Here is a 72,089-nt window from a genome sequence, read left to right on the forward strand (position 1 = left end):
TGAAACCTGAAGTCATCACTCTTTTGCCTCATGTCCCTCTGGGAACACAGATGAACAGGATTTTGCCAGTGTGCATAGACAAATTCGAAGCATATCCGAAACGGCATGCTTGCGAAGGCTAAGCTCACAGCATCAAATAAAAACTGAAAATGAATCCTATCACCTCCAGGGACAGCTGGTATTCTAGATAACAGCATGAATAATATTCAACTCGTTTCTGAAATAATTTCTCAAGGTAAAGTTGTTTGTTTGTGTTTTTGTGCCTTTTTAACAGTGATTCTTCAAAATTGCCTGTGTTTTAACTATTTAGACACAGCATTCGTCCAAATCAGTTTTCTTTCCTCAAAGGCTTCTTGTTTTTTTGTTCCCCCTGCGTCTGCCTGCATTTTGCTGGATGCTGTGGGCTAAGTGATACCCTGCACTGGAATTAAATTCATATGCCCTGCATCTTCTTACCTGCCCGCCTGGGGTTAGACAAAATTACAAGGGAGAAATGAGCTGTTTCCCTTAACAATCAAGTTTACTTAAAACATGATTCTTCAAATGAACTTTTAAGTTAGAAGATTATACCTGTGGAATTTCAACCAGCAGGACAAGTTTGTTATTAGTAAGATAATTTCTGTTATATTCAGTTGTAACTGCAAGGTCTTGAAATTCAACCCTAAACTCAAAGCGTGGTTTTGTAATTGAGGTGGAAAGAGTGATGCTTTGCTTCCCCCGTGTGGCGGAGTTTGATATTTCACTCTATGGAAACCAGATTTACAGCCCAAACCAAAGGAGGATGCAAGGCAATCAAGAGATTTACTTTTACATTTTAAATTACTCATATCACGACTTCCTGTTTTTAAGAAAAAGATTAGAGTGTAAAAAACAATAGCTATTTTGTAATATACTTAGATACACTTTCTTTTTAAATTTCAAAAGTCAGGCCCTAGCTGGGTGGTGCAGGGGGTCCGAGTGTCGCCCCTACACCAAAAAGGCTGCAGGTTCCATCCTGGTCGTTGGTGTACGGGAGGCAACCGACTGATGTTTCTCTCTCTCTCCCTCTCTCTTCCCTCTTCTCCCCTCTCTCTGTAAAATCAGTAAAAACATATCCTCGGATGAGGATTAAAAAAAGAGTCAATGATCAATCAGCCTTCTGAGAACATTAAAATTTCTTTTTAGTTCATGCAACACTCAAGGGGAAGTCAGCGATAAGTTCACATATCTCTCCCGGTCTTCTATTTTATGAAATAACAACAATGATAATGAAATTAATCTCATATAAATAAAGGAAATGTAGGTGGCATGCGGAAAATGGAAGCGTAGAAGTCCTGGGCGCAGGGACTGTACCCCTTACCTGGGACCGTTCCGATCCGTGAGACAGGGCAGGCAGGCCTGGTGATCTAACCTAAGATGTGGGCAGTGTGGCAGGAACACTTCACGCGGAGGGTGCGGGGAGAACCGCGCGGAGGTGCACCTTTTTGCTGAGCCTCGCTGCTTGGAGTGTGCTTCCTGGGCCTGCAGCCAGGGCCTCTCTGGGGGCTTGTTGGAAATGCATCTGCTCAGCCTCGTCCCAGACTCTACAGATGCAGAAACTGCATTTTTTTTAAATCCCCAGGTGGTTCACATACACTTGCATGTTTGAGACCATGGGCTAGAATAACCGAATCAACTAAGACCCCCAGCTGGGAATGAGGTGTGGTGGTCAGGGAAAACCACCACAATGTGTATGTGAGCCCCAGACCAACGATGACAACCGGAGCGTCCAGAGCAAGGTGAAGCTTTGTGAGGGTTTCCCAGGGACTTGGTGACCACTTCTCGGGGGGAAGAGAAGCAGGCATTCGTTTAGTTAGTGGTGATTATGAATTCTCCTGAGCTATCCCACTGAGATCAACCTGGTAAAAGTCATGACAAAAACGGTCATGGTAGTAAAACAGCCAGGTGATAGTAATGACCACCACGCCCAGTAAGCACAGCACTGCAGGGCCTGCCACAGTGCATTGCTTGATTGGACACTTGCAACAACATTTAAGGTCATGTGATGGGTATTGCCGGTCGAGTACTGGCCCAAATCAAGGAGCTATGAAATGGAAAACGTAGGATTTGAACCCAGATTCTTAGTCTAACATGCACTAAGGCAAATTTGTGCCAGAACATACATGAGGATGAAGAAGCAATTTTTAAACTTTTGTGTATGTATAAAATATTCTTAGATGTTTGTTAAAATGCAGATTCCTGAGCCCCAATGCTAAACTTCGGAATCAGGGAGTCTGCTATAATCTGCTTCTTCACTATTTTTCCAGGAGCTTCTGAGGCAAGGGCTGCAAGGATGACATTCAAAGAAACACTGCCCCCGTGACAGTAGAGAATGTTTGTTTTAATTATTCAGTTTTTTTGTTTTTTTCTTTATTGATTTTAGAGAGAAAAGAAGGAAGAGGGAGAGAGAGATAGAAACATTGATGAGAGAGAACATCGATTGGCCGCCTCTTGCATGCCCCCCACTGGGGATCGGGCCCACATCCTGAGCATGTATCCTGACCAGGAACTGAACTGGCAACCTCTTGGTGCATGGGTCAACTCTCAACCACTGAGCCACACCGGCCGGGCTAATGATTCAGTTTTATGTGTGAGATATTACCTGCACAAAAGATTCTGCAGTTATAAGATGCTTGAAAATCTGTGTTAGCTCAGCATTTTAAGTCCTTTGCAACCACCCTCTCAGATCCACTTCCTGCCACCCATACACAGCCTGGGATAGGAATTCCATAGGGTGGCTTTTGTTTGTATTGAGAGACCTGGGAAATGGCCAGGGACCTTTGAGGATTTAATGACACTCCATACTCCAAATCAAGATGTTACTGCAGCCTCCTAGTAACAGATTCATTAATACCTGCAGGGCTTTTTTCTACAGAGCACTCAGTGCTATTTTTCTAATATACACTTCTCATTTTTAAATTAATTCATCTAAATATGCTCATACGATTTACATTAAAAAATACACCAAAGTATATGACTTTAGCAAATGAGGTATCTCAAAGCATTTAAACACTAATTGAAAACTTAAACTTTTCCAAAAATCAAAACTGTCAAATGCTCTGAAATATTTGTAAGCCCTTAAAAAGCAAACAAAACACTCTTAAGATATTACAAAAATTGAAACAACTCTTTAGTTGCACTACAATTGTTATGACCATGAATTTTAAAGTGCTTCTTCCTGCCCGGCTGGCGGCTGGTGTGGCTCAGTGGACCGGGCGTCCACCTACGGTTTGATTCCTGGTCAGGCACGTACCCGGATGGCGGGCTCAGTCCCAAAAGGTGGTATGCAGGAGGCAGCCAATCAATGTTTCTGTCTCACGGAGATGTTTCTCTCTCTCTCTCTCTCTCTCTCTCTCTCTCTCTCTCTCTCTCCCTTACTCTCGCTCTAAAATATCAATAAAAATGTATTTTAAAAAATAAAAATAAAAGTGTTTCTTCCTGGTCTTTATTCCATTCTTAGCCTTACCCTATTTCTTCCTAGGGCTATTACTGTGCATTACATGCCTTCCCCCCAAATTTCTCTGTTGATGTTCTAATCCACAATATCTCATAATGTGACCTTATTTTGAAATGAGGAGATAACAGGTGTAGTCAGTTAAGGTGAGTCCATACTGGAGTAGGGTGAGCTCTGCTCCAATATGATTTAGCTCCTTATTAATGGGGGAAATATAAACACACAAGGAGGACACCATGTGAAGATGAAGGCAGAGATCCATGTGCAAAGATGCCAGCCAGTGAACCCCAGAAACTAGGGGAGATGTGTAGGACAGATCCTCCCTCGCAGCCTTCAGGAGGAACCTACCCTATTTACCTTTGACTTTGGGCTCTGGCATGCAGAACTGTGCAACAGTCTGTTTCTGTAGCTGAGGACGCCTCATCTTCAGTACTTCCTTACAGCAGCCCAAGCAGACTAATGGAGCTCACTCAGTTTAATGAGAGGAGTTAGAGCTAAACTCATACCAACCCAGACTGTGGATCAAGGTTGGTAATAGCTGACTGAGTTCATGGAACTAAAGAAAATATTTATTTCTAAGCAACAGAGGATAGGGGGTACCTCCTTGGAATGTCGGGTTCTAGTTGTGAAACTTGACTTTATGTAGAAGTAAGGATATTAAATAAACAAATTCATAACCAGTTTTTAAACATACTTTTCTATTTGCTCATTATAATGGAGAATTTTTAGGAGGCAGACCATTTAAAAAAAAATCAGCCCTGGCCGGTTTGGCTCAGCGGTTGGAGCGTTGGCCTGAGGTCTGGAGAGACCCAGGTTCGGTTCCCACTAAGGTCATGTGCCTTGGTTGCAGTTTGTCCCCGGCCCTGATTGGGTCGTGTGGGTGGCAGCCACTCGATGTGTCCCTTTCACGTCGATGTTTCTCTCTCTCTCTCTCCCTCCCACTCTATCTGATCAAAATATCAAAAAATGTCCTGGGGTGAGGATAAAAAAAAATAATCACTTCTAAATGTTAGTACTTTGAAAACACAGAAAACTTTTTAATTGTCTTCACTACTCAAGGAGTTAACTCTGTGGTTGGCTCCTATAAAATATGTCATCTATGCTCCCTCAGACCTGCACCATGAACTCAGGTCCTCCCAAAGGAGGGCTGGCATTGACCCCAAGGCATTTACACCCTCGTCTGTAACCCACAGACCCTTTTGTGCTCACACGTTGCCTATTAGATTAAGACTTGCCCAAATTATTAAATGTGACAAATCAGGAGTGTTTTGTTCTTTTTCCCCTCAGTTTTCGCTAACAGTTTATCTGCGGATCTCATCTGAGTGTCATATCTGCCATATTGACGGCCCACCAAGGACTGGCTGCCTCCCACGTCCTCCTGCCCGAAGGGAGCCAACTCCGAGGGTCAGTGAGAAAGTCTGGACCTGGGTCCTGGGTGCCCGGTGCTTATCACACTTAACCCTGCGATGTCCACTGTTTCCCATCTGATCCGCCTTGTCCACCTCCCCCCACACAGGTGCCACAGGCCATTAGGGGTCAGCCATCTGCTACTTGGACTAAGAGTGGTCACGGCCTTGCCTTGACTCCTGGAAATCTACAGAAGGAGGAAGACCAGGGAACTTTACAGGGATGTAAACTTGGAGCATAAAAGCAGCGGTGGAGTCCACTATGTGGATTTCCTGTCCCTCCTCAGCCCAATTCCTCACAGAAGAACAAAGGGCCAAGAACATGTCCTGTATGATCTCAGGAACAGAGAAGGCATCTGTGCTGCAGAAATGAGATGCTGGGAATGGGCTGTCAGTCCGGAAAGAACAAGCGAGAAGCCCGAGGAGATGGTGGTTGTCAGCTGCTCTTGACTACGGTCTCACCTCACCCTCACAGGTCAGTCCTCATTGACTGGGTTGTAGTAGCTGTTGTTTTCTCTGTCTAACCTTCCTTCTGTAACAGACCCTGTCTGGCCCCTTGGACAGGAGAGTTTATGACAGGTGAGGGCACATGTCCCAAACGAGCCAACCATAATCCTTCCCAGGACTTCTCTGTAGAGTTAGTACGGAAAATGTTTCCATGCAGATAGGGTCTGCCGGATCTGGGCTCGCTGAGCTGCACATTCCCATCTGGCAGAGAAAGACGGTCCTTGGAAGGAGAGAATGAAGACAACACACTGGCAGACAGAGAGCCCCAGGAGAGAGAGAGAAGGAGGGAGAGAGATGACCACCTCCTTCACACAGTCCATCTCACCCCAACCTCATCTTTTAGCGCTGTATGATTTTCCTTCCTTTATCTCATTTCATCCTCAGAACAACACTATGGTCGGTACTGTGTTTACGCCTCTTTGTAGCTGATTATCTTGCCCAAGTGCACGCAGCTAATGAGAGGCAGAGGGGTACCGACATGCAGACTTCCTGCTCAATGCCATTGTCTCTGGTGGTTCTGAACTCCTACCCCTGACACGGCTCAATGGCAAAGAACTGTTCTTGAACTGTTGAATTAACACAGCCACCATTTAGCAGACCCACCCTGTCGCCCTCCAGGGGTCCAGCGCTGAGGGTGACCTATCACACTGGCAACTCGGCTCTTACTGTGAGCAGCCGTATCATTTCTCTGTCTGACAGAACTTACAATTTTACATGTTTCCTTTTGTTGAGATACTTAATCTGCGGAGGTTTCCAAGACGTATTTGGCTTGCAGTCCAAAACAACTGTTTGACACACTGAAGAATGTTTTATCACGTCTCCAGAGAATACAGTGTTTTTGAGAAGGAGCGTTCCACTCCGGCCCCATGCCACCCGCCGCTCCCCTCCCAGCAGCTGCTGTCGGCAAGAGCACAGCTACTTCACAAACTGCGGCTCAGGACAATGTTCTCTTTGAAAAATTGGGTCTGGTCCTCTGCCAATTGGAGATTTGATGTAACCGAAGATCTTAATCCTGGTAGAGAACTAAACTCACTGAAAACAGAAAGGAAAACTTTTGCCAATGTGCTGTTTGCATTCCTACTGTGAAATAAGATCTGACCCAGTACATATTTGGGAAGAACTCCCACCAGAGCTGTGGAAATCTTGTTTCACGATCGGAAATCTGGTTTGGGAAAGAAACCACTCTGCTCTCTGTCCAACAAAATGGACTCCTTCTTCCCTGATGTTCCCATGTTAGTCCCCAGAGCTCGACTGGCTGGAGAACAGCACGGGCTGGGGGAAGGCGCAGCCGCCCGGAGAGGAGACGGAGACCACAGAGACCACGGAGACCACGGAGACCACGGAGACCACGGACGTGCTGGACTCCATCGCTGACTTCGCTGTGAATCGTGATTGCTCTCCATCTGTTACAAGATTCCAGCTGTCAGCAAGACGTTAAACTTTTTGAAAGGGGCAAAAAATAAAAAATCAGATATGATCTTTGAAATATCAGGAGGTGGTTGGCACTCATCAGGTCATCCCTTCCTTAGGAAAATTTGAATTTTTGTTGAAGTGTTTTGGAAATTTTGTAATAACATTTCTGATAAGATCCACCCAAAAGAGTTAGAAGGGAGGGCGGAAATAGTACTTGAAGTTATTCAAGTGCTGAAGCATTTAAAATTGTTTCTGTGATTTCAAAATACTCAAATTTTCAAGAGAATGGTCTAGCTCCCCATCTTTTATTAGGATGTAGAACTTTTTATTATTTACTTATGAGAATAGAAGTATTTTTAAAAATTCAATTATATTGATTATTTAATATCTTTGACTTCTGCATCAGTGATTTCTAAGATCATAAATCTCCAAACTGCAGAACCACTTTGAGTTGAGTTTCACATACATAACCAGTAAGTTCTTGGAAGTACCCCTTATTATCTGTTGCTTAGAAATAAATATATTTTTTCTGTTGGAGAGAAATTTTTGTAGCCTCTTTTGTTGGATCACCTCAACCTGTGGAGACAGACCTGATTTTATATAGGTTTCCAATGCTGGCCATGCATTGTTGAAAGAAAAGTCCTCTGAGTACTTTGTCCCTGACATCTGGCATCCCCCTTAAATGTATGTCTTAGTTCAGAATCTCCTGTCCACCTGTAAGGCATATGTATGTCTCCACCCCATAAGCTTTAAATCTCCTTGTTGACATACTACAGAAAGGGAGAATTGGGAATAATGTTATTCCATTATTTGAGTTAAACTTTTGGTACCACAATCTCTAAGGAACTTCTGATTTATAAGGAAGGGGCAGGAGTCACAATACCCAGACAAGTCTCACGTGTGCTGTTCACCTGAGCACTGGAATCAGAACCCAGAGGTCAGTAGCCGCTGGACAGCAGCCCATAGCACCCATGAGGCTGTCCCTGCTAACAGATGCAGCAAGGAACTCAGAAAGCAGACATCACATAAAATTTCTCAGTTTACTTCTGATATGGTGGCAGTAATAGTAGCTTTAAGAATAGTCTTACAAACCCTAAATCTACTGGAGGCCAGGGAAAACTATGGAATTAAAGCCTTCATAAATATTCATGATACACTTGATACTAAATAACAATTCAGAATCACTAATGTGTGTGAATACAGAATTTTCACATGTAGATATTTTACACAAGGAGGGAGGAAGCTTGTACTACAGAGATTTAATAATACCAACCTGGAATCCAAATGTGCACCAACTGATGACTGGTTAAAAATGTGATATATCCCTAAAATGAAATATTATTCAGCCATAAAAAGGAATGAAGTTCTGATATATCTGCAACATGGATGACTCTTAAAATATCATGCTAAGTGAAAAAAAGCTAGTCACAAAATATTACATATTGTGTAATCTTGTTTATATGAAATGTTCAGACGAGGCAAATCTGCAGAGACCAAAATGATTAGTGATTGCCTAGAGCGTAGAGGGATGGGAGCTGAAGGGGAAAGGAGGCGGGACTGCCAATGGGCAGTCTTTGGGGGTGATGGTAGTGTTTTAAAAGCAATTATGGTGATGGTTGCATGGCTCTGTAGATATGCTAAAATCCCCTATATTATATACTTTAAATGGGTGACTTGGTATGGTATATGAATTATATCTTAATGAAGCTATTATATTAAAAATAAAAAGATGACTTAGAGATTTATATTTAACCTTGACTCCAGTGTTCTCAAACATGAGCAAACCTCAGCATCAGCCGGAAAATGTGTTCAAATACAGATGGCTGGACCTCACTCTATTGCTTGTGAGGCAGAGGTTCTGGGGCAAAGCCTGAGGGTTTGTATACCTAAGTTCCCAGGTGATCTTGATGCTCTGGTCTGGGAACTACACTGCAAACCATGCTCAAACAGCCAACTTTAGAAGCAAGAGAAGCACTTGCCACAGACAAAGCTGTGCCTCTCACCTGTTTTTACTTGGCCTATGGATGTGCATAGGTTGACGCCTGAGAGGGTAAAAGCTTGCGGGGTATCAGAGGCCAGCCAAGTCAAACAGTATTGTAAGAGGAAGTAAAACTCAGCTAGCCTCACACTGGAACACTGCTACACAATGAGGAGGCTGGGCCTTGGCAGTGGTTTATGAACAGCTGTGGACGAAGCTGTATAATCGCCAGTTCCTATAGCTGGAAGAATAAACTAAGCTTTTCAGGGAGCATGCTCCCCTCACTGACTCATGAGGGAAGCCCCCTTCTCTCACACACCACTTTTCTTTCAGGTGAGGGGTGAAGGCAAATCTGCCTTGCAGGCTTACTTGAACGTTTATGTATTAAATGTATTCCTATTTTTAGCTTGAAAATATATCATGAGTTTAAAAGAACAGCAGGTACTTTGACTATTTCTCTTCCTCTTTTCTACCTTTCTGTGCTATGTGGCTTTGGCCTCAATTTTCTTATCTGTACAATGGGGTTATGATACTACTTCTGAGGACTGGAGAGAAAAATGAGATGGAGAATGCCCGGTGCTTAGAAGAGAGCCTGGCTCAGAAATACTCAACATAGGAGCTTCCGGAACCTGAATTTCCTCAAGCTCTCCCTATCAGAGTGCTGCCATCCTGCACTTAACACTCAGTTAGCATAGCTGCACCCCGCCCCCTACCTTATGTGCCTGCAGAAAACAGCAATGGACATTTCTGGGGATCTGAGGAAAGTATGCATGTTCTCTAGGTCAGTCTGACTGTCACTTGTTACCTCCTGCTCCAGCCCAATAGACTTGTATTTGGGTCAACCCTGACTTTAACAGAGCTGTTTCTCTTTGAACTCAAGTGCTTTACCCAAGGCGCCTTCCTTCTCAGAGTATAGCCTGGAAGACAGGAAACCCCTAAGCAACTAACATCGGAGCTGGCCTGCTTGTTGGGGCCACAGCGTCCCCGAATAACAGGTCAGTAATGGTCGAGGAAGTGTTTGATAGATCTCTTAGCTGCAAATAAACACACCTTAGTATGTTTCAACCTAAAAAGAAATTATTAAAGAAAAATGGGGATCTCCCAGAATCTCAGGATGGGCAGAGAATCAGGGTAGAAGGCTACACAACCTGGAACAATAATCCAAAATATACTGTGGAACAACCTTCAGTAAAGACCCTAGAGCCACTGCTACTGGCATGGACACCTCAGCTCACTGCTCATAGTTCACCTGACGCTGCCGGTCAAAGCTTTGCGGGAGCTGACTGCACATGCAGAGTATCTCATTACCACCCTCAGTTTAATTATTTCACGTCATACTGCCTTTTTCATGTCACCGGAGCCACCTGTGAAATTTGCAGTCTGAGTCACATATCAGTGTCCTGGTGGCAGAAAAGACTGGAAAGAAGGGTTTCGGCTTCTCCCGTGTCAAAGTGAAGCCACAAACAAAGAAAGTGTGATCCAAAGTTCTAGGAAGCAGAGAATCAAAACAAATAACCCTAGAGATATATAAGCCTGAGGACAGCCTTCCAGAGTCCCCTGCACACCAGTAAGGTGAGGAGAAAGATGTGAAGAGTCTCACACGCCTCCGGGTGGGCACAGGAGCACTTAGAGGCTGGTGGACCCTGGTCAGAATGGGAAGTGCAGACACGCAGACCGACAGCCACAGTCCACAGTGGGATAGCAGGACTTTTCAGGCATAAAGAATAAAGGCCAACACCCAAAGACCCTGGGCATGGTGGGCTCGGCAGAGACCAGATTGTGGCAGCGGATGGTACTCAGGCCAGATGCCCATCCCCACTGTCATGGTGGTAACAGAAGCCTCTAGAAACCTGGTCCATCACAGGAAGCTGACGCAGAAGGAGAGAATCTCATGTGACAGCATGTGGACCTTAACAAGCCAGGGCTATATCAGAAATGACAGTATTATCTTGGTTTGGCAAGTGTAAAAATAAACAAAGACTGGCCAAATGGAAAAAGCCAAGCAAAGCATCTTTATCTGGCTACCATCCCTTGCATTTTGGCAGAGACTCAAAGGCAGACAGAGGAGTGGCAAAGCTTTGTAGTAGAAAAAAGGGACAGCTTCAGATGTGCCCTTAGCGAGGCTGTTGGCCTGGGCACTGTGGACAAGCTGACTGGAAGTGGGCATCCTATGTGATTGGTTAGGGGGCATATTTGGCTTTCTCTGGTTGATCCTCAACTAGAAGCAGAAACAAACATTAGGAAAGTTGCAGCTACCAATGAAGTCCTGCCATTTTGGGTTGATTGTTACAGAAGTTATTAAATTTCCTGGATTGTCACTAGAGAGAGCAAACTGGCTTCAAGTCTAACAGCACACTGGCCTCCTGGGATGTTTAGTGTAGATAAAGGGTTGGTGTTCTGCACAAGTTGCTGCAGGTTGTGGGGGGAAGTTGCGTTTTATGTGATCTCACCATTGTCCATTTGTATATTCATTACTTACAAGTTTAGCTCTTTTCCCCACAAACCTGAAGAAGATGGCCAAAGTTGCACTCAGTTATAAATGAATTTACATTTTTGCACATCAGATTTATGATTGCAAATTCTAAGCCTCCTGTCCACATTGTTGATATTCTCTGGCTTGGGTGACATTGTGACAGACAGCCTTCGCGTGGCTGCTCCAGGGCCCAACACCACTGGGAAGGATGGGAATCTGCACAGGAAGAGCCCCTTTGGAATGCTTTCCCAAGTCAGGGCCCTGTTTCCTGCAGGTAAATAGGGCCAACTCCTCCCCAAGGACACCTTCTCCAAAGACACTCCCCACACCAGCTTTGAAAATTACATTGTTATCATCGTCCCTAAAATCCATCATTCTACTCCCACTTCCCCCAAAATAAAAATGTCAAGACTGTCAAATAATCCCTTTAGCTTTCTTCATATGTCCAATACATTTATTTTTATGTAAAATTCTCCTCTCCTGTCTTATCTTAAAGAAAAAGATTCCCCCCCCCCTTTCTTAAGTCAAGCCCATCTCATCTCCAGGCAACTCCTTCTGCTTCTCTGTGACCTACTCTTCCTCTTTGATTGGTTCCTCTTTCCTCCCTTCGTTTGCTTTAGGTCAACAAACAGTTCCTGCAGCCTGTCCTCTGAGTTGGGTGCTGGGCTGATACCTGCCCTAGTGGCCGGGCGACCTTTCAGGGCAGAATAATTCTCCCCACCGGCTTCAAACATGTTGGGAGACAGAAGGACGGAGACTTTTCTACCGTGGTCACTGCCTGTCCACGACCCCACCACTGGTCCTCACCAGAGAAAATCCAAATTTCCAGAACAATGGCCGTTCATCCACAGAACAACCCCTTCCTCCTCAGGGAACCATCCTTGACCAACTCCTCCCCACCCTCGCTCAACTTCTGCTGAACCCCTCCTGCTACAGCCTTGGGAAACATTCTGTCTTGTCTCCCTAAGCTCCTTCTTGCCCCTGGCTTTTGAAATAAAAGTTTATGCTAATGGTGTTCTTGTTGATTTTCAGTTTGTGGTGCTGTGACTTGTATATGGCTACCCTGCTTGTCGGCATGAGCAAGGGGACAGCAACTCTGGAGAGACTGTTTAACCAACTCTCCCAGTTACATAAGGTCAAATCTCTAAACAAGCTTCTGATTTTACATGCACTCACACATACGGTTGCATGTCCACACATATGCATCCCCAGTGGTTCTGCTTCTCTGACTGGCTTCTGAACGATGCAGAATTTGATGTGAAGAATGGTTCTAGAGGAACAGATTCGTAGGGATTAGGTCTTAAAATTGATTCCGGAGTACAAAATATGGCAAGCACTGCAAAACAGTTATACCAATTACTTGTAATCAAGTCCCTATAGAAGAGAAGGCTCTGGGCGATTAGTTACTTATCTAGAGAATTTTAGGTTAAACAGGGAGTAAAATGGGGTAGGTTGGTTGCTTCTAGTGTGCTGCAGGACTTTGGGGAAAAAAAAACAAAACAAGTTCAGGGCTTTAAATTCCCAGGTAAAGGTCAGCATAAGGGACCCGAAAAGCCACTAGTGAGGCTTCTATGATGATCTGAAGAGTCATTGTTGTTTAAATAGTAAAATAACAAACCTGGAGTTCAGCAACAGTAGACAGGAAGGGTGTTTAATCCTAGTCCACAGAAAGTCAGAGCACCTGTACCTTTCAAGTGGGGAGCCAGCTTGCACCCAATGTGAAGGATTTTTGTTCTCCAAAAGCAAGAAAATAAAACCTTTTCTTTTGTGATAATATAATGCTAGAAAGTGGACCCTAAAGAATATAGGGCCAAAGAAAAACCCCAACAAGAAGCAGAGGACTTCAGGGTAAGAAAATGAAATATTACTAGTCGCTAACCTTTCTAAGAGACTTCATTTTTATGATTAGTCTTGTAGGAAAATAATATAATTATCCTCTTTTTGCATATATGAGGCATATAGAGGATAACTTCTTTGTCCAAGGTCATCATTCAGACCTGCGTTTACCCCATATGATTCTAAGGCCTGTGTTCCCCACTGTACCATGCTGTCTCCCCAAAGAAAAACATCTCTCTGGGCTGCTTTACCTATACAAAGGTTTGTATTAGTTTGAATATTTCTTTGAGAGATGGAATAATCTATTGCAATCCCACCAAATAGCCTTTATGGTGGTTGTACATGATTACCATACCTTACCTAAAACTTGTGAAGTTATTGATTGATAGGGTAGGAAAGTAGTGCTTGGAAAGCTATTGTTGTCTTCATAAAGTCCCAAACTACTATTCGTTGCAGATAAATATCTAGAAGGAGCAGTTCCTGTGAACACTGTGGAGCAGGTCCAGAGATCCGAGCGGGAGGGACAGTGAGTAGAAGGCGAAGGCCACAGCACACTTGGCTGCTGTCACCAGTGGTTGGCATGTGCTCTTCTTTGTCTTGCAGCCCAGGAGTCACTGTCTTGATGTTCTTGTTGACTTTTGCTCTAGCATCTGCTGTCCTAAATGGCTTTTCTTGTGTCCAGTGCATTCAGGCTTTGTTAATCTATTTGTCCATTTAAGCCATTTTCACATACCAATGGCTACATAGTTTAAATTATGTAAATCATGGTCATCCTGACATTTTTATTAGGTTACATGAATTTAACCTCAAAAGTACATCTTATTCTCAAAACAGTGATCATAAAATTTGATTATTTATCAATTTCCTAATCATTCAATGTCTTAAAGAGAAACAGAATAGTGGAGAGACTACCATATTTTTATTTTTATTTATTTATTTTAATCCTCGCCCGAGAATACTTTTTCATTGATTTTTTGTTTGTTTGTTTTGTTTTGTTTAGATAGAGTGGCAGGGAAGGAGAGAGAGAGAGAGAGAAACACCGATGCAAGAGAGACACATCGATTTGTTGCCTACCGTACAACACTGACCAGGGCCAGGGTTCAAACCCACAACAGGTCTATGTGCCCTTGACTGGAAATTGAACCTGAGGCTCTTTGGTCAGAGGGCCGACGCTCTAACTGAGCCAAACTGGCCAGGGCTAGACTACCATATTTCTAGAGCATGCTTTATTTTCTCATAATTTTTTATGTTTCTTAACAACCAAGGGGTGAAATATTGATATTCAACAAGGTAATTTAAAATAATAGTAAATACTCTCTTCCAGAGGATGTGTGTCCTCTTACTCTAAAAAATTTGTTGAAAAAAATTTTTCATTTCTCATGATGCTTATTTCTTGAATTCAACAGGTACTAGCTATATAAAGAACTAGGGGGCCTTGGGCCATACGGGACAGTCCTTGTTAACAATGTGATTTCTGGTGAGGACTTTGTTACACATGACATCAACCTGACCTCTACAGGGGCTGTAGATTAGGTCAGCCAGGAAGTGGTCAGTCATCCTTACATGACCAACCCCAGTAAGAACCCTGGACCCCAGAGCGTGGGTGGGCTTCCCTGGTTGGCAGCACTCTGTGCATCGTCACACATGGCTGAAGGAGACCTGAGCACGGCCTGTATGACTCCCCCGGCAGAAGACAACTGGAAGTTTATACCTGGAACTCTTCCGGCCCCTGACCTCTGTGCCTTTTTCTATGGTTAATCTTAATCTGTATCATTTTGTTGTAATAAATAATAACCATGAGTACAGGAGCTCACTGAGTTTTGAGTCCTCCTAGTGATTATTAAATCTGGAAGTGGTCTTGGAACCTCCCAAACTTGCAACAAGTATGTTAACTGTATTTTATTATGTGTGTGGGACTCTACCATTTGGCTGATTAATAATTTTCTATAATAAACATAGATTGCTGCTTTAATAAGAATGCATTTATTGCTTATATCTTTTAAACATGTGTATCATTTGATATAGAAGTTTAAGAAAGTAATCACATGTGAGTAATCATTACAGTGTTATTTGTAATAACTAAAGTGGAAAATATTCTAAATATACAACAGGGGTTACAATATGTAAATCATGTACATCTGTTCAGTTGAACATAAGTATTAAACCTTATGCTATAAAAACATATGCTCTAATTTAAAAAATTAAAGCTTATGCATGAAAAAAGCTAAATTGACAAAGCAGAATAAAATATGTAATATATTTCTGTTAAAGTGTATATATATAATCTATATTTCTATAGGAAAAAAACAAAACAAAAACAAAACGCACATAAAAGTGTAAATCATGGGTACCTGTGAGTGGAACGATTAGGGTGGCTTTAATTTTTTACTGTGCACCTATCCATGTTTTACTCTTTTTCTTTGTAAGCATGTGTTATGTTTATAATTTTAAGAAGTCTTATTTAAAAAAATATTTCTAGCCACACCCCTACAATAAATTTTAAAATATCAAACCAGTTTAATGTTAGAGTCTAAAATTGCTCAGTGGAAATGCAAGAGACAGATTCATGTGACATTTGGTAGGCTTAATGACAAACACTTAAGATTGAGTGAAAACAGGGGCAGGTAACTAGAAAAAGTTGAAGAAATATTTCTGTTTTGTAGTTTGTGGAAATTTGGGACACTGACTGTCAGAGGTTAGATTTAGGACTGTAGTTAGATTAGATTTGACTATACTTAAACTGAGGAGCATGCAAGATATTCAATTAAAGATAGGCATTTTCAAATATGGGTCTAGAGCATAGGAGACATTTTAAATGAGCTTTAAGAAGGTGGGGTCATTGGCGATAGGTCATAGGTGGTGGTGTAACATTGTCCGGGGCTCTATGGTAATAGGATGAACAGAATCCCCTGCATGGAAGCCCTGGGAATGGACAGTGCAGAGGGTCCAGGAAAGAAACCACAAAGAAGAGGTGGGAGGAAACCAGAAGAAAAGGAGGTTACTGATATCAGAGGGCTGGAGTTTCCAGGGAAGACATAACTACAGCAAAATCCAAGCCAGACAGGCAGTTTGGGAGGTGGGAGACCGTCTCTAAAATAGTTTTCCTTTCAAGCAGTTTGAAAGTAAAAATACCACACGCACTAGTTATCTAATAATCTCAGATGTTCTTAATGTGACCTCCCTCCCTCGTGTGTGCACATCAGTACTTTCCACAAATAATCAGTGAATACCCACTAGGCTCTTTTGTTCCCTTTTAATCACCTTACCTTCTTTGATCCTGACTTTTCCAGGTACAACTTTTCACATGATCCGTGACAAACCATGTTTCAGTGCAAGATGCTTGATTCTAAGAACTCTCCTGCTTTGGAGGAGACAAGGGCTATAGGAAATGAAGCCGCTAGCTTATGCTGACTTTCATAACACAGAACATTTTTTTTTTCATGTTAGGATATGAACATAGCATAGCAGCAGAAATGCCAAAGAGGGACCACAGAGCTGATCCAATGTCCCATGAAATTAAAACATACTATGAAGAAAGCTCACTTGGAAACTCTTGATATTTTCTGGCTAGATGGAATGAATTTGAAGTGGTTGCCAGGGGATGAAATCTTCTGTGTCACCAGTGGTTAAATAAAGATGGAGAGGGTGGCTAGATAAACAACATACAGCACTCATACATGGCCCTTTCCTGTGGCAAACACTTATATTATAAACTATTAAGGTATATTTATAAATTATCTAATACAAACCCAATACTGAGAAGGACTGAGACAATGTAAAATCAGATATATTAAGAATTCTAAAAAAATGTCACAAAGACATCTGCTTCTTTACATAATCAAGCAGGTATTTTCTCCCTCCTATATGTAAATGTGGCATAGAGGTACCAGCTAGGTCTGGAAAGAGTAGAACATTCCAGAACATCAGCCACCAGCCAGGACAGGGCTCACCGGCTTTAAGAGCAAGCCCAGATAGCTCCCCTATTCTGCCATTAGAAAAACATATACGTAGTTGACAATAAGGAATACAGTCAAGAATACTGTAATAACTTTGTGTGGTGACAGATGGTTACCAGACCTATCATGATTACCTTGTAAGATATTTAGATGTTGTACCATTATGTTGTACCCTTGAAGCTAATAGTGTATGTCATCCTGCCATTTTTATAATCAACTTTGTCAAGTGGCAACTGCTAAAGCTAACAAATAATTTTAAAAGAAATACTCAGAAAATTGAACTAGAAAATTTTCAGAAAAATCATGTAGCATTTATATTTTTAAAGTGTAGCTAATGAACTTAAAACAACATAACAAAAAGTTGCCATCAGTAGAGAGAAACTTGTGGTCTTAACGTACTCTTCTGAAGTTTGCTTTATTTATCCGCAGAAGAAACCAAATTCAACACTATCACATCTTAAAGGAGCCAAATGCTCTTTTTATCACCTATAAGACTGAGGAAAACAAAAGCCTTGGATATCTTTTTTCTTATATATTTTTCTATTACCACCTTCCTACAAGTTCATCCTTGTCTTTCTTTTTTTTTTTCTATCCTCCATCTTACTTTTTAAAAAAACCTAATAAAGGATTCAAGTTATAGTTTTGCTATAGCTGTTTCTCACATACACCTATTTTCAGATGACTTGTAAACATGGTGAGAGAGGACAGAGTCCCCTATAATTAAGAGTTCAAACATAGCTGCGTTCAGAGATGGAAAGCAAGAGTTACTAGGGACTGGGAGTGGGGGATGGGAAGTGACTATTTAATGGGTACAGTTTGGAATGATGAACAGTTTCCTCAAATGCATATTGGTGACAGTTGCACATTGTGAATGTATTTGATGCCCTTTGAATTGTTGACTTAAAAATGGCTGAAAAGGTAAATTTGTTATATATATTTTACTGTAGTACAAAAAAAAGAAAAAGGGAAAAAAAAAAAAAAAGGCAGATGAGACACACCATATCAGACATGACCAATTTATTCAGAAAATTCAAAACTGTTGGCAAAGTTTATCCAGGGGCAGAGTTTCAGATAATCATTTCTTTGGAAGCAATCACATTTTCTAGAGCTAAGTGGTCGAGGGGTAGTACCCAAAATAAAACTTTAAAAAATAATTTAGTGTGTGTGGGATGATAATAAATATTTGCAGAGGAAACAAAACAAGCAAACAGCTTACACAGTTGAGGCATGAGAAATGTTAATGCTAGTAGTAACACTTCATCCAATGTAGCTCAACACACAGTAAGCACCTAATCTGCTCCAGACATTGGGTAGCTGCCGGGGTTGAGGTGGAAACAAGTCACCAAGGTACATAATCCCTCTTCTTAAAAATTTACAACAGCACATACACAAAGGAGCGTTACATGTGAGGAACAACACACCAAAATAAAAACAAAAACAAAACTGCTGTAAAACCAGGGAGGGGAAAAGTTTTACTTCCTAGCAGACATTGAAGTCTGCAGTTGGGACCCCCCTTTGAATTTGGTGGTGTTGCAAGTTAGAGTCCAGTATGCCAAGTAAAGAAAACTCTGCTGTCTCAGCATATCTTGGAGACAGCATATCTAGTTCCTCTACAGCTTTAAATGTTTGAGGGAAAGGTGTGTTCAAAGGTATTTTTATTATAATCCCTCTTATCATCAATAGTCCATTATACAAAAGAGATGAACAGAAAGTGAGGATGGGGGAAAAAAATCCACAAAGTTTGAAGAGGCAGGGACATAGACTACAAACACCATTTCATATTTTTAGTGTAAACTCAACCCCTGTATGTGCATCTAGTAGCTTGAGGAACAGCATCAAATGGGAAAAGCCCACAGCAGCAGCACTTCTTCATGGCAGAACATGGTTTCTCCCGTTAGATGGAAGCTAGCTGTGGCTGCTGCCAGCGGTGGACATAAGGGTAGATGGAAACTGAAGTCCATATTTTGCACATAAATTAAATCCCATAAACATTCCCTCCTTAACATAAATGAGGAGGGCTTCATCTCAGGGAGAAAGTGGACTCTTTGTAGGCTAACTGATCTAATGATTGGTATGCTGTATTTCCTATTTAAAAAAATACAGGATCTTTCTTGAAGAATAATTTACTATGTGTGTAACACCCACCTCAAAGAGAATTTTAACAAAACATTATAATAATAAAACATCAGCTTCTGCTTTTGCAGTTACACAAATTACCTTAATTCTAACACTTTGGGAAACTGTACAAACACAGTATGTAACCAGATGTTTTAATATTATTCATCATCCTTAACTTCTGAAAGTTTGGCTTATACTATTTTATCTCAAAGGAAAACTATATCTCATTTTCCCACAGAATTAATTCACCATCAAACTTTAAAAATCATTAAACAAAAGAAAAAGCTTTCCTGTAAGCCGTTACCAATAAAAAATTGCAATGCAAACACCTGCCAAGGCTTTGAGAAAATAATCAACAACTTACATAACCAGCATCTCATAAAACCAAAACCTTTTGAAGTACAAAGTTTAATTCTTCTTGCCTTCATAGTAACTGGTAATCAGAACCCTTCCCGTCCCAGGAACTGTTCTGGTTATGCAATACAACATATAGTACTTTCTAACATCAATAAATTACTGATGTGGCACAATGAATAAATAGATATTTTTTAAAATCAATGTGACTCAGGACTAGAACAGATATAATAGCACACTAAAATGATTTAATAGTAAAAAACTTTTTTAAATGTAATCTATCCTGGCCTTACATTAGTTGAAATTAAAAACCAAAGAATAAAATATAATTTCAAACCTATATACATCAAGATAGATGCCAGTTACAAAAATGTACTTTAATTGTAAATACTAGATTAAGCAAAAAATAATCTTACATCAATTTTATTTAACTTTAATAAATTTTCCCCAACTCTAATATTAATAACATTAAAAGAACTTAAGTTTTAATGGCAAAAAGTTCCTATGTTCCCCATCTGTTAAAAAAAGATTGTTTTCCCTTATTAACATACAATGCCCTATTGTAAGGCACAACTTTTTTAGGATAAAAATGACATCATAGATTAGGTTTATTTCACTTAATAGTTACAAGACAGACATTTTATAGACATATACTGAAAATAATTAAACATGTCTGAAATTCAACCAAGACCTAAAATGAAACTCATTGTTTCGATCCAGGAGCAATCAGCACCTAACCAAGGTAAATAATTGCAGCTAGAGTAATCCACGTAACTTCCTCTTTTTAACTTGCCAAAGAGTGTACCCATAAAGGAGTTTTCTAGGTGTTGCCAAGGAGAGGCAAGCTGGATATTCTTTTCTGAGGAAGAGGGGTGGCCCGCCTGCTTTCTTTTGTTTGGGTTACCACGGGCAGTTGTCACCTTCAAACCTGAGTGCAACCCGGTGTTTGAGTTCATATCTGAGGCAAGGGGAGAGTTCCTGATCAGAGATCAGGGCAGATGTTTGCTTTGGGTCTTCCCCTGCCACCCTTCTGTCTTTCCTCTTTCCCACCCTTTTCTTAGCCACCGCCCCTCCCCCACTTCCTCTGCCCCAGTTTGCACAACCTTGCAAGGGAGCACCCAGCAAACAGGAAGAGTTTGCACAGTTATTACCTAAAACACATAAACCAAAATGCTTATTTCAGTATACAGCTATAAACAACTCAATTTGAATATTAATTTAAAATAAAAATAAAAAACTACAATTGGGGGAAAGGGGACAATTGAATATCAAGTATAGATATGATGTATCTTGTAGATCCTTGTAATCTCAACTGAATCAAGGATTCAAGTAAGAAAACTAATAGAAAAAGCAAGTTTTCTCAAACGTGCTTATATACCCAACTCTCATACTTTCTGCATTTTCGTTCTTTGAAGGATGGGTGGGAAGAATTGCTTTGTAAAGACCGAAGCATGGATTAGATCTGACCGCCTAGAGCTCTGTGGTTTTGAGGGTGATTTTCCTTTACTTTTTCAGGGGAGTCTGAAGAGTAATGGTTAACTAGGTGGAAGCCAGGATCTCTCACTGGAACTTTACTGGAGTCTGAGTTCTACTGTAAGATAGCAGCAGCCAATCAATCCTGAGAGAAATCGGCCTATGAAAGAATTCCTGGACAAGGTTTGGGGAAGAGGAGAAGAAATGAGAACATTAAGGAACTAGGGAGATAAGGAATGAGGTAGAAATGAACGGAGGCAGAGGAAGGGGGCAGCTGATGGCTACTGAGGTTATTGATGCCGCTGCTTTTTACCGAATGTGATGTGTAAAATTCAATTTTAAGGGAAAACTGTCCTCTAAATAAGGACAAAGATGAAGGTAAGGGAAGACCAGGAGTTGGGAAGGCGAGGGTCACTAAAAGTAAACTATAGTTATTTTGCTATATTTTAGAAATAATTTACATAATTCTGAGAGATATTACATGGCTCACTTATTCATGAACGTGTTTGACTGGTATGTTCTGGCATAATAATGTCTCACATAAATAAATATAAATACTGTTCTTTGTAGTTATATTAGTTCTGTAATGTATATGAACTTTTAGAAACAAAAAAAATTAACAAACTTTCTACAAAAGCATTTAAAAAAAACATTAGTAACTAGACTATACCTAACAAATTATAAAAATAATGCATTTAACTGACAGCCAATATCTTAATTTTTGTACACAAGTCCTTCACAGTCATTATCTACATGCAAATTAATGAAATTAAAAATAAAACCAAGCAATCATGCTTGTTAATATGAACAAGTTTCATTTCCATTCAATAAGAAAGTTTTCATGTAATAGTGGGGGGAAAACCCAACTCTAATGAAATAAATTCCAGTTCCTACTATGCCAGCTCTATTTCCCTAAGTTTGACCATCACAATGACACATGCTTTTATACCACAATACTCTGGAAATAGCATATTTTGCCACCCTCCTTGAGAAAAAAACATTGCCTCATCTCATGGCTAAGTAAAAAGATGAGGTCTTCAACATTCTGTTTAGAATTCCTAAGTCTTGTTTTAAAATCAAATGTTCCAACTACCAAAATTCTTGAATAAATTTCCACTATTGAGGCCCACTACTCTACCAGATTCATGACCAGCTGCTAGAGATTGGGTGGGAAAATGTGCATCATACTAAATTCAATTTCCTAACAAGGAATCAAAGGGCTTTGGACAGTGTAATACACAAACCTAAAGTTGTATGCACATTCCACCAGGTGAGGATGTCCACTCTTTGGTCAGTTTTACCTCCAAGACAGGAAATAAATGGAAAGTTGCTTTTGGGTTGGAAGGAAGGAAGGAATCCATGAGAAATCCTTCTCCTTTATCAGTGTGTTATGGCATCTAAGGACATCCAAGTCACATGAAATAATAGTATTGTTTGCATACATCGAGTTTTCAGACATCACAATGAGAGAAATCAGGCATCCCAGTGATATTTCACAAAGCAAGGTTCCAGTTAGTGGTACAGTGAATATGCCACAACCTTTCTTCCAACCAGATTCTGCATGCTGAATAGAAAAATAATGCTTCAAAAATTAACTTCAACCTTCATTATTTTAATCTGAAGAACAACTATAAAATATCTCAAAATTTACTACTTTTAGAGTGTGATTAGGTTAGATCCATTTATTGATGGTAACAGCAACCGTAACTCATTCTCGATGAGAATCCCTATATACAAACCTGGTAAATTTTTTTAAAAAGTACTTAACGAAAATAATGAAAGCTACCTTAATTCATATAGTGTCAAATAACTTTCAATTAATAACACGTTTATATTTTGTAGTGCCTTCTAGCATATTTTGTACCTAATGAGAAAATGTCCCAAGATGCTAGTGCTAACCCTGAAATCTTAACCCAAACCTTACAAGTTGAAGACAAAAATGTTGGTCAAGAGGGAAAGAATGAAATCATGCACTGTCTACAGGGCAAATGAAAATAAACAGCAAGACATCAGAAAATATGAATCCATGGATACAAACCATTTTTCTTGTAGAAACAAAACTCACACACAAAGACTACAGCAACCACCATGTACCTGTATTCTCTACTGGCTGGTGAACCCATTATTAAAATTTCAAAGAAAAAAAAACAATTTAAGCTTTTTCTATTTAATCCATAAGAAATATTCAGGAACAGATAAATAGAAAATTTGTTGCATATTAATGAACGTGTGGCTTCTTGTGCTTTCCATCTGAATTAGGGGTAAAAACCCTAAATTACTTTGTTTTTAATGAGATGTTAAGTATAAAGTAATATTAAACATCTATACAAAATCAATCCTTTCTTCAGCCCAATTCTACATGAAACTACTAACAGTGAAGATTCATGATGTTGTGTGAAAATGGTGACTCATTACATTGCACTCAGCTATAGATTTTAATTCACACATACACTCTCTCACACACACACATATGCACGCCTTGTGTATGACAGCTGTTCAAAAATAGTCTCAAAAATAAAGACAATACTTGAGACACGAAGCAACCCATCTTCCCTGATCTTGCATCCTATTACAAGGAAGGTAAGTCTCTGATGCTTCATAAATACTTTAAAAAGTTCAGGATGGCCTTAACCGTGCAGTCTCCACCGATCACTTGAAGCCTCCAGCATTTCATGCTGACCATAGCTCTGGAAGAGCTGTGATCTGTAATTAACTTCGCTTATTTATGTCCTGTCTTCTCCAGATCTGGGAGTTTTCTGACCAGAGCTTGGTGGTTCAATCTGATGCTAGCCAGGAGCCCTCCCTCAATGCCATCAGAACCGGTGTAACTGATTTCTTCACCACTCAGGGTAGTCATATGACCCCCGAGGGCTTTTAAGATGGCATTGCCAGCACATATATCCCACTTTTTGATGTATGTCACATGAATATATAGATCAGCTTTTTCTTGACTCTTATCAGGCACATCCAAGAGTGCTAAAACTTTATAACCTAAAAGATAAACACAGAATTTAGGTTACTGTTGGAAAGACTTAAAGTAGCTTACTTTTTTAGCACACTTAAAAATAACAGCACAGGGTGTACAGGAGCTCTCTGTAACTGCCAAGTCTAAAATTATTTTTCAAATGGTTTGTTCAACAAAGTAACAGCACAGACATTAAACTCAAATGAACAAAAAATATACCGCAAAGCAACTTAATAAGTTATTCAAGCCCTGGCCGGTTTGGCTCAGCGGTAGAGCATCAGCCCGCGGACCAATGAATTGTGGGTTTGATTCTGGCCACGGGCATGTACCTCAGTTGCGGTTCGTCCCCGGTCCTGGTTGGGGTCGTGTGGGAGGCAACCAGTCAATGTGTCCCTCTCACGTAGATGTTTCTCTCTCTCTCTCCCTTTCTCTCCCTCTCTTCCCCTCCCATTCTGTCTGAAGATAAATAGAAAAATATCCTCCGGTGAGGATTAAAAAATAAGTTATTCAAGTATAACCAAATATATGCCTATAAATTTTTTAATTTACATCTACTTTGTAGTTTTCTATGAAATAATATATTAAGTACATATAATTTCCTATGGAATATTATACTGAAACTAAACACCCACAGGTTTCACTTGGAACATCTAGAAAGGCCGGATTTGAAAGAAGAGCATACAGAATAACACTACTATCTTATATCCTCTCTGCAATAAGATAAAGATTAAAAATAAAATAATAAAATAAGACAACCACAGAAGAAACTGGGTCTAGAACCTGGTTTATCTCATCCCTACTGAGTATTTTGACCATTACCTTCCTTAACCAATCTAACAGAGAGCCTATAAGAAAATAATAAAGTCATATTATGAAAAGCAGATATATGTAATCAGCAAACTAAAACCATTCAGTTTAAAAGTTAAAGCACTATTTTCCCTACTGAAAAGGTCTTCAAACATCATTGTTTCTGACCATTATTTACTATTTATTTTAATTAAAAGACTTTTATAATATTAAACAGTATTCAAAACAAAGGGTGGACAAATGGCCCATGAGCCAAATCCAGGCAATGGCCTATTTTTATACAGACCTCAAAATAGAAATTATTTTTATATTTTGAAAGGGTAGTTTAAAAAAATGAAACAAAACAAAGACTGGCACGTAACATAGACCATATGTGGCTCACTGGCCTAACATATATACGCTCTAGCCTTTCAGGAAAAGCCAGCTGACCCCTAAACTATAATACGAGCAATACAATAGTAAGAATATGCATTAAACTAGTGGGTGGGCAGCAGACTCACTGGCTCACCCCAGACATGGCAGCTGAGCTCAGGGGTGGTAAGAGTGACCCAGAGATTAGCCACTGTAACAACACTGAGGGTGATTCCTGGCACCCGGCTGCCACGTGAAGCACCGTGATGTACCTGGATCTTCTCTTCCTGATACTCCCAGATTTAAACTAATAGGAGAATTACTTTGAAATCAGATCAGATATAAAACAACCATTGACAGTACATCACTGACAGGAAGATGCCTTTGTAGTATTCGAGGAACAGAAATCACTATTGTGAAACTGTTTGTTTCCGCTGGGAGACTGGTTCCTTCAAGAGGCATGGACGACTGAAATCGCACCCTAGGAATAACCAAGTAGGTTATTGAAAGTGCACTGTCTACTCTCATTTTCTTCCCAAGCATGTGGCAACCAAATCTTTCTCTTGACATACACCCTGACCATTCTGGGAGCACTTTATGGGCATCAAAGGGAGCAGAAACATACCAGCACCACCAGCCGGGATAATTGTAGTTTGGTTTCCAAAAGTCTGAAGAGCAACCTGTTTGACCATTCCTGAATGGGAGCGAGACACAACGATCCTTGGGGTTTTCTCGTTGTAGGAAGAGCGGGCTTTCACATTTGACCCACCATCTACCATTGCCCAAGCTGAAAAACAAATATAATATCCATTAATAGCACTGGAGTTTTAAAAATTACAACTCAAAGAGTTTGGAAAAATAAATATTCTCTTCTACAGTTACCTGTATTTTTTTCCCAAAACATAAGCATTATTTTTTTCTGAGGACAGAGTAATACGTTTATTTTTTACATTAAAATAGGCATATATTATGACAAAGCTAAAAAAAAGGCGATATAATCCTGCTCAGCCAGAGATAATAACTACTAAACATTTGGCTTAAGAACTCCTAGGCTCCAGAGCTCCCTGTGGGTGGCGGCTGAGTCTTCACTGGGATCACAATGCAACTCAACTTCTTGCACCTAATCTAGCTCCCTTCCCTCCCTCACACAGATGTAAGCTCAAGAGCACCCCTAGTAAACATTCTGCAGGCCAACATCTATCTCAAAGTCTGATTCCTGGAGGACCCAATCTGTGATAAACTATGACATAAGCACAACTACTTTCCCCGGATTATTTAAATTTTAAAATTATTAAAAAGATGAGTTAGGTTCACATTTCTGCTTTGTCAAACAATATAAAAAGATAAAGTTCTAGATTTCAAAAGAGAACAGAAGTTTTTAAAAAGGGAGACTCTAGAGATGGCTTGAAATATTTTTCTTCTTTAGAAGTTTTCTTCACTGTTTAACAGACTATACCCAAAAAACAAATTTTCTCAGAATTACACTGATTAGACTGTTATTCTAGCAGTCACTCGCTATGGGATAAAATATAGTTGACCATGGCTAGCAATCAAAGTAGCTGCATTACTACATATTCCTAGCTGCAGAAAAATAAAAAGAAAAAAAACGAAGAGTCTATGTTTTTTAGTTCCCCAAGAATGATGACAGTTTTCTAGACTCTTCTCACACTTCATTCGAAAAACACCACATAGCAACAAGGAGAATAAACACAAACACCTTTAATCAATGCCTGTAAGTAGAAGAGAGAGGAGAGCTATCAATTCAGATTGACAAGAAGGGGAGTAAATAACGACGATCCCAACGTGGGGAAAACGGCAGGAGCTTCACAGAAGTGCCAAGAGGTCAGAGGATCTCAGTGGTGTAAGAACGTCAGCCACGATTCCGTCCCAGAAGGAAAAGGTCCCTTCTAAAACGAGAACTTCTGAAAACAGGCCTGAAAATTGGCAACAGAGCAGTGAGAAGAGGCTTGGAGAAGACCTGAAATCAAAAGCGAGGTCTTAATAACACACTGAATGATGTACAACATATTTTAGGATGTCTTCCCAAAAGAGACAATTTGAAAGATAGCAAATAAAACTAAAGAGAATAAAAACAGGTTGAAACAAGAAGAGATCAAACAAGAAAGAGGAAATGTGAAAACAGAAGGTGCCAGATAATAAAGATAATGTCTTCCTCGTGCTAACAGAAAAGACACTGAGAATCACCAGCCTCAGTAGCTGGCCCAAATATAAAAAAATATAAAACCACAATGTCCATTAAAAAATACAAGAAAACACAGAGAATAAAGATTAAAACATTTCAGGCTACTTGAAAATTTCTACAAAGCAGAAAAAAACTATAATACAACATTCCAACACCATTAAAAATAAATAAGCGACAAAAATAAAAAATGCTATGAAACAAACTCAAGAAAAGATGAACAAACAATAGAAAAACATGAAATGGGAACTCATAACACAGGAAAGAAAAAGATAACAAAATCACTGCAGACTCAGCACCAAACCACAGAACACACAGGACAACAGACTAGTCCAGAAGCACAGCGGAGACAAGCAAAACGTTTAAACAAATAAAAGAAACCAGAGAGAGAGAGAGAGAGACAAAAGTCAGTGAAAGAAAAGTCAAACATACATTAGGAGTCCCTTAAAAAAAAATAATGAAATAGAACTAATCTTTAAAATTATGATTCAAGAAAATGCCCCTGAAATAAAAGAAGGCCTAAATGTCCACACTGAGAGATGCACTGTGTAGATATCTGCCCCGAAGGCAAACTCTGAATCTGAGATATATCATAGCTCTATTACTAGATTTTTAAAATAAAGCTCTTTGGTGCTCTAGGTAAAAAGGCCAAGCCCCTTACAAAAGAAAATAAATTATCAGCCTTTTTGCCAACAAGAATCAACATGTGCCCACACAAATATCACAGCAGTTCAACAGTTTCTACGCTACCCAAGATAAAAGGGTATAAGATGGGTGCAATGAATAAATAATTGTTAATTTAAGAGGAAACCAAAGATAGGTAAAAGGTGTAAGAATAAAGACGTATAAATGTTATCTCCGAGTTGACTGGTGAGAGTCAAAAGATACATTTAAATCTGAAGACGTAAATAATAGTGTAGAAAGTCAAACATCAAAAAAAAAAAAAAAGATATGACTGATTAAAATGGAATGGTGGTCAAGTAGGAGGCTAAAATAAGCTAACTTCATTATTGCTCACAGAAGAGAACAGATAATACCTAAAGAAAAGAACCATATAATGGTACATATTAAAGTGTTAGTAAAAGTGAGCAACAACAAAAACAAAGTTAACTTAAGAAGTAATAACTCTAGCTTCAGTCACACTGAATATATAAAAATCCCTCACACGTATATATATAAAAAAGGAGAAGGCGCGCTCTTCCCCCAGCCCCAAATTAACACTTGTTCTCACTGGAGGTAGTTGTTACCCTAACTCCTTATTGAAAACTGGTACAGGAAAAGAGTTAAATGTTTACCTTATAAGAACAACATTCCAAGATAAACAAATAACTTCAGTTGATAGAGAAATTTCCCTTATTAAAAAATTCCAGCCCATATATTTAGAAAATCCCATTTTATATTTTTAATAGATCACAAAACTATTATGTGAAAAGTTTAACAGCATCTTGATTTCAAATGGTGCCAAAATCACTTCAGATTACCTGCTGGTAGCAAGAGAATCAAAATTTTATATCAGAGATCTGGTTAAAATCACCTTAACCATCTACCAGCATCACCATGATGACATGATATTACATGTCATGTAATGTTATGCAGTAGAAGTACATGAAGAATATCTACAATGCATTCTTTTCTCTTTAAAGAAGTTTATTGATTTTTTAGAGAGGAAGGGAGAAAAATAGATGTGAGAGTGTAAACCGATCAGTTGCCTCCTATACACCCCCTAATGGGGACTGAGCCTGCAACCCGGACATGTGCCCTGACCCAGAATCAAACCAGCAACCTCTTGGTGCACAGCACAACACCCAACCAACTGGGCCACACCAGTCAGGGCAGCAATGTATTCTTGACAAAAATGCTTAACCTTAATTCAATTAAGGCTCTAGAACTAATCTGCACTTTATAAGAAAAAGAAGATGTAAAAATAAGTTAAATGACACCGTGAGATAAAAGAATCCAAAGGGCAGGACATTCTATAAAAACTGACCTGGTCTTCTCAGGGAGTCAATATGATGGGGGAAAGGGGGCTGGGAGTTGTTCTAGATTAAGAGAATATAACACGGCAACCTAACAAAAAAACACGCTTGTCACTTTAACGGATCTTGGTTTGAAGCAACTAGATGTAAAATTCACTTTAGAACAATTGAGAGAACTGTGAATATTGGATCAATTAAAGAATAATTTTTATTTTAATTATTTTTCTTTATTGATTTAGAGAGAGAGGAAGGGAGAGGGAGAAAGACATAGGAACATCAATAAATGAGAACATTGACTGGCCGCCTGCTGCATGCCCCCACTGGGAATCGGACCCACAACTTGGGCATGTGTCCTGGCTGGAAATCGAACTGGCGACCTCTTGGTACATAGGTCGATGCTCAACCACTGAACCACACTGGCTGGGCTAAAGAATAATTTTTAATTTTATTATTATATAAATAGTTCTGTTCTTTGTAGAAACATATCCTCTTTTAGAGATGCATACTAAAGTACATTCGGGTAAAATGTCATGGCCCTTGTAATTCTCTGTAAAGTAAAAATGTCAAAAAAAAAAGCAATATATAAAAATATTATCAACTGTGAAATCTAGATGAAGGAATACAGCAGTCCCCTTATCTGCCAGGGATACATTCCAAGACCCATACTGGATGCTTGAACCACAGTAGTACAGAGCCCCTTTCTTGTATTAAATGTCTAATACATAAAAAAGTTAAAGTTTAATTTATAAATGAGCAACAGTAAAAGATTTACAACAATAACTAACAATAAAAAAGACCAATCATAACAAAGATGATAATAAAAGTTCTATGAAAGTAGTCTCTCTGATGACCAAGAGGACTCGGGCGGGCAGCGTACGTGGCACGGAGGGAAGAGTGGACAAGAGAATGAGTCACAGCCCGGGTGGGCTGAAGCTAGACGACGCGAGATTTTATCACACTACTCAGAAGGGAGAGCAATTTAAAACTTATGAACTGTTTATATCTGGAATTTTCCATTAATAATTTTGGGCTGTGGTTCATCTCAGGAAACTAAACCACAGAAAAGGAAACAGCAATAAGGGAAGACTACTGTATATAAAAATGAATTAAAATTTTAAGTTTAAAAGTATTCATAATAAAACTTTAAAAAAACAACTAAGAGAAGAAAAAATAAAAATCCTCTCAATTTTTTTTAGAAATGATTCAAAAATATTTTACTAAGAAGTAAATTTACAATGCTATATCCCTAGGGGTCAGTGTTGTGTAAGAGAATAAAGACAGCATTATCCCAATAGATACTACCAGAATAATTTTAGATAAAAATTACTAATTTTGTATTTTAAAAAACATACTGTATTGTTAAATAAATTCAACACAGTTATAACATTTCTATGGGCAAAATTATTTCAATCACCAATCACCTTAAAAAATACAGTAGGTATTTAAATACTAATGATTGATGAGGAGGAGGTAGTAGTGATAATGTAAAGTAACAGCTAACAGAATGTTTATTTACTCTGTAAGATTTGCTCAAAAAATGTCTGGCAGGAAATAAAAAGTGGTTGGTACTTTGCTACACAGACTTCAGACATTATAGCTTATTTTTAATAGCTACAAATTTTCACTGAATACATTTATACATTACTTCATTAAAACACTACTCAAGTACTCAAGTATTTCTTGCTTCTAAGAATTTCAAACTCAATGAATTAATTCTGGTTAAATCTGATAAGAATTTTGATCAGCATTGCTCTGACTGCTGCCAATAATATCTACCTCCCATTCATTATAGTCGTGTTGCTGAATTCTGGTAAACATACAATATTTGACAGTTGGTATTCTGCCAACATCAATATACAGTCTGGATCTGAAAATAACAGTCCAAGAATAGGGCACACTAAATAAACCTCTGATTCATGAATAGAAGTCAACCTACACCTAATTAGACTGCTGATTATTTTGAATATTTGCTGACTAACAAGCAACTTATGTTCCTAAAGCTGCATCTCAGAAGAACAGGGCATTTTATTAGTCAATTACAAAGACATTTTTGGAATATGAGTTATTCTTATAAGTTAGAGACTTCTGGCTTTTTTATTCTACGGAAGGTAGGAAGGTAAGCCTATGAGGAGAAATACATATTCTTATAAAATAAAGATTATTTTAAAATGGGCATTTTACTATCCAATTTTCCCCCTATAATGAACAGATGTGGAAACTAGGGCCCAAAAAATGTGAATCTATTTGCCTATGTGACATCAATTTCCTCTGCATTTCCTTTATTATAGTTCTAACTCTCTTTGAAGTAGCAGGCTGTTTGTAGCTAAGGGTGCCATGTGACATCTGGCCAATGATATGAAGCAGAGTGCTCAAGTTAATTAACAAAGAATAGCTGGCATAGATCTTTTGTCTGTCTTTCCTCTTTCTTCCTGTCTAGAATAGACCCACAGAAATTGGAAGCACCCATCTTTGAGCATGCAAATTAAAAATCTTCTTCTAAGCCAAAAGGAAAAACAGAAAAGTCAGCTTAACAGTATCATAAAGCCACTAAACAATCCCTACTCTTTGGCCATCTTATTAGGTGAGAAAAATAAAGTTCTTCCTTGTTTAACCACTATAATCAGATTTACTTTATATGCAGCTAAATGAAATCCTGACACAGAAGAGGAAATGAGGAACACTGTCAAAAGAATAAGAGGGTTTCAAAGACTTAAGTCCTGTTCTTAACTTATATATGCCTGCTCTCTTTATTTAAAAAGTCACTATAATTCCTGTTTTATGTTCTTTCCAGAATTATTTTAAGGCTGAAGTAAATTTATGTCAATACATTTCATAAACTATGAAATTACAAAACAAATGTGAGATATTTAAAAAGAATAGCTCTTATTGGCCTGTGGTCCAGAGAGACCCGGGTTCGGTTCCCACTAAGGGCACGTACCTCGGTTGCAGTTTGTCCCCAGCCCTGGTTGGGTCATGCAGGTGGCAACCACTCGATGTGTCCCTTTCACATCAATGATTCTCTCTCTCTGTCTCTCCCTCCCCCTCTATCTGAACAAAATATGGAAAAATGTCCTCAGGTGAGGATTAAAAATAAAAAAAGAATAGCTCTTACAGTAACATTTTTTAATGAATGGTTTTCATGGTTAAGAGCTGGTAAGCCCTTTTTCATCTATAACAAAGACAATAATATTTTTCCTTATCACATAGAGTTGTCAAAAGGTTCAAATGAGATAACATTAAGTATATTGCAAACTTCCAAATACTATATAAATGTTAGTAATCATGGAATTATTATAAAAGTGATGTGCTAGACTGATTTCCATAAAATTCCTGGATTGATTGTCTAATTTAGCTGGATGAGCTTGAGGAATGCATCAATTTTCTGAGTCTCACTGTCTCATTTCTAAGCAGGATACTAACAATAATTATGTCCTTCACTCACAAGCTATATTAAGTGTGCTAGTACCGCTAAATTATACTCCAATACTGTTTTTCCTGAGTAACAGAATCCCTGAATTTAGCTTCGATGGCCACTTGAAAATAATAACTACATTTCTTAGTCTCCCTTGAGGCTAGATTCCAGCTATGTTTTGATCAATGGGGTGTGAGCTGATGTGTGAAACATACAGGTCAAACCCTCAGTGGGAAATGTCCTCTAAGACCTCCTTTTCACCCTCTCCACGGGTGAAATGTGGGTGAAGCAGTGAGCCATCCTTAGTCATGCAGAGGAGGGCGACACATTTTAGTACAGCAGAGCAGCAAGAGAGAATGGCCTATGTGCTGGTACCAGGGAGCTGTCATGACAGCCCTGATCTGCTTATACAGGCTGTTAGAGAACAGAGAAATAAACCTTTTTTTTCAACCTCTTGTATTTTGGTGTGCATTATTACAGCAACCTAAATTAGCAGCCTAATCTGTATCCTAACTAATTCAGTAAGTATTAAAGAAAATGTGAAAGCAATCCATAAACCATAAAGCAATTACATAATTAATCTATGTCACAGTAATAACATAAAACTGTTGTAACTCATCAAACTGTCAACTTTAAAAACTATTTGGATTATAAAATAGATATAATGTCAGATACCCCAAAGTAGACTTGGCTTTGAAATGCAGAGCCAACAGTCATATGTTTAGTCTATCTCAGAGCAGACAGAATTGGGGATACAAGGTTATTCTGCAAAGTAAATAAATGTATAGTAATCAAACCTTAACCTTGTCTCTGTTTCTCTCCACTTCACAGTCTTTTTATGCCATTCCACTGAGACATAAGAGATGCTGGAGTAAACAACAGAATTGTAGGGATGCCTGGTGTACTGGTTTCCTAGAGCTGCTGTAACAAATTACAAATTTGGTGCTTATGGCAGGAGAAATTTGTTTTCTCACAATCTGGAGGACAGAGGTCCCAAATCAAGATGGTGGCAGGGTTTGTTCCTTCTGAATGGTCTAAGGGAGAATATGGTTGCCGCCTCTCTTCCAGCTTCTGGTGGCTGCCAGCACTCTTGGTGTTCCTTAATACGCATCACTCTAGTTGCAGCCTCCACCTTCACATCGCTTATCCCATGTGTGCGTGTATTCTGTTCCTTATAAGAATACTCTCATTGGTTTAAGGCTCACCTTAATCCAGGATGATCTCCTCTTGATATTTACCTTAATTATATCCACACAAAGACCTTATTTCCAAATAAGGTTGCATTCTGAAGTCAATGTTGTTATGGGTTGAATTTTGTTCCCCCAAAAGATATGCTGAAGTCCTAACCTTCAGCACTTCAGAAACTGGCTTTATTTGGAAATAGGGTCCTCACAAATATGATTAGTTAAGATGAGGTCATGCTGGAGTAGGGAAGGCTTTTAATCCAACATAATTCATGTCTTTATAAGGAGATAAGAGACACAGAATCACAGAGACACAGGAGAATGCCATGAGATGATGGAGGCAGAGACTGGAGTGATGTATTTACAAACCAGGGGACACTATGAATTGATTTTTGGCAAAATACCAGAAGCTAAGAGAAAAACATGGAAGGATTCTCCCCTACTGGTTTCAGAGAGCATAGTTCTGCCAACATCTTGATTTTTGGACTTCAAGCATTCAAAACTGTGAAAGACAAATGTGTTTAAAGATACAGAATTTGTGTGTTTGTGTGTGTGTGTTTTATGGTAGTCCTAGGAAACTAACAATACTGGGGTAAATGTGATTTTGAGGGGGACAGTACTCAACCTACTACAAAGAAGATGTCACCAGCAAGAACCTTAACATCTTGGGTAATAATAGAGCCAAAATGGCATGATCCTTGCCTTAAGTTTTTGATGGGAGTTACCAATGAAAAGTATGACAATTCCCTTCAGACTGTGAGCAAAATTGCTTACACCAATAATTAACTGTTTCCCTCAACTTCTCTGCTATGACAACTCATGGTAACATTGTGGACTGAAGACCATGACTAGCCTCTCTGCACAGGCAAACTGCAGTATAACTGCTGCAGTGACACCAAAATGTCATTCTGGAATCGACTAGCCCTGGTAAGGCTTTGGGGCAAGGTCACTCCTAAACTGAATGGGAAGCTCTCTGGCATGGTCTTCTACACTCACTCCCAACACGATCATCAAGGATCTGACCAGCCATGCGCAGGAAGCTAACAAATATGGCTTTATCAAGAAGGTAGGTAAGCAAGGGTCCAGGGCTACAAAGGGATTAGCCTATTAAGATTTTCACAGTGACACCATCTATTTTTGATGCTGAGGGTTGGCACTGCCTACCCACCATAATATGCCCCTAACCACTACTACATCAAGCTCATTTCCTGATATGATAACAGCTTTTGCTAAGGCCACTTCAGGATGAACCTCAGCTGCTGGGGAGTCCATACCAGCTGTATTCTTCAATCCACTAAGAATCTCTCATCTTCAATAACAGTGTCTGTCCTCTAAAGACAGTCTAGACAACCCTGCTTTATCATGTATTGAGTACCAGCAATAAAATCTTCACTGTATCCAGTGAAGGTGAGGTAGGGTAGGGGATTGACTAATAATTACTGAGGTACAATTGAGATTCTGACAGGACAGTAAGGACCACAGACAAATGATTTAATAACATTAACTCTTGCTCTAACATATTTCTTACCTGTATACTCAGAAAATGGCTTGTGTATTACTCCTACAACAGGTTTACCATTTACAGCCACACAAACCATAGTAGTGACATACTTTCGAAGATCCTCTATGAGAAATAAACAAACACAATTGTCAAAGTAACATACATAAATGTAGGATACAATGTCATACTTTATTTCATTAAAAATGTCTGTACATTTTATAAAATGTCTTTCATAGTCAACAATCCCCTCAAGCAAACAGTCTAGTAGTTAGAGCCAGTTTAAAGAACTAGTTGAGTTTTGGTTTTATAAGCAAATTACCTGGGTTATTCTCCCATTGGTTATTCTACCATTTTATTAACTGCAAATTCAGTTTCTTCATGTATAAAATACAGATACTAATTAAGTACCCATCTTCAAATATTAAAATAAGTTTTAATTTTAGTAATAATTTAAAAATCAAGTTAAGTATGTAGAATAGTCTCTATGTAAAGGATTAGCTCACTAAATATCATCACTATTATATAATCATGCCTACCTCAGTTTAGGAAAACCTTTTTATAAACAAACCCCTCAATATTCTATATTTCTATTATCTACCCCTACAAAATAGTTTTATCATTTCAGGTACTATTAGATATACAACCTAGTATCTTCTCCCTGTTCTCCAAATAGTTACCTATTGAGTGTCTATTAAGGGTCAAGTTCAGTGTTTAAGCGGTAGAATACCAAGATGACAAAGCGGAAGCCTCCACATCCAGAGGACTTCCCATCTAGAAGGAAGACAAATGTATAAGCAACCAACTCTAGCATATATACCAAGAGAACAGAGAAAAGGCAAGAATTAAATATCTCTAGGTAAGAAACAAGGCAGGGGGAGGATCCATAGAAATGAAATCTGAACTAACACTAGGTAAAAAGAATGAAAACGGGGTGAGGTGGTAATGCTCTGTTTTGCTAATCACTTGCTCTCTGGGTTTACTATTTTTAATTCCAACGGTGGATATACAAGCCATAAAATCAAAATTCCCACTAACACAGGTATTGTATTCCGACTATATAAATAAATACCTCAATAACATATATCTTAATATATAGATAAACACCTCAATAAATAAATGTCCAGCCCTGGTTGGTTTTGCTCAGTGGTTTGAGCATGGGCCTAAGGACCGAAGGTCTCAGGTTCGCTTCCTGGACACCAGCAAGTACCTGAGTTACAGGTTTGATCCCTGGCCCTGGATGGGGTTGTGTAAAAGGCAACCAATTGATGTGTCTCTCTCATATTGATGTTTCTCACTCCTTCCCTTCCCCTCTAGCTAAAAATCAATGTAGCCCGGCCGGCGTGGCTCAGTGGTTGAGCGTTGTCTCATGCACCAAGAGGTCGCCGGTTTGATTCCTGGTCAGGGCACATACCCAGGTTGTGGGCCCAATCCCCAGTGGGTGGTATGGAGGAGGCAGCCAATAAATGTCCTCTCTCATCGATGTTTCTATCTCTCTCTCCCTCTCCCTTCCTCTCTCTCTTTCTAAAATCAGTAAAAAGAAAAAAAAAATCAAATCAATGGAAAAATATCCTCGGGTGAGGATTAACACACACAGACAAATAATTCAGTGTCCAATAGGAATTATTTTGTTGTAACTGCTAAAACTTCCCTTCACTGAAGAATCAGTGACAATGATGAGCCACTATCACGAAAGAGCATGGCATAAACAAATTGGTTTGGGGCAGGGTGGTGGGGGCAGGGAGGGTACTAAAACTATCCAATCTGGTGCAAATGGTTCATATGACACTACATTAATCCAGCTCTCTGTCTTAAAATCTAATGGAAAAGTTGTCTGAGATTGGTAAAATGTCTACCACCATGTATACACTACCTGCCCTCGTTATGGTTCTGATATATAATCTAAAGTTTGTGATCAATTTTCATTTTAAAATTACCCGTATATTCCTGTGTAGCATCAAGTGGGTCGATCCAGACAGTAACACTTTCTGCTGGTACCTCTTTAGGGGTAGCTATTTCCTTCAGGATGTCCTCAGGAATTTGACGATCCCATAAGATAACCTCCTGATCGGTTGCATCCACATGTTCCTCCGTATTTATCTGCATCAAAAATAGGCAATAGCTAAAAATTTTTTAGAGTAAGAAAAGAATCACTACCTGAGAAAGCACAAAAGAGAAAAACATTTCAGACAATATCACATAAACTGAAAGAAGGTAAATCAATATTTTTGTTTATTTCAAGGCATTTCATTGAAAAATGAAACTATATTGTCAAAGAAATTGCAGAAATATTTTGTCTTCCAGCACTTTCCAATCTAATATTCAAGCTTAGTTCGTTGTTTAAGCAAGACAAAGAATCCAAATATAAAGAAATATAAAGTAAGCTTCAAAGAAACAAGCAGGGTACTGTGCTTTCTGTCAAGTTCCCTTTCCAAAGTAGATCAATGTGTGTATACTGAAAGTGATGCCATACCTAGACCCCATAGTACAGTGTCACAGTGACTATAACACTGACAGTACATGAGCAAAAAGTCACGAAAACGCACAGCTATTAGCAATCTCCAGAAAGTACTCTGAAATATCCCAGACTGTCATCAAAGAAATTAAAAATAGTAATATTCCTGAAACACCAAGCCACCTAAATCATAAAATATTTTAGTACAGTGTATAGTAAACATCTAATTCATCTGTTCATTTTTTCCTGTATTGATTTAGCAAATGTTTACTGATTACTTACTATATACCAAGCATGTACGATGGTGATCAATGTGAGACAAAATTCTCTGTCTTTGCAGAGCTCAAGATTCTAGTGAAGGAGATAAACAATATACAAAATAAATAAACCATGTGGTATGCTAAAGAAAATAAAGTAGGGAAGAACAGGAAGTATGTATAGAAGAGTAGAAGGAGGATTGTTCTTTAACATAAGGGTGGCTAGTATTATTCATAATGGCCCCAAATTGAAAACTACCAAATGCCCATCAACTGATGAATAAATAAAATGTGGTACACATCTATACAATAGAATATTATTCAGCCATAAAGAGAAATGAAGTACTGATTCATACTACAGCATGGATAAACCTCAAAACATTATACTAAGTAAAAAAAGCAGACACAGAGACTACATACTGAATGATTCCATTTATGTGAAATGCCTAGAACAGGCAGGTCTATGGAAACAGTAGATTAGTGGTTGCCTAGGGCAGGGGGTAGAACAGGGATTAGCAGTAAATGGGCACAGGGACATTACTAGGGTGATGAAGTTTTTCTAATACTGACTAATGACAATTCATCAAGTTCACCCAAAACAAATGAACTGGACATTTGAAATGGGGCAAATTATATGATATGTAAAATATGCTGCAATAAAGTTGCTGTTATAGTTAGTTTGTTTTTAAAAGACAGGGCAGCTGAGAAAGGCAACATTGAAAAGGTGGTATTAGAGTGAATATCTAAAGGAAGTGAGGCTACCAAATATCTAAAAGATGCACACTCTAGCCCAAGGAATAAAAAACCAACGGCACTGAAGTGAGAGTGTGCCTGATGTATTCAGAGTACAGCAAGGAGGCAGGCATGGCTCCCGCAAGTGAGCCCAGAAAGGAGTTAGAGATGAGGTCTGAGTTCAGACAGTAATGGAAGTCATCATGCAAAAACCAAAAAAATAATACTATGCATTGTATACAAAAAAAATTGTGGTTTAAACTGCCACCTATCCCTCGTTTGGATTCCTAAAACAGCCTTTGATTGCTCTTGCCTCCTACAGTGTATTCCTGAATTCATTCATTCATTCAACAACTATTTAATGACTACATATTCTAAAATGTTCTGGATACTGAGACAAAAATCACTGCTTTTATGGAGCTTCCCTTCTTAACCCAGCAACCTGCCATCTTCCTGAATGAGACTGATTATATTACTCCCCACTTAAAACTTTCTAATTTCTTATTACAGAGATAAAATGCAGACTGCTTCTATCATCTATAAGGATGATGTGGTCCCAGCAACCTTTCTCTACTTGCACTCTTATTCACTACATTCCAGACTTGTCTTCTGGTTCCTCAGCCTCAGGGCCCTTGCACTTGCACTCTTTTGCTCATAATCTCTTTTACCAAATCTCTGCCTGATGGCCTGCTTATCACTGAGCTCTTAGCTCACAAGACAGTGCCTCAGATTGGCCTTCCCAAACCACCCATGGCCAAAGCAGGATCCCCCTGTCACTCTTCCCACATGTTCTTATTTTTATTTCTTCAAAGCTCTTACCAATATGAAGTCAACTTATTTGTTTACACATTAACTATCTATTTTGACCCACTAGAACACAAGAACTGTGAGTTCAAAGACAGTTTCCTTCATTACTGTAGCCTCATCCCCAATGCCTAAACCAGTGCCTTAATAATAGGTGCCAAATAAATAGTTCTTGATTAACAACATTATTGTTCACTAATGTGGTTTCATCTCTTCTCCATAACCTTTTCCACTCAATCTATTCCCCCTCCTTCATCACTGCTGCCTATCTGTCCCAGTCCTCAACAGAAAACCAAAGAATTACAGAGCAGGATTCCAAAACACAATTAATGTTCTTTACATGACAATTCAGTTACTTTGGGGTTAAAGAGGCTTTTGGTTAATACCTTAAGAAAGTATCATTTACTGCATTTCCCCATAAAACATTAAATCTCAATAAATGTTTAGATATAATGCCTCACACTGTGCCTATCACACAGTAGGAATTCAATAACTATTTTCTAAATGGATAAACATTGCTTTGCCTGTCTTAGTCTTCTACCTTTTTCTATAGACTATTATCTCTCAAATATATCCCTATAAATATACAGGCTCCAGTGTCTCACAATTAAAAACAAACATACCATACACACACACACACATATACACACACATACACACACACACGTATATATATACATATATACATATATGGAGAGAGAGAGAGAGAACCTTCTGTTAGTCCCACATAACACCACAGCCAAGTTCCTTAAAAGCACGGTTTCTTGAAAGATTTGTCTTTACTCCGTTTCCTTCTCCTTACCTCACATCTTCTTCAATTTTGCTTCCTTCCCCATCAAGCCACCAAGGAAGCTCTCACAAAGTTCCCCACTGATCCACATACAGAACCATTATCAAGAGTATGTGTTCTATCATCAGAATTCCAGTTCCTCCATTTATTAGGTATGTGACTTAACTAGGCTAGTCAGCTAATCTTTCTAAACTGCAGTAACCAATTGCTAAAAATGAGTGACAAATATATCTCCCTACAGGGTTCTTTGGATGACTCAATGACATAGAAAAGTAAAACAAACAGTACAGTGCTTAACACAGAGTAAGCATTTAATAAAAGTTGGCTGCTATTATTATTAAGTAATTATTTTCAATCTTTGTTATCCTTGGGCATAGGTCCTCATCTTCCCCTTTCACACAATATTCTTTCACTAAGCAATTCTGTTCACAATTGGTCTCAATTAATATCACAACATTTATGACTCAGAAATTTGTATTTCTAATTCAGAAATCTCAAGAGCTTCAAATCCATATGTATTCAACTACCTCCTTAACATGTCCCTTGAACATACAAGGCACCTCTAACTTGAGTCTAAAATGACACTCTCAATCTGTGCTCTAGTACTTGTCACCCCTCACTCCCTTTCACCATCAGCAAAACCAGAAATAGAGGAGTTATTTTTGAGACATCCCTAGGAATTCTCTCATATGCTCCCACATCTACCTTCTCTACAATCATAAGTCCAATGCCGTATATCCTTTGGAAAATTATTTAGCCTCGCCAAACTTCAATTTATCTGCAAAATGGAGGCAATAGTTCTCACCTCCTGTTTTTGTCAAGAGTAAACTAATAGTGGCAATAAGAAACTTAATTCTCCTAACTGGTCTCACCCACCTCCAAGTGCCCAAAACCAAAACAAAGTATGACACATTACAGGCTTCAAGAAACATCAGGTAAATCTTTAGTACTCTGGGATTAAACTAAAGATCAGGCCCACACATCTTTGAATTTGGCATATGATATAGCTCCTGCCTATCTTTCCTAATTTCTTCCATGTGCTTCTGATTCAGACTCATCATACCACTTGAATTTACTACAGTACCACCTCTATTGGGCCTGCCCCAATGAATCTGTTTTTTGTTGTTGTTTTTTTCTGTCTTTCAATGCTTATTGCTGCACTGATTATCACATTACTAGCTATCCCAATTTTAAAGAAGAGGACACTGGAACTCAAATAAGTTTAATGACTGGCCAGAATCACCTAGGCTGGAGACTGGACAAATGTCAAAGCAATGCACTATACTAGAACTTCACAAACTTTTCCAGTGAGTACTTCCGTTGAAAGAATTTAACTCCTACTCGAGAGGTCAAGGAAGGCAAGTAACACAAGCTGCTCCTACCAGCCTGGAATACCATGTTTTATCCTCCATAAATCATTGTCAAAACTCTGAACAAGTCAAGCTGAGGACAGGAGCCCCTCAAATAAAGAATTCCCTTTACGTACTTTAAACCATAAATATAAATCTAAGTTTGTTCTGTTTGATGCAAATCCACTCCAACAAACTATCTTCAGCTTTCATTTTCATCTTCTCCACAAGGATATAAGACACAGTGTCATACACAGTGTCACATGCTGCAGTTAAATCAAGCACTGCCAATGTGTTTAGGAAGAGAACTGCTGCCCTGACGACACTCCCAAGATCCCTAAGATGAGAAAGGTTGAAAACAAAAGGAAATCCAGGGATCCTAGGCCAAACTTGAGTTTTCTTAGGACAACACTCACTTCTCCAGAGCAAGGCTTCTCAACCTGGGCACAAGATAAAAAATTAAGCCAGATAATTTCTTGTTATGTGTAGGTCTTCCCTATGCATTGTGTGTTGTTTACCCTTTACCTACTAGATGCCAACAGTATTCTACCCCCATTATGAGATCCAAAAATATCCAGACACTGCCAAATAACTCCTGGGGACAAAACTGCCCACAGTTTAGTGCTCTAGAGCAGCAGTTTTCAACCCATGTGCTGCAGCAGGCACACCGGTGTGCCACAAGAATTTTTAAAACACGAATACCTGACTACTTAGTCAGGGGCACTGACTTTTTTCCCTTAGATTGTCAAATAAAAAAATGACAACAGCCAACACAACGACAGTTGTCCAGTGTGAATGAATCAAAAGTATATCATTTTTTTTGTCAGATGGGAAAAAAATATAGTATGGTGTGCCACATAATTTTAGTAATTAGTTTATGTGTGCCATGAGATGAAAAAGGTTGAAAATCAATGCTCTAGTGACAGCAGCTATATCGTTTTTCTGAGGGGTAAACATTAAATAGGAAAGTTCAAGCACCTTACTCTAGGAAAGTCGTGGGACTTGGCACCACTATAAAAGAAAAGAGTGTCTGTGGCTTCTTGACCCTAATTTTCCCTAAGGAAATAAACTGAGTAGGATTTGACTTACCTTCTTTACCAAAAAAACTGCAGGTGAGACTTCAAAAACAACCAGGGAAGGGAGTGAAGATAGAAAAAAATTTATGGTTGAGTCTCTACTTAGATGGCTACAACATTTGGCCTCTAGTCTAACAACACAGTGACAAAAGGAGCTAGCTCAACATGATACCATCCTATTTCGCCATTGTAATAATGAACATAACCTCATCTATTCCATCAATAACCATCCAATATGAACGCTAAAGATGTACATGCAAACATTCAAACAATCCCAAGAAAATAAAAATTGTTTTATATAAAGGAAGAGACTTCAACATCTACAATTCCATAAGCTGAGCCTTAGTGTTTAATAAAAGGCAGATCACTACCTTTGGCAGCTATTCCCTTAGTATTTGCTAATAAGTGAGAAAGCGAACTCAGAATCCTGTGGAAGTTTCCCAAGACAAAAGCTTTGGCAGAGGTGGAGTGGGGTGGAGTTTGCACAAACAGATTTATGCATATTTGAGAATATTTTTATTTTTACCTTAAAAATTTCAACTCTGCCTACTATATTTCACTCTTATTGCTTTTAAGCTTCTACAATTTTATGTTTCCCTAGGAAACCATATTATAAGGTCTGTTTTAAATAGCCTCCTAAAGATCTAGACAAAATGAAGAGTTTGACAGTTGATATAAACTATGTAGTGACATTTCATGAGCTTCAGATTTCCCATCTCTAAAGTGGAAATAAAATCTACTTCTGAAGTTGCTGTGAGAAGCAAATTAAGTCCTGCATAGCCAGGATCTGGGCACCTAGAATACACTCAATAAATTGTTACTATTGTTACTTCTCTGAAACTCCTTTCTTCCACCAACTATAGGGAAGAACAATGTGTTTTGGAGACAAAAGAAATGCAAACACATGTAAGTATAAACTGTGATAAAGCAGGTTAGGGCAAAAGAAAAAGTGAAAATTGCTCTGGCCAGTTTGGTTCAGCGGTTAGAGCGTCAGCCTATGGACCAAAGAGCTGTGGGTTTGATTCCAGTCAAAGGCATGGACCTCGGTTGCAGTTTGGTCCTGGCCCGGGACCGGGTCGTGCGGGAGGCAACCAATTGATGTGTCTCTCTCACATCGATGTCTCTCTCTCTCCCCACTTCCCAGTTATCTGAAGATAAATTTTAAAAATATCCTCAGGTGAGGATTAAAAAAAGAAAGAAAGAAAGAAAGAAAGAAAGAAAGAAAGAAAGAAAGAAAGAAAGAAAGAAAGATGCTGTGCGTTGTGTTTGAGAATTACTGTGTGAATTACATCTGGTATTCAGCAATTCATGATATATGAAAGCCAATGTTGCTTACCACTGCAAGAAAAAAAGACAGAAAGAGGAAGAAAGAAAACCATAGGAATAAGACTAGGTGGGTCACACATGATATGTAATCCTACAATGACAACTCTTCCAAAGAAATCTCGGGTTAGATTTCACTGTTTATCTAATTAATTAAATTCCACTGCAAACAATTTTTCTTCCCAGTAGCCAAAAGGTCTGAATTACCCTAAGAGAATAATTCCTTACCAAACATCTTCCCAAAGAAAAAGCAAATGTTCTTCAATTCTTTTCTGTAGTAAATACGGAACAGACGGTTGAAATGAGGTTGCTGGGAAATATACTTCCAAACACTTCTTTGAAGGGCCCCCAAAATATGTGCCATTAAAAGGGTCCTGATAACACAAGTAATTCATAAGCATCCATCCCACAAAGGTCAGGCAGCAACACTTCCACAGTTGCTTGCCTTCAGTTGGCTCCTGGTAGGCCGGCCAATAACAGTCATAATCTTTCCAGTAATTAGATCAAGGAAGGCCAGCAGACCTTGGGGGGTTCTAGTGCAATCCCATTCATTTTACAGAACAGCTTGAGGCCGGGAGTCACATTAACCTCAGCCTTTTGATTGAAAACCCACTCACAACCCAAAGCTCCTGATACCTGGTACAAAGCCCAACACACAGTCTGGAAGGGGCAGAAAGGCATGGGCCCTTGTCAGACTGTCTGCAATCTCACCCAGCTCTTCCACAAACTGTGACCTTGAGCACCTTAAGTTCGGTGTCTCATCTCCATCCACCTCTAAAATGGGAGCCAGCCCCACAGCCTGGGACACGTTCCAGGGCTCCCACGCTCCCTGGCCGGGCGCTCGGCTGCAGCTCCCACCGTGCCTGGCGCTCGCCGCACCCACCTGCACGTTAGGGAAGGCGGTCTTGAGCAGGTAGAACATCTTGCGGTTGGACAGCACGTCCCCGCTGGTCATCTTGTCGTCGGCTCCCTCGCGCGTCTTCCCCTTGGACTTCTCGTGGAGGACATTGCTTTCGCGGACGCGCCTCACTTCGTCGCCTCCGCGGACGGCGGCCAGCACCGACACGGCCAGCATCTCGCGCAGGTCCACGGTGCCGCCGTCGGCCGCGACCACGGGGCCCGCCGGACCGCCGCCGGGCTCGCTGCCCAGGCCGAAGAGGCTGAAGCGGCCGGCCAGGAAGCCGGAGTAGAGGTGGTAGAGCACGCCGAGCCCCAGCAGGCAGAACACGGCCACCCCCAGCGGGGACAGGCGGATGCCCATGGGGGCCATGGCGCCAGAGGCCGGGCGCTCCGGGCGGCGGCCTTCACAGGCCTCCCCGCGCACGCCGCCGCCGCTCTCCCGAGCCAGGCACCGCGCCTACTACACCGGCGTCCGCTCCCCGGCGCCCGCGCGCCCCATCGCTCCTTCCAGGAAAGGCCGCGCCGCGCCGCGAAGCGCACCTTCACCGTCCCGCGTGCCAACTCCCCGGAAGGCGCAGCCCCGGCTCCACAGCCCGCCAGCGGTCTCACATCCACGTTACCCAACTGGCTGGAGGTGAAAGGTAGCGTGGGTGTGTATCCGGGTTACGCAGGAGGCGGGGCGAGGGTAAGGGGCGGGGCGGGCTCCTCCCGGGGGCGGGGCGACTGCGGGGGCGGGACAGCGGCTCTGTGCTCCGGCTTGGGTGCCTCCTTTCCTGGGGATCCTGCGGTATTTGGGTTTTCAAATTGCTCCCGGAGGTGGCACAGCTACTTCCCACGCAGCGAAGACTACTGAGAGCCTTGTGAAAGTGTAATCTCGCTTTGGACATCAGTGTATGGTTGAACTAAAGCCATAGTGACAGTTCCGACTGTTGAGGAATGGAAGAAAATAAGTCATTTTCAGAGAGATCTGCAAGCTTTTTTTGGTCAGCGTTGTGTTTTTAAATCGCCTCTCTGCACACTGGCAGGTAGAGCAGGAGGTGAGAGGTGACAGGAGGAATTTTACTTGTCTCTATTCTTTTGGCATCTCTTGCAATCTAAATGCTTATGCATTTATATCCGTCTGTGTACTGTGTACAGATATCACGCGTTACCTTTACCTGACAGTATGAACCATTCTCTGTTGTCAGCAATTTTCAACCTTTTCCATTTATGGCACACATAAACTAATTACTAAAGTTCTGAAGGACACCAAAAATATATTTTTTGTCAATCTGACAAAAAAATAGGTATAATTTTTATTTGGTCACACTGGACATCTATCATTGTGTTGGCTGTTGCGATTTTTTGACAGTCTAGCAGCGGTTCTCAACCTGTGGGTCTCGACCCCTTTGGGAGTTAAAGGACCCTTTCTCAGGAGTTGCCTAAGACCATCGGAAAACGCCTATTAGGAACACAAACACCGCTCCTCTGTCGTCTCTAGGCGGGTCGCCCACATGCAGACACGCCCACATCCAACGTGAGGAACAGTGTTAAAGAGTCCCAGCATTAAGGAGGTTGAGAACCACTGGAAGGGGAAAGAGGTCAGAGCCTCTGATTGAATGGTCAGGCACTGTGTGTTTTAGAAATTCTTGCAGAACACCAGTTGAAAATTGCTGCTCTATGTAGCTGAAAAACATGCCTTGTTCCTGGGATTTCGTAATGAAAAAACACTCCAGCTTTCTCTCACTTCCAAAGACACTTTCTTATACTTTCCTCCCAGAGGCCAAGGAGAGAGAGGGATTGCCTGAGCAAATACACTTGATAAAAAGTTCCTCCCAGGATGTTCAGTCAAGCTAGAATATGTCATCTTTGAGTCAACATAGGCCCTCCAAATGTACTTACAGAAGCCTTTAATAGAAATAACTGCCTTCTACTATGCCACTGATCTTAACAAAAATAGTAAATATTTAAATATAATTAGTATTGGTAAGTTTATCACACATCTTAACAGTGAATATTAAGATGTGCAGTATCATTCTTAAATGTTAGAATATTTACATAAAATGAACTTAAAATGTGGCCTATTTTACTCTTCATAGCCAAAAGTCATTGGTTTTAAGTGGGCTTTAATATTAATGATGTAAAAAACTGCAAGTATACAGAATGGATTCTGAACATCCATTGCTGAGCAAGTCATCAGAGACAGCCTGTCCTTTGCCACTTTCTTAGAGTTTCAGGGCATCTGTAGGATTTGCTTGTGGTTATACAGATACAATCAACAAAGATTATCGATTGCTTGGTTTCCCTGCCAGCAATCTGTAACAAGCTTAAAAATAATCCCAGCACAAAATCAAGTACAAATACAAATCAATGAATGAAAGAACATTTCCTGGAATGTTAGCATCACCAGATCTTAAGGAATTGGCACTAACCGTCCTTATCAGCTTTGGGAAGCACCTTTAAAATTAAACAAAGTTTCTTTAAGAAGAAATCTGAAAGTAAAGGTCACCAAGTTCAAGGATAAATATAAAAATTAAGGGCTGAAGTATAAATTCAGCAGAACCACCTGAAACTACACTATGAGATCAACAAAATGTATGAATTGGGTAGTAGTTATGAAAATACTCAAAGCATCCTTGGAAACCTGACTGAGGTTTGTAAAAATGAACTGAACATTATTTTCCAAGGATATTGGAAAGGAATATCAAACCACAGTCGCTGTGACACTATACAAAGCATCAGTGAGACAACTAGAGAGAGATGAAGAGCTCTGGAGCATTTTCACTACAAAACAAGGGATTTAAGAATTGAGGGAGAACATGCCAAGGCATGTGAAAAGAATGAGAAAGAGTTTAAAGATCATATTTTCAAGATGTGCTCTAGTAGTACTCAGGTGACAGTTGATAAAAAATAACAAGTAATCATTAACAACTTCATAACAAGAAGAAAAAAATTTAATTAATTATGTGTGGAACAGTAATGCTGTCTTAAAACCTTCATAGGAATTTGAAAGAAGTGTGCATTTTCAGTAGCAAGTTGTTAGAACCTTCAAAAATGTATTTATACTAATGAAAATTATATATGAAAGTAAATGTAAAATAATTTGTGAATTTGTGGTTTGTAGATTGAGGCTAACTGATCTTTCAAAATTAACCTTTTGTCTAGTTATTGAGGGAAACGAGGATTACCTCTTCTGTGTAAATACCAATAACAACAAAAATTGACATACAGTAGAAACTTAATAACCTTCCACTTAGTTGGCTTGCCAGACACCGCTCCCCACCATCTGTGTGCTCACACCCAACAAGGTTAAGTGCTCTTGGGGCACTGGCCCCCTTCACTCCCGCTACTCGAACTCTGTATACTTCTTGAGTGAGTCTATTTCAACTCCATTTTGCCATTGTGGTTATCTTTATAAATATATATAAATTAAATATGTAAAACATATTTTAAATATGAATATAAATATAAAGTTGAAAGCTTTAGACGACTTGATATAGGTGAGTCGCTAAAATCTAAAATTGCCGTTATATTAGTTTTTGCAGCAAACACTGTAGCTGATTGTGAAGTAGAAGAATAAAAAGTTCAAACAGAGGCTGAAAGTAGATTGCTTGACTTAAAAGAACCTAAGGTGGTCATCCTAGATGATGCATTACTCATATGATTGAAATAGATGAATCGATTAAAGATAAGAAAATGTGGTATACACACGATGGAATATTACTCAGCCACAAAAAAGAATTCAATCTTGCTATTTGTAACAACACGGATGGATGGACCTTGAGGTCATTATGCTAAGTGAAATAAGTGAAACAGAGGAGGACAAATACCATATTATCTCACTTATAAGTGGAAACTAGAAAAACAAGTTAAATGACTGAAACTAAAACAAAACAGATACAGACCCATTAATTTAGAGATAAAACTGATGATTGTCAAGGGGATAGGGAATGGGAATAAAAAATATTTAAGTCACATATTGTATAATTCTATTCATATTAAACATCCAGAACAGATAAATCCACCGAGACAGAAAATAGATTAATGGCTGCAGGGGCTGGTGGGTGGGGGGGATGGAGAGTGACTGCTAATGGGCCCAGAGTATCTTATTGAGGTGATGAAATATTCTGGAAATAGACAGTATTTATAAGAAAGAAAAATGAACTGCAAGTAGTAAATATACTCAAAGAAAAGCCCATGCCTTATATAAAAAAATAGGCAAATGATAATATATGGACAACTTTTGAGTGTTTAAGATGTCTAGGTTTTTTCTGCAATTTCCCAACATTAATTGTGTTTTCTTAATTAACTGACACACTTCAATTCTAATTACATCCAACAAAGGACCTCTCCTAAACATCTGGGTTTTGCTACCTTTCTACAAATACCATCTTTCCTTAAACTCTCCATTACATGTGAAATAAATGATACCCATTAATGAAACATTAACATCTTAAAAGATGAGGATATTTTGGTTTGCTTGAATAACTCCTGACCCCAGAATTTACCTTGAAGAAACTGGTGTGTGTGTGTGTGTGTGTGTGTGTGTGTGTGTGTGTGTGTGAAAGAGAGAGATCTGCCAGTTAGTTTTCTTGTGTTTTTTTTTTTTTTCTTCTTCTTTTTTTTAAAGTACTTTTTAAGGTGAAAATATAATTAATTAAAAGTTCAGGATAGTTGGACCCTAGGTAAAAGTGCTTTTACTACTTTTCTGAGAAAGCAAAACAAAACAAAATCTTCATGTTTACATACCAAACATCCAAGATGAGTATTATTTGTAGTCTTCCTTAAATCATTCAATCCTATAAAAACAGTAATTCTGTTTTTTAATAAACCAGTGATATGGTGTGTGGTTCTGTCATTATAGTTGTATCTTTGGCAGCACATTCAATTCTTGGGACAATGGCTTTCATACATTAAGATTTTGGAAGGTTTATTTCTGATACATGATCTATATCATTCATATATATATATATATATATATATTACAAAAACAAATTTATTTGTACACACAACAGTGACGGAATGCAATCTTGTGTCAAATAGAGAATATTAAGATTCTTTTTTACTAAATGTTTTTATTGATTTTAGAGAGAGAGAGAGAAGCATCCATGAGAGAGAACTATCTATCCGCTGCCTCCTGCACGGCCCTCACTGGGGATAGAGCCCACAACCTGAGCATGTGCCCTGACTGGGAATCAAACCAATCAGCGACCTCTCAGTGCATGGGATAATGCTCAGCCAAATGAGTCACACCAGTCAGGGCAAAGATTAAGCTTCTTAAGTAGCTGATTTTGGGACCTTCTACAATGGGAAAACTTGCTTTGTTGCTTTCAGATGTTACTTCTCTTTACCTGACCCTTCAGCAGGCTTTTTGAATGTGTCTTCCCGCTGGGCCAGCTTTTCTAGTACCTTATGATATATAAGCTGGTGTTCTAGATAGCCTGTGTTCCTCTTCTGTTTATCCAGATCCCTCCAATGAAGCTTAAGAGCTCAGTTTCATCATTGGCAGAAGCCACAGTCTTCAAGTTTAGTAGGAGGTTGGTTAACTGGTTCTCCAACTCCAGAGCAGACTCTAGAGCATGTACGCCAGTTCCCCAGTTATCTCTATCAGGCCTCGTAATCACCAGAAGGCAGATGTTACCCTCAAATTTTCTTAGATATGTTACAGATTGTTTTGCATGTCACCACAGCTTGGTCTTCGAAGGATGCAGCAAAAAGAGGTGCACCCGTGCCTTCATTGTAATAACAGGCTGTAGATAAATAAGCATCACTGACGTGCAGATCATAAGATGCTACATGATTAATAACAGCCCTATACTCTTTAGAGAGGAGATTCTGAACCTGGGATGCCATCTCAGCTTTAGAAGAAACCAGGCATAAACCGTGCTCTACATCATTCTTAAAATTGTTTTCCCTCAAGATTTGGAAATACTCAACTAAATGGGTAACTTTTTCAGTTAACATAAAATAATTATGTTAGCATTACAACATTCTACTGGCCCTGATCTTAGCAACAATAATAGTGATACTTATTCAATAGAGGCAATGTTGTAGGCACATGCAATAGGAAACTGCCTATAATTTTTACCCCTTGAAATGATATTAACTCAGAGTGAACAACACTAACTCAGGTAGGTATTTTACATATCCTTACATCCTCTGACCTAACTCAAATCCTTTTCATGTACCAACTCACTAAACACTTAGTAAACTGGACCTTTAAAACTAGGTTTAACAAAATGTTATCTATTGTGTAAAGGATTTTTTAAAGTATTGAATTTAACAAATACATTAAAGACCCAACATTCATTTTGTCTTTTCAAAACATTTATTTCACAAACATGTAAGTCAGCTGAAATAAAGGTTCACTTTGGAGCTGTGAAGATGTCAAATATTTGTTAATGTGTGTGTGAGTGTGTGTGTGTGTGTGTGTGTGTTATATTAAATCCAATGCTTGAGAAAGAATCAATTCAGTTAGTAATGTAAAATTTTCTACATTTTGTTCTCTAAGTGGTGTGAATTCATATTACGTGCTTTACACGCTATCTACCTGAAAAAATCTTATTCTTAAAACTCCATTTAATTAAAAAAATAGTGTAGTACCTAAAATGTTCTAGTCTGCAAAGGATAGCATTTGAATGGGTTCATCATTAGTAGACTACATAGTCTATGGAATTATGTTCATAATTTACAGATGACTCTTGAACAATAGAGATTTGAACTGTGCAGGTCCATTTATTTATTTATTTAAAAAAAAATTTCCTTATTGATTTTTTTTTTTTTTAGAGAAAGAGAGAGAAACGTCGATGAGAGAGAATCAATTGGCCGCATCCTGCGTGCCCCCCACCAGGGATTTGGCCTACAACCTGGGCATGTGCCCTGACCAGGAATCGAACCAGCGACCTCTTGGTGCATGGGTCAATGCTCAACCACCGAGCCACACTGGCCGGACAGTGTGGGTCCATTTATATGTAGATTTTTTTCAACACATATATTGGAAATTTTGTGGGGAGGGGTTGCAGCAATTTTTTTTTATCCTCCCCCGAGGACATTTTTGCATTTATCTTCAGATAGAGTGAGAGGGAGGGGGGGAAGAGAGAGAGAAACATCAATGTGAAAGAGACACATCGACTGGCTGCCACCCACAGGACCCCAACCGGGGCTGGGGACAAACTGCAACCAATGTACACGCCCTTAGCGGGAACCAAACCTGGGTCTCTCTGGTCCACAGGCCGACGTTCTAACCACTGAACCAAACTGGCCAGGGCAACAACAATTTTTTTTAAAAAGCTGGCAATCAAACCTTGTGACTTTTTAACAACATTTTATTTTCTGTAAGTTACTTTATTGTAGGAATATAGTACATAATATATATAACATACAAAATATTTGTTAATCAACTGTTTTATGTTATCATTAAGGCTTCCAGTCAACAGCAGGCTAGTAGTAAAGTTTTTGGAGAGTCAAAAGTGGATTTTTGACTGCTTGGGGGGTCGGCGTTCATAACTCCCACATTGTTCAAGTGTCAACTGTGAGTTATGGAAGAACCCTGACATAATACACACTGCTATTGCTCAGATTTGGGTATTATGTAAGCCAAGTCTTGTCTCCCAGAATGTAAGAATTCAGGATATTTAGTAGTATCTTAGCCAATGTGTCTCAAATTTTTGCCAATGAAAAAAAGTAAAAAATAAATTTTCTTTTTATGTGTAGATATAAGAAAAGCTTCTCTAAACACGTCTTAAATTTACTACATAAAACATTCTTTTATGTTTTACACCCTCTAAATTGGTTGTATTATTCTATGAATGGGTCACTTAGGAGAGAGTTTGCTGTGAATCTGTTGCTTGTCTTTTCAGCAGAGGCACTGACTCCCTCTTCAAGGATGTTTGCTCTACAAACATCCTTGAATGACAAAGACGGTATCTCCCTCCAGAGTAAGGAACACACTTGTTTCCTGTATATCAGGCAGGCTTACTGCCAATTATAAAAGATTCAAGATCCCTATGCTCAAAGTTCCTCTCTTGTAATGCAACCCACTGTGTGTGCAGGAGTTTCAACCCTTTTAGTGTCACCCTGTGGGAAATGGGGCTTGAGAACCAACTGTAAATGCTAACACCCTGAATGCCTCAGTTACTCTGTCTCTGACCCAGGAGTTTCATGTCTTCTGACAGCATCCACGAAACTGGAAGGCTAACGTGTTAGCTGCAAGTAGGGTGAAATCTCAGACTCTTCGGAGCTCTTGACAGTCACAATTCCCATATTATCAATTAAGTCATAAAGCCAACTTTGCCAATTTATTTCTTCATCTTAATTGCAAAGCAAATAGAAAACACATTTTTTGCAACATCAACCTACTAATACTGTATTATGCAACAAGATCTTTCAGAAGCACGTATTCTTCTAGCAGAATGAAGTCTCTTACTCATCTGTCTTTACCCATGAGCATCATTTAGTCCAAAAGTCTCCTGCCTGTCCTTAAGGTTTTCATAGTTAGAAAAGACAAAACATACCCAGAATACTCCAGGTGATGAAGTTTTTTAAGAATACCTACAGTAATGAAGAACCCCAGGAACATACTCAGCAACTTAGAGTCATTCTCTGTCCCATGTTCAGCATATCATAAAGTACTTCAAGAATAACTCATTGTCACGTAGAGCACAAAGCAGCTCCAGTGACCCACTCTTTCTCTCATGCCTCAGGTTCACCCTACCACAGGGAGCTCTGATTGGGTCACTCATACCAGTAGTGATTCACTCCAAGTTACTTGTCTCATGCTGTAGTTCTCCCATACATCTACGTGAGTGTCTTTGGCTCTGGTCAAGTCATTTCAACCAGAGTAGCAGGGTTACTTTCATTTGAATTCTGTACACATGGTAAACGCCATAGCTTGAAAGAGTAGCCTGGTGGTGTTTTCCTTTGCAGAGATCCAGGGCAGATATAGCAATCATTGCCCCATCTATTAGAGCCCCTCAAGTAACATCTTAATATCCTTATACCCAATGACAAAGCTACAAATACCTGCCAGGTGAACATCACATGAGAAATTTCTAGAAGTTAAAACACTAGAGAGAGAATTCAGCTCTACCTCTTGACTTTACAGGTGAGTAAACTGAGTTCCCCAGGAACCCTGGACCCCCACTTCCTATTCAGCATAATTCCCACGTCACGCTTAGATATGGGCAACATAACCCTCCTTGGGAAGGCAGCAAGAGCACTGGCCTGGGCCTTCAGCCTCTGCCAAGCGTCTTCTCCATGGTGTGGCACATTCTCGTCCCCCTTACTCCCATCTCCCTCTCTCTCTGTCTCAATTCAGCTTAATCACTTTAGATTTGCGTATGATCTGATTCACACTGCATTTTAAATTCAATTCTCAAATGCTTCTGAATGATACCATTAATTTTAAATATTCTCTAATTTCTGCTACATGAATCACTTATTACCATGAACAACTCTGACAAACAAATTGTCCGGTTGTAGACTCTGCATGTTTTTCAGCCCTGCTCTCAGATCACAGTCTTCAGGAGGCTTCCTGACCAAAGAATAAGCTTCATGCTTTTTGTGTATGTGCCCATAGCAAACAGTCATGTGTATCCCATGATACTGTCACAGCCTGATTACCTGGCTGCCTCCCATATTGGACCTGTGAGCTCCTTATTGGAAGACCCATAGCTTATTCTGTTGAGGTATCCAGAATCCAGCAGTGTGCTTGACTCATGTTAAAAAAAAAAAAAAAAAGTGTTTTATGATGCATTTTGTTCATCTCACCATATTTACAATGCCATTGCCTGTTCCCTGGACTCCTTTCTGAACCTCGTTCATTACTTTTCTCTCTTCTTACTTCCATAGATTAATAGAATAAACATACCAATCTCTCAGACATAAAACCTTATCAAGTAAGGTAAGCATGTACACTGTATTTGATATACATGGAGCAAATCAACGAAGATGGTGAGTCCAGCTTGTGCCTCCTAATAAGTGGGCAAAAGGTAGATGGATTTTAATGGTTCTTCAGGATACCTATTAGGAAGTGATCAGAAAAGTGCAATCACTGCAGATTAAGAACAAGAAGCCCTCAAGGACATTTGTGTGTCTTTACTCGCACCCCTCTTCATATTGAAGAAAGGGACCGAGTGTGCCAGGGGCGGGGCAAGGAGGGAGCTGCCTGCAAGAAGCCCTGAGGGCACATCCAGAGTGACGAGTGTTCTAGAGGATGACTGGGGGACGCGGACCTGACTCCGTATCTGACAAAATCCAGCATATAGAGCACTGAAAATTGGTGAATTTTATTGTATACAGATTATACCTCAAAAAACTGATTTTTTACAAGGACAGAAAGAAAGAAGGAAAAAAGGTTAGGATGGAAAAAGAGAGGGAGTGAGGAAGAAAGGATAGAAGGAGGGAAGAAGAGACGAGAAGCCAAGTCAAGAAACAGATGCTACATGTAATGTTAATGTAACTCTCCAGAGTCCAAAGGGGGTAGAGGGCGAAGCTGACATCTACATTTCTGCCACGATCATGCTATGCTCTAACTGCATGTTCCAACAAGATGATCCTAGTGTAATGTTTGAAGAAGGCAAGAAATGTCTTCTATCCCTGTCTAGCCCAGTCTGCGGGCCCATTGTTCCCACTGACTCCTGAAGGTAGAAATAAAGATCAAATAAGCAAGGGAGAAAACCATTTCACTAGTCAAACTAGAATGGAGATGATTAGGGAACGGCCGAACTGACCTTCCTTATAAAGGAACACATGGCAAACAAATATAAATCATGAAGGTGAATTAAGTTCCCAGTCTGGCTGGATTTGCAACCTGAGGCCCTTCAAGGATTGACCTGGATAAGAAACAATAGAGCAACATTTCAAAGTGAAGTCACGTGTTAACATCAATCACGGCAAGGCTACAAGAGAAGGAGGGATCCATGCACACTGAACAACTCGGAGAGGCACTCTGCTTGTTTCCTAAGGAGCGCACTTAAGGCAGGCTTCCGCCCATCTCAGATGTCCGGGAGAGGGCCCTGAGGCTGAGACTAAAGAGAGAACAAAGATGCAAAAGAACAGTCCAGTGTCTTGTTTTCCCTTAACAACAGGCGAGATTGTCAAGTATGGGAGTTTCTTTTGGTTGCTGAAGCTGTTTTCCCTTCTGCTGTGCACTCTCCAGTCCTTCTCCCCCCTGCCAAGTTGAAGCAGTCCTCCGAGCCCATGGTGCTGGCCCTCTTCCCACGCTCAGCCCATTCTCAGAATGTCTGCTGTGCTCTGATCCTCTCCTGTTCGGTCGAGCACTGCACGATCTTCCTATTTACGCACAGTGTTCATTACACTCCACCAACAGATCTAGTCTCGTGCACTCAAAGAAACACAGTCCAGCAACCAAAAGATTGTTTACCTCAAGTGTTCATTCTTTACTTGTATTTCTCATACACTGTGAAGACCACAGTTCTTTCTTCTATCAACTTTCCTCAGACACTGTACATGTTGGCTTCTCTAGGCTGGTTTGGCGGAGGAGGGCCCTTTCCTGAGAACAAGGGACTCTGGGCCAGGCTGTTGTGACCCATTGGACCTTTGATTTGCATACTGCAGGTTATCCTGCAGGATAGGGCAGGCTGCCCTGTTTCCGTTCCTCATGCCCTTTTCCTTTGCAAGGCTCTTACCTTTAGCCTCTGGGACACTGACTTGAGGTTGTTGAGGTGTCCTCGATAACCAAGGATGACATCACTTCCCTCCGGGGCTCTGGCCTCAAAGCCAGCTCTGCACCCCTGTTTACATGTGCCTGGTCTGGCCAGCTTATCTGGGCTGTGCCAGCTGGCACAGGTTTATTCTTAACTAAGTGTGTTTTAAGTGAAAGTCATTTGTTTTATTTATTGGAATGATTATTTAGTTCTCAAAGGCTTATAATCCAGTCTTCTTACATAACTTCCTCAGCACCTGGCACAGATTTGGCCAGATGTAATTGTTGATTGATTACATTATGCTTTATGCCTAGGAAAGGGGGCAATACCTGGTTTCATTAGCCACATGCAATAGGATATTAGGTGTAAGTTTGTTCATTGCCTTGGACTTTGGCCTGAGATTCAAAAGCTGAGAACCATGGAAATGAAGAGCCCATACATTCCCAAGAGAGCCACTTGCCCGCTCATCTCCCCAGACTTACTGTCAGGATCCCCAAGGGAATCGATCTGGCCAGTCCCTTCCTTCCATCTACACAGACACCAGGAGCATGATCAGCAGCGAGGGAGGAGTGAGGAGTCTTTGAAAGCTAGTTTCTGGCTGCTATCACCACCATCCTCCCATCTCTGTCTTAGACAGAATGATGGTGCGGATGGGACCACTTAGAGGAAAAAGAAAAACAAACATGCGTACCCTAGAGTGTGAGGGCACAGGGAGTAGAAAGTGTAAAGGTGAGAAGTTGATAGGAGGTACCAGGAGAGCACAGACAGGACAGAGGCCTGCAGGAAGCAGCCTGGGCTTGTAGAGTGAAGCTGGACTGGATTTTCTGCCCCCACAGAAGTGTCTGCGCAGCAAGCGCTCAGGCTAGGGCCTGTTCAGATGAGGACGCAAGAGGAACGCCTGCTTGCTGGGTCAAGGTGACTGTGACAAAGGGCTTCTGGGAGATGAAGTTTTCAAGACAAGGGCTAGAGAGCATGTCACCCGCACTAGAAAACTAGCGTCAAGTGTCCCCCACAGGGGAATAGGGATGGAAGGCTATAGAGAACCAACAAAAGTGCCTGCCCCAGGAGAGGAAGAACCAGAATGTGGGCTTCCACCACCCAGACGAGAGCAGCACCAGATCAGGACACCCTGTATATACTCTGCTGCTCTTCCTCCCTCTTCCCGGCCCCCTCCTCCCGGGAGGCCTCAGGCTGGCCTGAAAAGTGGGGACTAGAGAAGTTAAACTAAATGTAAGAGATGCTTCCTTCGACACACATTTTCTAGTCTGTCCAAATTCCATTTGGATATTTGGCAGGCACATATTTCAAACATTTAAAAATTCTTTAATACATAGGTTTACATGTACACTTTTATTTATATTTACCCAGACTACTTGGAGAATAGGGGGGAAAAAAAGGCAAAAGTGAGCAAGAGAGAGAAAGAAAGAGAAACTGAGATGGGTAGGAGGCTGAGAGCTATGTCTAACGATGGCGGTCCAGCTAGTGGCTTGACCCTCACTGTTTATGTGGTAGTAGTTCCCGGGAGACTGATTTAACCTGACTGTAACTGAACATGGCAGGATCTAGCGGTAATCTTTACCAAAGTCAGTTATTACTTTGTGGAACTGGTTGTGCAATTTTTAAACATAACTGCTTTAATGAATCTAAATATTTTATTTTAATATTACAAGACATTTTGAGAAGCATACTAAGTCTTTTTTTTTTTTTTTTTTTATCCTCACCCGAGGACATTTTTTCATTTTTTGTTCAGGTAGAGTGGGAGGGAGAGAGAGGAACAGAGAGAGAGAGAGAGAAACATTGATGTGAAAGGGACACATCGAGTGGCTGCCACCCGCACAACCGACCAGGGCCGGGGACAAACTGCAACCGAGGTACATGCCCTTAGCGGGAACCGAACCCGGGTCTCTCAGGACCGCAGGCCGACGTTCTAACCGCAGAGCCAAACCGGCCAGGGCGAGAGGTATACTAAGTCTTAACCCACAGCACCAGAAATGAGATCCCGTGGCTATAAGACAAGATGACTGCAACAAGACACAGATCGGGTGAGCGTGAAGGTCATCAGAGAAAGTAAACATAGTTCGATGTTTTCAAATAATACAGAAAGTTCAAGGCCTGTTTCTTTTTTCCTGCATGGTCAACTACTAATCATAAGATTAATAAACAAACAAACAAACAAAAAAATGGAGAGAAGATAGTAATGACTAAAGGAAAACACCTGATTAGCATGTAAACCTCATATGTAGAGAATGGATCTGTCTTCTTCATGGCTGAGAGACACGCCCTTTCAAAGCCTCAGTTATTATTTTTACTTATTGGAGTATTTATGCATTTCTCATAAATAAACTTCTAAAATTTTCAAATGGCCTTACCTAGTTTTAAAATGTATTTATTCATAATATAGAAACATTTTCTTGACATCCTATTTGCTCTGGTAAATTGACTTCTAGTAACATTATCACTTGTTAGGTACCTGTCGGACTTTGGGGGAAGGACAATTCTCACAAAGAGGATGACATTGGTGGGAAGGAGTCCAGAGATCAGGAGCCCCTGAATCCGGGGAAATATGTCTTTCAGAGTCACTGAAGCAGAAAGGAAACTTGTTTGAGTCCAGACAGTGTGCTTAAAACAAAACACATTGTCTGACTTCATATGACTTTCTAGGTGACCCAACTTACTTCACGCAGAAGCTGCCTGTTGTCTGTGATGGATGCTACTCCCGTGTAGTTTCTTGACTACTTCGAGAGCTGGCCTTGGAACATTCTGTTGTATTACTCCCTGGACCCTCAGATCCTGCTTGTAAGCAGAGAATGCACCATGCGCATTCCTCTCTGTTGATAGGAACCTTTCGGTGTCAGGGTCCATGTTTTGAAACTTTTTAAGGAGTTTGTTGAGGTCTGCAGAAGCTTCTGCTAAACCCTTCACTGTGAATTTTCTTGAGGATTCTTCTTTTTTCTTGTCCTGCCTTTTCCTTTTTCTTGCCTCTTCTTAAGCTATGCATTCCTATTCCAGTTCCAACTCCCCATTAGTCATTTCCTTAGGAAGCACCTGCAGGAGCTCCTCAGTTTCATCCTCATCCACACCCAAGGTAAAGTCATTTGCCATGAGCCACAGACTTGATTTTTGCAACCATTGTGCATAACTTCATGATGGTTACAAAATCTATTATGTCACTAGGCAACAGAAGTTTTTTAGCTCCATGATAATCTTATGGGACCACCATCATATATGCAGTTCATCGTTGACCAAAACCTCATTATGTGCCTCATTACTGCAATTAAGAGCCTGGGTCTGTTGCCAGATGAGTCGGCATCCAGACCCTACCATTTACTGGCTCTATGATCTTACACGAGATGCTTTACCTCTCTTGTCTAGTCAGGCAAACACACACACACACACACACACACACCCACACACACACACACACGTGCATGGTACATGCTTTGGAAAGAGAAATGTAATTCAACTCATGTAAAGAGTACTGGGGATTAGAAGTAAAGTCTCTCTTTTGGTTAACTGGTCTCATGAGTGGTCTGCATGTGTGTTTTTCCCCCTAGGACCCTCCTCCCTTGCAGCCACCCCGATGCCCTCAGAATGTATTCATCTGACCCTTTCCCCCTCACCTTTCTCCCTGTGGCCACCACTTTCAATTACTTCTTTCCAACATAGCTGCTCCTTCTTCTTTGCTAATAGACCCTAATTTTTATGGGAGAGAACAGATATGTGCTTGTGAACCATGTGATGGTTCATGATTCCTCTAAGTCATTGTAATAATACTGTTAGCTATAGCCTCAAGCTTCTTTAAAGCTAGAGTATGGACATATGACCCAGTTCTAGCCAATGATACTGAAGAAGAGATTATTGCAGGACAAACATGAGAATAAAAGCCGAAAGGTAAGTGAGGTAGAAAGGAAGAAAGAGGGAGCCTGGGGGCTTTATTACAACCAGCAATAGGAATACTGAACACAGTTTAAGATGTCTTTACAGTTTTTTTTATTTCTTGACAATATCCTACCAGAGCTATGGCATGTATGTTGTCCCACAAAACACATCAAACTTCAGAGAGGGTAAATGGCCAAGGTGCAACTGAATGCCCTAGAGACAGGAAGACCCCAACAACAGGACCCCGGACCACCAGTGCAGTCCTATAATTAAATGCCGGAATTCCTCATTCCATACCCACCAAGTCGGTCACCAGACTTTCATTGAATTATTCCATTGGGGGAGCACCATTTAACCAGGGCCATTTAAATTGGGAGAGTGTTAAAAGAAAACAAAAAAATGTAAAAAGTCATATAAGCGTAAACAAGCATAAACCAAACTCCTGACCTCACTGAGGCATATGTGACTGTACCTTTAACCCCAAGATGGTCCATTTCATATTCAGGTAATGTTAAGCAGGTCTGATGTTCATCTGTCACACCTAGCGCCTGACCGCTGGCATCCACTTGGATGTGTGGAGCACATAGCAAATCAGTTGTTAAATATTTTAAACAGCATCATGATTTAGAATGTTCTTTCTTTTATGAAACTAAAATTTATAACTTAACTCATTGGTTCTCATCCTCTCTGAGCTATGCAAAGCCAATTTAATTCTCCAATACATATTCTGCACACATAGCATCCATTTAAATATTTGAAGAAGACTATTTGGTGAAATCACTTCTAAGTTATGTTAACAGTGCTTGCCTTTGGGTGATAGAAGTATGGATGAAGTTTCTTTTTTCTCTTTGGCAATTCTGTAGTCAGAAAAACAATTTTTTTTTCTTTATTAATTTTTAGAGAGAGAGGAAGGAAGAGGGAGAGAGAGAGAGACAGAAACATCAATGAGAGAGAACATCGACCAGCCAACTCTTACATGCCCCCCACTGGGGATAAGGCCCACAGCCTAGGCATATGCCCTGACCGGGAATCGAACTGGTGATCCCTTGGTGCATGGGTTAATGCTCAACCACTGAGTCACACTGGCCAGGCAGAAAAAGTTTATTTTTAAAAATATGCATTTAAAGACAATGATAGCCTCTCCATTGATCTTTCTTTAGTCTTCTATCTGAATAACTCCAGTTCTTTTAGCTCATCTTCTTATGGTTTGGTTTTCTATTCTTTTAGCTCATCTTCTTATGGTTTGGTTTTCTGACACATACACACACACACACCCATCCCCGCGGCCCCCCACCCCCGCCGCCCCTTAGCCTTTGCTGGTGTGATATAAACAACTGAATGAAATACTTCATGTCTGAGATAAGCATTAAAGAAAAAATTATTCATCTCTCTCATTCTGCATGCTATATTGATATTAGTAAAAAAAATTTTGCTTGTTTGCAGTCATATCCATTATTATTTTGTAGTATATAAAGCTAAGTTAATGTAGTCTTCACAGGTTTTGCTCTGCAACTCACCTGAGTAATATAGCCACATGCATTTTAATGGCAGTGGCTCATTCAAGGTGCAAAGTTGTGTCAGGAAAAGGAGTCAGTCCATCAGAAAATTAGAATGAGAAGGAATGGTGGCCTGGAATGTATACTTATGAGTCACTGGGGTGTAAAAGGCTGACTGCTTGCCAAATTTTTTGTTTCCTTCTTCCTAACACATCACTAGACTAGCGTTTCCAGGTCCCTTGTGGTTGGATAGTCATGTAACTGAGTTCTAACCGGTGGAATGAGAGAGTAATGCTTCCTATTGCAAAGCCACACAAATATCTCCCATACGGGATCCTCCATGATTCCTTCCCCCTCTGGCCTGCTGAAATAGAAAAAGGATATTGGATTAAATGGAATGTTAGGGACAAGGGATATTGTAAGTCACATGCAGAAGATGGCAGAGCTTCAAGGTCAGCCAGCCTGGATTCCTGAATGACTGTATGGAGGGAGGACCACTCTGCCAAATCTATTTACTTTCCCAGCACTGTTGCATAAGCAATAAATAGTACCTTGTTGTATGTTAGCAATTATATATTTTGGGATCTATTTATTAAAACAGTTAGCCAACTTTAATATTATTCAATGATGTTCTCTGGGTGACCTTGGTATTTTTGTGTGTGTGTCTTTTTCCTCATCTCCTCTGCTCCAAGAGAGAGAATTTGCCCTAGACATTTATTTTCAAATACTTCAGTCAAGACACAAGAAACCATGCTATATATAGGGCTTCATATTTTATATTAATAAATTTCAACTTGGATGCATCTTATGATTTTGGTTTTTCAAATATTTATCTCATCTTAATTATATCATTCTCTATTTCCTGTCCCGTTCACATTTAGTAAGCATTTTTCTATACTCTCAGGAAAGTTTACTAGTAAAAATTATGAAGCAGTTATATTAGTGAGAAGTTAAGTAATTTATTAAGACCCTAATTTAGATTATGGCAGTATATTTACTTCCAAGCATTTTACCCTGAAAAAGTGCTATTGTTGTTCTCAATCAGCTTTTGCTGTATACACCCGTTACCAAGAGTTAGTGACATAAAACACACATTCATTATTTCTCACTGTTCTACATCCTGAGTAGACAATGCTTTTGTCTGGGCCAGCTCAGCCTGGGAGGGTCCAGGATGGTGGGAAAAGCTGGGAGACTGGAACTCTCCACCAGGAAGTTAGCTCATGCTTCTTCATATGGGGTGAAAGGGTTCCAAGGATTTAAAACAATAGAAAACCCCTAGAATCCATGTGGGAGGCCCTACTCATAGCCTGTTAGCAGAGATGGTGGCTGCTTTGCAAACAATAACAATAGTGTGCTTATTTATTTATTTAAATGTGTGTTCTATGTATATCTATACCCCAGATTACTGAGGTGTAACATAGAAAGAAAGTACACATCCAATACATAAGACTGAAGTAATGGAGCTATGGGATTTGAAGGACTATTTGTACCAGAACACCTGGCTCACGGAAGCTGGTACAACTGAGCGCAATTAGCCAGGGGAGGAAGGAAGGGGACAATTGTCTAGTTCGTGATGGATTCTAACTTTACAAAATCAATCCTAATATATGACAGCAGGAAGCACTGACAGTGGTATGTCATATCCTAAGTCTTTCTTTCATGTTTTCTCTCCTTTCCCTCCGTTTCCTTTCCTGGATCCTCTCTGCTTATGCTCATCCTTCAAGAGAGCAATGTAAGACATCAGCAAAAGAAGGCAGGGCGAGAAACAGACGCGGGAGCTGTGAAGGAGATACAGGGAAATGGAAGTAATGGGAAAGAGGTAGTGAATAGGGTAGGTATAGGGGCCTTGAGGATATTCAGAGAGAAAATTGATTTTCAAACGAAGCTCAAGCTTGCCACAGGGCCTTCACCTGTTCGTGCTGTTCCTTTCCCCGGGAATGCGGTTCCTACAGACCTTAGCCAGGTTCTTCCCCTTACGTCACCAGACCTGTGCTGTGGCATCACCTGGCCATGGACACCTTCCCTGCCCGCCATTCTCCTGGCCCCGCCTCATTCTCTACTCCCTTATCCTGAGGTCTTTCTTGGTAGCCATAATTAGGCTCTGAATTCACTCACCAATTTTCTGTTCAGTGTATGGTGCATGCATTAGAACTTGTGTGATGATGAAGCTCTCGAGCTGGAGCACCTACATTTAAATCTTGGCTGCAACTCATATTGCTAACTTTTTTCTCAGCTTCACCTATAAAATGATACTGCTCACACTAATGAATTGTGAGTCTGAAGTGTGTCAAGACACGCAGTGCTCTTAGCACAGTGCCTGGCACGTGGTCAAACCGCGGTAACTCTGGGCAATTGTTTCATTCACCACTGTGCCTTCAGCCCCCAGAAGAGTACCTGCCACACAGCAGATGCCCACTCACCATTTTTAAAATAAATAAATATTAGTTAAATATTGAATAAATATAATAATCGCAATGAACTCTTGTTGAGTACTACTCCTTGCCAGGCATCGTATTGTGCAACAAAACTATGAAAAAAGCATTTGTCTTCTTCTACCTATTTTACAGATGAGGAATCCTAGCCTTTGGTTAACTAATTATCCGAGGGCACAAAGCTGGTGCATGGAAAAGCAGGGCACAACCCTGGGTTTGTGTGATACAAAACACATATTCTTCATCACTTTTCTATGCTGCTTCTTACTGCATTTTAATAAAGATACATTAGAGATGTTTTATCTTAATAAAAAAATGCAATTTAAAAATAACTTTCTGTTATATCCTATTATTTGTTAATCACAAACATTTTTTTGGTCTGGCATTTAAACCTGAATTAATAGACCTAGATGTGTAAGATAATTTCTTTGAGAGGATACATCAGTCCAGTCTAGCCCTTTATTCTTAGATAGAATTCCCTGGCCAGTGCTGCCCACTAGTATAGCCCAGGGCTCCCTTTCAGTTCTATAGCAGCTAGGTTAATATGGTGTTAGTTGCAGGCACTCTCATTTGATAGCAGTGAAATAACTAGTCTCTTTATAGAGGCAATAAGTGGATCTATATGGTTAACTCTTTCCCTAAGACTAAGACCAAGACGTTCAAATTTCTCTTCTGATGTAGTCTGTGTTGTAGCTCTCTTCCTGGTGCTTGTCAAGTTAAAACAAGTAAAACAAAAATCGGATACCCAAACAAAGGCAGGTACAGGGGAAAATTCTATGAGGTGTGCCTGGGAGAAGTCATGGAATTGCAGCGAAGACAACATTATTTGAGATGTGCTTCTGTTCTTTTAGCCATTAGTGAACATCTGCTGAACGCGAGGGTAATTTACAACTTCTCTTGGTGCAGTTGGTAGAATGGTCAGTGGGTAGAGTTGTGGCTGGTAGGAAGAGGAGACTCGAGGTGCGATTTTTCCATTGCCAGGTACATGAAGGTAGTCTGAGCAAATTACATATTCAGTAAAGCCCAACAACAGTGCTGGAGCACAACTCAACACACCCCATGCTCAGACCTTCATAGACAAATAGTGCACTATTTTAGCAGCACTATCCATGTATTTAATTCCTGGTACCTGATTATGATACTGTCTTATTATTACTGTTTATTGAGATGTGTTGACTCTAGAGTGAGTAAATAATATTGCTGCTATTAGTATGGTGCCCAGAAGCTAATTTTTAAATTTCAGCATGATGTAACAATTATCTCAATAGTTAATATTATTTTTATTTTACTGCCGATCATTTGCCCGTGATAGGGAAAAATATTCTTATTCCTGATTTTGGCTATACAGTATGTGAATTCTTTCTATGTAGAGACTAAAAGGGCAGAAGGGTCACAGAGGAGCTTGGAAAGTTCTCTACATTAAAGGTATTACCCACTACCTCAGGTTGTATACACACACACACACATATACACACATACTCATTTATTTTTATTTTAAAATTGTTTTCTTTATTGATTTTAAAGAGAGGAAGGGGGAGAGAGAGAGAAAGAGATAAAAACATCCATGAGAGAGAACATAGATTGGCCGCCTCCTGCATGGTCCTCACTGGGGATCAGGCCCACAGCCTGGGCATGTGCCTGACCAGAAATCAAACCAGCAACCTCTTAGTGCCTGGGTCGACGCTACACCACTGAGCCACATCGGCCAGGCCATATACTCTTTTAATGAGTGCCTTTTTAGAATCAAATAATCTGCCAGTAGTTGGTAAATAAATATTGCATCTCTCTTTTGGTCATTTTAAGTGATTCACTCAGAAAAACTAGTAGATGACTACACTGCCCTTTTTCTTTAATAGTATTTTCATTTTTTTTCTTTAATAGTATTTTTTTTAGTGAAGTGATTAACTGCTCAGGACAAAATGCCTGACTAGTGATTTAAAAATATATAAGATTTTTCCTGAAGAGGAAGCAATGTTCTTGGTATGTAAAAGAGAATTCGGTGTCAAGCTTTAAAAATGAAAGTATGGCCCTGGCCAGCTTGGCTCAGCGGTTAGAGCATTGGCCTGTGGTCCTGAGAGACCCGGGTTCAGTTCCCACTAAGGGCGCGTATCTCAGTTGCAGTTTGTCCTCGGCCCTGGTTGGTCGTGCAGTTGGCAGCCATTCCATGTGTCCCTTTCAGGTCGATGTTTCTCTTTCTCTCTCTATTTCTCTCTTCCTCTCTCTCCCTCCCACTCTACCTGAACAAAAAATGGAAAAATGCCCTCGAGTGAGGATTAAAAAAATAATGATAATAAAAAATAAATAAAAATGAAAGTATGCCTTCCAAAACTGTGAGGCAAGGAGCATTTCTAATAGACCACTTTTCTTTTCCTGACCTTTAGGTCTATGACTTACTGGAGGTCATTTTCTTTAAAGCCTTTTAGGAGAAAGTGGCTACCTTTTTATCCAACTGCATGCCTAGAGGGACTACAGGCCGTCCCAAAGGAGGTTCACAGTACAACCCAGAAAATTAAGGAGGGGGAAATGTCTGAATGTTTGTTAAGGGCCTTGCTGAACTGCCAAACTTTTGAAGAACTAGAACACGTGTCAAGTTCATATAAAAGTGGGAGCAAAGGCACCAAAGCCCAGAGAGCAAGGCAGCTGGGATTAGAGGAAGCAACCAGGACACTGCTTGAGAATCTGGGGTAGCTCAATAGCTGTCTTACACTGAACTCACCGTAAAGGGCTTTTGGCACTCCAGTACATTGAAAGAGAAGTGCAGCATGTTTTAGCAGACATGCTTGCTAAAGACAAAGGCACACTTGATGTCATAAAGACATTGTGCCAAGATAGATATATTTCTATTCAGTCATCTCTAGCCAAAGTGTTCTAAAAAATAAATGAATAAATGAGAAGGACGTTAATAAGTTTCATGTCTACAAGAATTTTTCATGCAACATAAGAAACATCAATATCATTAGATTCTGGCAATTAGCCATGGAGAAAATGTAAAGATACTGACGGTCAAGGTCAACATTCCTAATGGAGTTAAGGATGAATTCTGTAAGTGGTGCATTCAAAACAGGTGGAGACCACGTCACTTTGCAAGGCCGGAGTTAATGAAGATCTTGTACAATTCAATGGATGATTTTTTTAAATGCCTTATTTATCCTCTCCTCTGTAGAGAGTTCAGAGAAAAACTAACATCAAATGTATAGAAAGAATCAGTAATGATGTTTGGATGGAACCTTCATCATCTCCTTTTAACAAGCCCTGTTCCAGGGCTCACCTTGATGGGAGTGGATCCCAGTTACAAACATGGTCATTTTTCCTGTCAGTCAGATACTTCATACTGATGTGGTTTACTTGCATTGTGGACAAGGCTTCCAAGAGGCAGAGAAGATAAAGAGACTTTTGCTGAATTATAACCACAACACAGTGGTGATTGTAAATGGAACTGCCTACCGGGAGACAGAAGCTTCCTTTGCTGACCTGATAATGAAAAATTACTTTGCACTACTGGACATTGTTTGCTGGATCATCAGGGAAGCAGGAGCATCAGTCCACAGTGTCAGCCCTGAAGCTAACGAAGGGATGCCAGGACTAGACCCTAATTTGAGAAGTACAGTTTCTGTAGCAAGGTGTGTACAAGGTCCATTAGCTGAATCGGTGAAAATTGAGCCAAAACACGTTGGAGTTTGAACGTATCAGCACGATGTATCCCAGACTTTACTCAAGGCAACACTGGACAGTATTGGTGAAGAATGCGTCAGGTTTGTGGGAATGGATATGAACATCTGCTCAGAAGTGTTGCAAGGCATGTGGTAGAACACAATGTCAACCGAGCCAAAAATATTATTGAATGTCGAGAGAAAAATGGGTCCTTTATCAACTGAAAACCGCTGAAGAAAGTGAAAAGACTGGGTCCAAAATCTTTGCAATATTATGCTGGCTTCATCAGAATTAACCAGGATTATATTAGAAAATTTTGCAGTAGTCAGCAAACTGCATCTGCAGGTCCAAGTGCAAAACTGCAGTGAATGTTGTTCTGAAGCCAGATCCTTTGGACCAAAACTGTATTCACCTAGAATCAAACTGCATAGTGACGAGGTCTCTACCATTCATTGGAGGAACACTGTGTGAGATGGGAAAGCCTGAAAAGCAATAAAACCTAATGTTATTCCTTGAAAAAGAAGGAATAGAGAAAATTGCAAACAACTGTACACACCTCAAAGGTCATCATAGATGGTCTCCGACACCCTGAATGCTTTGACTTTCGACAAGATTTTGATCATCCCAATTTCAAGCGAAGCATAGTCTCCTTGAAAGATCTGCAGGTTGGGACAATTCTTACAGGCAAAGTTGAGATTCCCACTTTGTTTGGAATTTTTGTGGATACAGGAGTGAGGAAAGTAGGACTGTTTCCCATATGAAATATGACAGAAACAAAACTTTCTAAAACAAAGAAGAGAAGAATCTTGGACTGAGTCCTGGAGAAAGGGCAGAAGTCCAAATACTCAACATGGACACCCCCCGAGCTAGGATTAGTTTGGACCTCATTGGGGTGTTGTAAGCATCCCACTGAAGGCCAAACATTATGTTATTTCCTAATTTCTGCAAATTGGCAAGAATAAGTCATATGCTTGTGACTTCTAAGTAGCAGATGAAAAAGAATTCACTTAATATCAGAAGTATTTTCCAAACACTTTCCTAGTTTTTCTTTCTGAATAAATAGAAAACTAATAGTTTAGTTTCTTTTCCCCTTAAAGAAAACAACTAACAGACATCGTTATGTGGCTTAATGTTATGATTTTCTAATCAAAGTTTTATTTTTTGTAATTCACTTTTAACTCCTTTAGCATTTTACATAAAAGATTATTTTACTTCTACTCGCCAACTGCCTTGCTAGACTTGTATGGTATTGTCTCCTTGATGTGAATTGTGCAGTGTTTAATTCTCCCTTTTTATAGATTTTTAAAAGTCATGCATTTTGGATTTGATTCATGATTTTCCCTTGCCAAGCAAACCAAAATACACCAATAAAAACATCCTGATGTGTTTGTAACCATCAAGTGGGTGGCTCTAAACATTTCTCAGAAGGAGATTATATATATATATATTATATATATATATATTCAATAAAATTTTGTGGCTAGTGAAAAAATGTAGGTGTAAAGGGCTTTGATTAATGCCTATCATACTGTCAGCACTAAGTAAATTTTAGTGTTTATACTAATAATTTAATATTTATGTGTGAATGAGTAAATTATTCCTAATTTAACTTTAGCTTATCTTGTATTGTGCTCTATTGTTTTGGGTCATGTAGTCCTCAATAAATTCTAAGTTTCTTGAATCTGGAAACCATGGACTTCCATCCTCCACAATATACCTACAGAAATGCTGAGCACACAGTGCTCATTCAACAAATACTTATTGATTAGTTTAATGTTCTAGGGAAATTAAGTATTCCCCTTAATGAAATCCTACAGTCTACTGGGAGACCATTCTCCATGGGTTTCTTAGACTTTTTACATCTTAAGAGCATAGACATTGATTTTGTCTTAGATTTCCTTTCCAAGGAAGATTGTATACAACAGCCTGGAAGATAGAAATAATGACTTCACTGGAGCAGAAGGCAGGTTTGTTTGCTATTCAGTATTGCAAAGATAATATCACCGTACAGTGTAAAACTTGGGTAATTTTGCATGCAGCCCATTATAAAAGTCTGAGGGATTTTCAAGCTCAGGGTTTCTCAGCCGTGATGCAAACCACTGAGTCCTCAGCATTCATGTGTGCCATTCCACCTTGTCCCCGTGGACATGGAAGACAAGTGTAAGCAACAGGAACATGAAGCTTGGGCTGCTAGCCATACCTTGGGTGATAAGCTCCTTTGTCTCTGATCAAGAAGTCTTTTGTCTTCTGGCAGCATCCATGACATTGTGGCAGACTCACTTGGTAGCTTGCAAGTACGGTAAGACCTGAAACCCTTCATCCTTCTTGACATGATGTTGGAAAGAAAAGCACATTTATTTAATTGCTTGGTTCTATATTGTTTCAACTCCATTTAGAGACTTGGAGAACTAAATAAGCAAGCCATTCAATTTTAAGTTCTCTAGGCACTGCATACTAGAGTTGCTTAAAAGTTTCTCATGCTGCCTTTCAATATTATTATTATTATATGATTCAGATCTGCAAAACAGAAGCCAGTGAAGAAATCAAATAATTTTTCTTTGAATGTTGCTCTTAAACATAAGGACATATTTAGAATACTTGATCTAGATACACAGCCCGGAGAATTTAGGTGCTTGTGCATTTACCAGAGGGAAGATTCCAGGGAAGGTGAGAAGGTGAGCTGTTTTGTTTTCTTGTTTGTCTTACAAAAGGAGTTTTGTTGTACTTAAAGCACAAAGGATATGTAGCCAGGTTGATGAAGGTCCCACAAACCAGGTACAGTGGTGAATAGTGAAGGAAGAATTTAAGGAGGGGTCTCAAAATGAAATGAATTACTTCAAGGAACACTGTTTTCCTCACCATGAGAAAGAGTATGGGACAGAATGACTTAATCAGGCAGGTGGCTGAACTGGATAAATTCTAAGATTTCCAAGGAGTTTCAGAGGGCTCAATGCAAAATGACTATTTATGTTGACTTAAGTTAATACCTGTAATGTTGCTGTCCGTGTAATTAATATGTTTGGCACAGTGCCTTGATAAACGCAGAGGCTCTTTCTGTTTGAATTTGCTTAATCTGCTGACAGGTTGTCTTGTTGACAAAGACTACTATTTGTCTGACACTACTACACTGTGTAACCATGTGGCCATGCTGTTTGCTGCAGCATCAAGCCAAAAGACTCTCATTGGTCTATCCACTCTCCAGTGAGACAACAGCAATTTGTAATTCTAGACAATTAACCATTTTCTGCATTCCAGATAGTCTGATAAGCACTTTCCATGTCATACCCCATTTAATTCTCAGAATGAACCTATAAAGTTGGCATTGTATGACCCCATTTTACAGATAAGTAAACTGAGATGTAGAACAGATGTTGTTACCCAAGATCACACAGCATAATTACCAGAGGGAATTTGGATTTGGGCAGTTTGAGTTCTAAGCCATTTCTCCTATTAACTGCACATTGAAATGCAGAATCAGATGTGGAGAAGGGGGGAAAAAATCTAGCAACTTGTTAAGGAGGCATGAAATGTGGTAGTTTTTGTAAGGTGTTAGAGGAAAAGATTCAAATAAGGAACCCTCTGAAACTCCTTGGAAATCTTAGAATTTATCCAGTTCAGCCACCTGCCTGATTAAGTCATTCTGTCCCATACTCCTTCTCATGGTGAGGAAAACAGTGTTCCTTGAAGTAATTCATTTCATTTTGAGACCCCTCCTTAAATTCTTCCTTCACTATTCACCACTGTACCTGGTTTGTGGGACCTTCATCAACCTGGCTACATATCCTTTGTGCTTTAAGTACAACAAAACTCCTTTTGTAAAACAAACAAGAAAACAAAACAGCTCACCCTCTCACCTTCCCTGGAATCTTCCCTCTGGTAAATGCACAATCACCTAAACTCTCCGGGCTGTGTATCTAGATC

At 39.8% G+C, this 72,089-nt stretch overlaps 1 protein-coding gene and 2 pseudogenes across 1 annotated transcript; 1 reads left to right on the forward strand and 2 right to left on the reverse strand.

Moving 5' to 3' along the window:
• Positions 1-23,406: 23,406 nt before the first annotated feature.
• On the reverse strand, positions 23,407-45,702 carry BPNT2 (3'(2'), 5'-bisphosphate nucleotidase 2). The gene is made up of 5 exons (XM_036263873.1): positions 45,049-45,702; positions 37,317-37,479; positions 35,410-35,505; positions 25,735-25,896; positions 23,407-23,977 (listed from the first exon to the last, which is right to left on the reverse strand). The coding sequence occupies exons 1-5, from the start codon at positions 45,433-45,435 to the stop codon at positions 23,706-23,708; spliced, it is 1,080 nt and encodes a 359-aa protein (XP_036119766.1). The 5' UTR covers positions 45,436-45,702; the 3' UTR covers positions 23,407-23,705.
• Positions 45,703-50,381: 4,679 nt separating this feature from the next.
• Positions 50,382-50,897, reverse strand: LOC118631864 (annotated as a pseudogene).
• A 16,005-nt stretch (positions 50,898-66,902) lies between these two features.
• LOC118631865 lies at positions 66,903-69,069 on the forward strand (annotated as a pseudogene).
• Positions 69,070-72,089: the final 3,020 nt, after the last annotated feature.

This window comes from Molossus molossus, unplaced genomic scaffold (assembly GCF_014108415.1).
Source record: "Molossus molossus isolate mMolMol1 unplaced genomic scaffold, mMolMol1.p scaffold_m16_p_16, whole genome shotgun sequence".
In the NCBI taxonomy this organism is placed as follows: Eukaryota; Metazoa; Chordata; class Mammalia; order Chiroptera; family Molossidae; genus Molossus; species Molossus molossus.

Coding starts and splice junctions, on each gene's coding strand:
- BPNT2 (XM_036263873.1), bottom strand. CDS start 45,435: ATGGCCCCCATGGGCATCCGCCTGTCCCCGCTGGGGGTGGCCGTGTTC. Junction 35,506..37,316: donor TGCTACACAGGAATATACGG/GTAATTTTAAAA, acceptor TATTTCTCATAG/AGGATCTTCGAAAGTATGTC. Junction 23,978..25,734: donor TATCCCGGCTGGTGGTGCTG/GTATGTTTCTGC, acceptor TTTATCTTTTAG/GTTATAAAGTTTTAGCACTC.